The 70,853-nt window shown below is 38.6% G+C and overlaps 2 protein-coding genes across 3 annotated transcripts; one reads left to right on the forward strand and one right to left on the reverse strand.

The window, feature by feature from the left end:
• The first annotated feature begins 31,354 nt into the window (after positions 1 to 31,354).
• Positions 31,355 to 44,615, forward strand: LOC147521753 (uncharacterized). Of its 2 annotated transcripts, XM_086585536.1 has the most exons (23): positions 31,835 to 32,081; positions 32,165 to 32,618; positions 32,706 to 32,797; positions 32,924 to 33,339; positions 33,723 to 34,374; positions 34,890 to 34,976; positions 35,660 to 35,706; positions 36,641 to 36,750; positions 36,857 to 36,957; positions 37,622 to 37,714; positions 38,108 to 38,191; positions 38,359 to 38,442; positions 38,581 to 38,649; positions 39,117 to 39,176; positions 39,263 to 39,334; positions 40,125 to 40,232; positions 40,333 to 40,409; positions 40,496 to 40,579; positions 41,016 to 41,127; positions 41,251 to 41,340; positions 42,888 to 42,953; positions 43,060 to 43,155; positions 44,361 to 44,615. In XM_086585536.1, exons 1-23 carry the CDS (start codon positions 32,001 to 32,003, stop codon positions 44,484 to 44,486), a joined length of 3,261 nt encoding a protein of 1,086 aa, XP_086441662.1. In that variant the 5' UTR covers positions 31,835 to 32,000; the 3' UTR covers positions 44,487 to 44,615. The 2 variants fall into 2 exon arrangements, with proteins under 2 accessions (XP_086441622.1, XP_086441662.1); XM_086585496.1 differs by having other exon boundaries at positions 31,355 to 32,081; positions 32,165 to 32,797.
• A 654-nt stretch (positions 44,616 to 45,269) lies between these two features.
• LOC147521754 (SMAD/FHA domain-containing protein) lies at positions 45,270 to 52,681 on the reverse strand. Its single transcript, XM_086585591.1, has 12 exons — positions 52,329 to 52,681; positions 52,158 to 52,243; positions 51,994 to 52,073; positions 51,869 to 51,924; positions 51,530 to 51,578; positions 50,693 to 50,839; positions 50,144 to 50,239; positions 49,215 to 49,328; positions 48,987 to 49,117; positions 48,033 to 48,268; positions 45,975 to 46,781; positions 45,270 to 45,893 (listed from the first exon to the last, which is right to left on the reverse strand). Exons 1-12 carry the CDS (start codon positions 52,604 to 52,606, stop codon positions 45,844 to 45,846), a joined length of 2,130 nt encoding a protein of 709 aa, XP_086441717.1. The 5' UTR covers positions 52,607 to 52,681; the 3' UTR covers positions 45,270 to 45,843.
• Between the last annotated feature and the right edge of the window lie 18,172 nt (positions 52,682 to 70,853).

A 70,853-nucleotide genomic window follows, 5' to 3' on the forward strand; every position in this document is an offset into this window, starting at 1 on the left:
TTTATTAGAAATAAATTGAAAAATCGTTAATGAAAGCGAGTGATTATGGTGGATAAGTACTTGGAAACTAAGGGATCAAATTGAGATAGCATTTTCACTTTTTGGTTTAGGATATTAATCTGTAATTTTCAAATGGAATTATCTTAAACTCGATTTAGTTTGTATAATAGTTTTATTAGATTTATGGTGATTTAGCTGTAAATCATCACCGCTCAGCTTATGTACTAATGTGTACAAATCACTAAAACAGATTGATTGTTTCTATATCCTCAAAGAATACACTACTCCCATTTGAAAAAATATTTATCACATGAAGCGTGTGTTACTTAGGCGGGAGCCGTTATATTAAATTATTTAAAAAATATTAAGAACTATCATAGCTATGAGATATGAAAATTATATTAATTACTCATTTAAATTTCTTGCACCACTCTCTATAAAAAGAAAGCATCAAACTTTGATAAAACTCATCAACTTCTTTTTTTTGTTAGGTTTAACAATAGAAGTTTGATTGAAATTTTAATGAAAATGCCATGTGGCAAAAATAATATTGAAGCTACTTAAATAGCAAAACATTCTCAATCACAAGAAAAGAATTATGATAAACACTACTTAAAATGCAAAACTATATTTGTCGAGACATTTATTCCCCCTACATATAATACAAATATGTTTTAGGGTTATTAGTTCAATGCATTTGCATCAAGTTTATGATTTTCTATTAATTATTTTTTGAGGTTAGTTTAATATAGTATGTTGCATCCAGTTTCCAAATTCTCATAAATTATTGTTTGAGGTTAGTTCAATGCAGTTGCATCAAGTTTCCGATTTTCTGTTAATTATCATTTGAGGTTAGTTCAGTGCAATTGCATTCACTTTATGATTTCCCGTTAATTATTCATTAAAATGTTAATTCAGTATAGTTGCATCTAGTTTTCGATGTTTCGTTAATTAGTGTTTGAGATTAGTTCATTGCATTTGCATCTAGGTTCCAATCTCCCATTAATTACTCTTTGAGGTTAGTTCAATACATCTGCATCCAGTTTCTGATTTCCCGTTAATTGTTTTTCTAGGTTAGTTCAATAGTTTACAATTTCTATACAGTTTGCATATATGTAAGAGTCTGTTTTTATAAACTCACTCTTGTTTTGGGTTCCTAATTACTCGTAATTACTCATGTGAGGAGGCTAAAAAAGTGAACATTTATGCTTTGAGGTCAGTGCAATGCAGTTACATCCGACTTTCGATTTATAGTTAACTATTTTTTGAGGTTATTTCAATGCATTTGCATCCAATTTTGGATTTCTCGTTAGTTAATCTCTAATTTCAGTTTAATGCAGTTGCATCCAATTTTTAGTTTTCCGTTAATTATTCTTTGAGATTAGTTCAATGCAGTTGCATCCAATTTTCGATTTTATGTTAATTGTTCTTTGAGGTTAGTTCAATGCATTTGCATCAAGTTTCTGATTTCCCGTTAATTATTTTTTGAGGTTAGTTCAATGCATTTACATCAAATTTATAATTTCCCGTTAATTATTCATTTAGATTAGTTTAGTACAGTTTCATCCATTTTTTAATGTTTCGTTAATTAGTCTATGAGATTAGTTTATTGCATTTGGATCCAGTTTCCGATTTTCCATTAATAACTCTTTAAGGTTAGTTCAATACATCAAAGATCTAGTTTTTATTATTTATGCTTTTAGGTTAGTTCGATACAATTATATCCGGTTTTCGATGTCCGTTAACTATTCTTTTGAGGTTATTTCAATGCATTTGCATTTAGTTTCCGATTTCCCAACAATTATTCTATGAGGTTAGTTCAATGCAGTTGCATTCGATTTTTGATTTTCTGTTAATTATTTTTTGAGTTAAGTTCAATGCATTTGCATCTAGTTTTCGGTTTTCCATTAATTATTATTTGAGGTTTCTTTGATGTATTTGCATATCGTTTCCGATTCTCCATTAGATATTTTTCAAGGATTTGCATCCAATTTCTAATTTCCCGTTAGTTATTCTCTGTCGTTAGTTTAATGCAATTTGCATAAAGTTTCTAATTTCCCATTGATTGCTCTTTGAGCTCAGTTATGTATTTGAATCCAGTTTCTGATTTCCTTATAATTATTTAATGTGGTGTATAATACCAACTTCTATTGATCCATATGTAGTGTCCTTACAAACATGATATAAAAAGTAAATTATGCTTAATTTACTATGTGCATGGGATCATCGAAGATTATTGGTTCGATTTCTCGTTAATTATTTTAAAAATTATGCATGACTCACTACGTGGAATCTTCAAAGATTTATCTGAATGGGTGTTGTTATATTAATTATTCTGAAAAATATTTGCAAATATGCATAACTATTATATATTAATATTATATTAATTACTCAACCAAATTTCTTATAACGTGAAAACCTCACTCTCCATTAAAAAAAAACTCACCTTTGATAAAATCCTTCAACTTCATTTTGTTGTTTAATAATAGAAATTTGATTGAAGTTTTGTGAGATTGCCTAATAAGGCGAAGTTCATATATATTGAAACTACTTGAATAGCAAAGAGTTCACAATCATACGGAAAGAGATAAGATAAATACCATTTTAAATGCAAAACTATACTTATCGAGACATTCCCACAACATATAACCCAACTATGTTTTGAGGTTAGTTCAATGCATTTGCATTCAGTTTCTGATTTTTCTGTTATTTATATTTTGAGGTTAGTTCAATGCGGTTGCATCCAATTTCAATTCCGTTATTTATTTTTGAGATCGGTTCAAATGCAGTTTGCATCTAGTTTTCGATTTCTTGTTAATTATTCTTTTCGGTTAGTTCAATATATTTGCATCCAATTTCCAATTTTTGTTGTTAATTGTTATATTATTTGAGGTCAATTCAATGCATTTGCATCTAGTTTCGATTTCCCATTAATTATTTTGTAAGATTAGTTTAATGCATTTGCATCCATTTTTTCGATTTCTCATTTATTATTTAATAAAGTTGCATTTTCATCTAGTTTTCGATTTTCCGTTAATTATTGTTTGAGGTTAGTTCAATGAGTTTGCATTCGGTTTCGATTTTTCCGTTAATTATTTACGAAGGTTTTTCGTCCAATTTATTTTTTTAGATTAGTTTGGTCAGCGGTTGCATCCGGTTTTCGATTTCCGTTAATTATTTTTTAAGATTAGTTCCACGTATTTGCATTATGTTTCCAATTTATAATTTTTTTTTTTTTTTAAGTTAGTTCAATGCAGCTGCGTCTAGTTTCTGATTCTCTGTTAATTTAATCTTTGAGGGTTAGCTCAATGCATTTGCATCCAATTTCCGATTTTCTGACAATTATTTTTTGATGTTAGTTTGATATATTTGCATCCAAGTTTTAATTTTCCGTTAATTATTCTTTGAGGTTAGTTTAATGCGGTGCTATCCATATTCCGATTTTTCTATTATTTACTTTTTAAGATTAGTTTAATGCTTGCATTTGCATCCAGTTTCCGATTTCCCGTTAAATATTAGTTACGTTGATGTTAGTTCGATGCATTTGCATCCAGTTTTCAGTTCCCCATTAATTGTTTTTTTTTTACATTAGTTTCAATCAATATTATATATATTTTAAAATATTTGTCATTATTGTTTTGCCGTTATTTTTTTTTTCATTTTCTATTATATATTTTGTGATGTTATTTTTTGTATAATTATTTTTAACTATGTTTTGAGCCATGTTAAAGATATATTTGAAATAAGTCGGTGTTTTATTATAGACACTAAAATTGTATGATTTGTAATAGGGAATTAGTTTTTATAAATCACTTATTTTTTTGCAATTTTTTTTATTTGATCAAATATATAATAATTGGAACACTAAAAGTGTTTGATTCGTAATAGGAAATTACTTTCTACACATCACCTATTTTTTTAGCAATTTTTTTTTATTTGATCAAATATATAAGAATTGGAAATACACTCAAACTTTCTAAATACAAGAATTAGAAATACACTCAAACTGTATAAAGAGGTTCAATATACGTGGGATTATAGGCTATTAGAAAATATTATCTTTCATACTAAAGTGCCACATAGGATAGAGAAAAAGCTAACTCTCATATTAGAGTGCCACATAGGAGAGAGAAAATTCTCCTTTAAAGGTCTCTGCTTTAGTATATAGATAGTAGATATTTAGGGTCCGGTTCTTGGACTTAGATGTTTTTTACTCAAGTTTTACTCAATTTTCTGGCAGTAAGATCTTCTAAATCTAACTGATCTACATAAAGCAGTCTACCACTATTTTTTATGGGTCCATTCTTGCCGGACTCAATTTGTGTTAGGCGGACCCGAAGTTGGGCAGTGGTGCGCCCATGTGTCAAGGCACAACTTGGACTCGTACACCCCCAACCAAATATCCAAGAAACTGGACAACCGGATCCTTCAAACCCACGATCTCGATCATCTCGATCAAGCTTGATCTCTTCAAACCCACGATCAAGTTTCTCTCAAGCTCGATCTCTTACACAATCAAGCTCGATCTCTTACACAATCAAACCGGACAACCGGATCCTTCAAACCCACGATCAAGTTTCTCTCAAGCTCGATCAAGTTTCTCTCCACGATCTCACCAAAATCAAGTTTCTCTCACCAAAATCAAACCCAGGATCTCGATCTTTTTTTTGGTATTATCAATACTCATTTCATTTGCTTTTTCAATTACTAATTTCATTTGCTTCTAACATTAGTTTTTTTTTATTTTTTATTTCTTCTAATAAGGTTTTCTGGATTACGGGCGGTCGTGAATCGGTAAGCCACTCAATTACCACTTTCATTAGAGAAATTAAAATGTTTGTTTTGCATAGCCATGTTCATTATTTGATTATTTAAGAGACCATAAGAATGGTGTGTGTATGTTGACATTATAATGTTACGTATTAAGTATTTGACATGGCTGCTTTCTAGTTTATACATGTAACAAGTAGTATATTTACCTAGGCGCTGGTTTTGGTGACATTATTATCATAGTATATGAGAATATCGGGTGCAATATGAAGAATCATTTTCATGCATTCACTACTTTTTGGCTTTCATACTCACCTATGTTTTAGACTTTTAGGGTGTTGATCACAAAATAAAAGGTTTCTCGAACAACTTTTTATTTGGAAAAGTCAATTGAAGGTGTTCCTACTTGTATTTCGGTTGGGTTTCTTTGAGGTTTCCAAGAAAAGAGATCGAAAGTGGTGATCTTAGTCAACTGTGTCGGTCTGTTCATGCTTTTGATGTATGTTGCTAAAGGTCGGTGAACTCATGCACCATGTTTTTATCTTTGTGCATTGTTCGAAAGTGCTTGTTTTCTGCGTGAATAGTTTCACCTATTGAGAATTTTTTGTGGTGGATTATTCAATTCTAAGTCATTTACCACCAATCCGTCACAAATTCACAACCCTTAAGGAACTAGTGTCTTTGGAGGATCTCATAGTTCCCACATGGGGAATCTTATTCCTCTTCTATGTAAAGTATGAAAATGTGATCCATGGTCCATTTGTCATGTATCTTTGTTTGGACTCTAGACTTTATGAGTGGTAAAATGAGTGTATGCGGCTTAAAAGTCACCGTGAGACATTTAGTCGGGGAGGCACTTTATATCGTATTTTTTCTTTGTACATGTTTTATGTAGGATCCGGATAAAGAAATATGTCATGCCCAAGAGCCAACTAGCCGTAATGGATGGTACCAACTTAGGATATTGATTAACCTTCCAGTTCAATATTCTTTCTTCTTGTTCTTCCCGGATTGTTTTTCAGTTTACTCTCAAGTCTCAACTATAATCAATTGGTTTAGGTTTTGTGACTCTTGTCGATAAATATTTGGTGAGCCCACCAGATCTTACGCACTCGCGTAATGAGTAGAAATGGTGTTTGGTCAGATCTTTGTGTTGGTTTTACCAGGCTAATCCGCACTTACACTCATTTTCTTGCGAATTGTTCTCAAAAGCTAGGCTTATGTGTATGGACAATTATTTTCTAAACAAAATCTCCTTATTCTAGAATAGTGTTCTTTATCATTGCAAATCATCCCTAGAAAACCCTCGAATGAGTAAGGTAAGGCAATCGAAGTCTAAGACCCCGAGCACCTCCTCAAGAATGGTTAGCTATTTTCAAAGGCTCAAATCGTATCCAATGCCTACCTCTCCTCTCCTCCTAGAGAGGTTTCGAAAGTGACTCTGCTTTCGTTTTAAATTTTCGCTCCCTTTGAGAGAACTTGTCTAATCACCTTCTACGATTGAAAGTTTGAAACAACGTTGGAGTCTTCTTGATTCGCTTTATGTTGGATGGGTATTACATATTCATGATGGTCAACAATCATGAACACTTCTTTAAACGGCAAATTTGAGGATGTTATGATATAGATAAAGTTAACTATAAAAATTAAAAAAATTCATCGACGGATATGAGTTCTACTTTTTAGGTTTTAGCCGTTAACTTGTGAATAATTAGTTTCCTTCTCGTTTTTTAATTGTATAGTTCTTGGCTTCTTGCATTGATACTTGTATAGTTGTATGTCATTGTGAACTTCGAATACAATTATGCCACATGAGCTACCCTAACGACTCTGGCCATAACTTCTCGTTTGTTTGTGTTTTCCTCTACTGGTAGGACTTATAAGATATTAAGATAGTAGACTATGCTAAGAAGAGCTATGCTTCTTGGAGGAACTTTAGTTGTAGGTTATAACTTAATATCAGTAAGGTTCTTAGAGTGTTTTACTACCTTGCTTGATTGAACCACCGATGCGGATGATTGTTGAGTATAGTTATATGCTGTTACGTGGACCATTTGGCTGGAAATTGGAAAAAAAAAGTAGCGATTTAGATTTTAGAGCATATTATCTGTAGTTGAAAATGTAGACTATGGGGTTGCGTCTCTCACCTTCCTACTATTAGAAAACTGAGATTTGATTCTATTGTAACTTAATGGGAAGTTCTTTGCACAATAACTACGGTTTGTGGTAGGTTTGTTACACTATATCTTTGACTTCCTAAACGGAGAAGAAGTTGTGCATTTGCTTGTTAGTATTAGAAGTTGTGAATTTGCTTGTTAATAAACAATTTGAATTAGTTGAATGTCTTATTTTTAACTCCTATTTATTTTGTAGCAATGCCTCGGACAAAGAATGTGAATGTGAAGAATGTAGCAAAAAGTGTTTTCACGGGTGCTAAGAAGTTGTTAGGTGGGGGGAGTAGTAGTTCGGGTCGCGAGGAGCCCGAGAAAAAAGAGAAAGTGGCAACAACTACCTCGGCATCAGTCCGTAGAGGGATCGGAAAGCGGATGATCCCAGTAATGTAGAAAGTGGTGTAGAGTTAGGAAATCAAAAGAGAAGAAAGCAAACAGTTCTGAGTGATGTAGATGTAGATGTAGATGTAGATTTAGATTTAGATTTAGATGAAGATGAAGATGTAGATGTAGATGTAGATGATGTAAATATGGATCGTGGGAAGAGTGTAGCTGTAGGTGATGATGAAGAAGATGATAGTGAAGAAGATGACTAAAGGGGTGTTGATGACGCGGAGGATGAGGAGGACGCGGAGGATGAGGAGGAGGAGGATGATGATGACGAGGAAGTCCCTGAAGTCCCTGTACCTGTACCTGTACCTCCAGTGAATATTGTGAGAAAATCCAACAATGACTTGGAGTTCCAGAGAGGTGTTTATGGAGGTGGCCCTCGTGTGTCACATCTGTTATATGACTATGCGGTGCACGTGGCTCGCGATATTTGGGAGGGGCAGGTAATATTATTATATATTGTCTATTAGTATTTAAATTTTGTATTACGAAACCTTGTGCATACATTAATACTAAGTTTTTGTTGTTTTAGGCGGAGAGAGGGGTGTTGAAGTGTCATGGGCACCTGAACAAGTTGGTACAATGGGATATCGTCGGGAGTGTTCGATTTGTTCTAATTTTCATGTGGAGCTTCAAAGGACCGGCTTATGTGCTCGGGTCTTAGGTGTATATAGGCATTAGGATCCGTGGTTGGTCTCGCGTTTGTGGAGAGGTGGCATCCAGAGACCAACACGTTTCATATGCCGTGGGGTGAGATGGCAATCACGTTGGACGATGTTTCCCAACTCTTAGGAGTTCTGATCAGAGGCAAAGCAGTGATTGGGGACACTGATTTGACCCTGGAACAGACAAAAAGACTCCTCCACCAAGGTCTTGGCATACCCATGGACAAGATAGATGCGGAGATGAAATCCAATAAGTTCACTTCCAAAGTTAGGATGGATTTCTTGATGAAGCAGTTTGCTGGGAAGGTGATGGATGAAGATTTATAGGATGAAAATGGGGTTGTTGTGAAGAAGGCGTCAACCTAAAAAGAGTTGCGGTTTGCTGTGAGAGCTTATTTGTTGTTTTTCTTTGGATGTACCGCCTTCACCGACACATCTGGAACTGCAGTTTTCGTTTGTTATATGAGACTGCTTATGAAATTTTCCGAGATCAGAGACTACGCGTGGGGTGCAGCCTTACTGGCTTACTTGTACATGGTCTTGGGACTGCCACAAGTGCCAAGGTGAAGGGTGTTTCAGGCTATTTCACTCTCCTACAAGTATTAGTTTTTTTGTTTTTTTCTTTTCAATGTCAATTTTATCTATCTATTACAATATTAACTGGGTGTCTATATTAATCTAGGCATGGATTTATGAGTACTTCCTGGTGTTCAGGCCATTCCCAAACGATGACTATCAGTTGAGCATGTTGCGTACTCATAAATACTCGCCATTACTCGATCTTTTTATGCTAGCACAACAATTTTGCATTGAAGCATATACCCGCGATGATTGATAATATGACTTGTACCGATGTAAGCATTTTTGTATATAAATAGTTTTATTTATTAATTGATATTATTAGTATGTGGTTAATGATTAATTTCCTTGATCATATGCTATTTGATAGGTTGAATGGTATCCCTATCTTTGAAGTCCGAGCTATACGGCCGGTGGATGAAATAGCATTTTTCGAGGGATTTATATGCTTTCTTGATAATGTCGAAAGCAAAGATACAATGTTTGAGGGTTGTCGCCAATTGGGTCATATGCAGTTTGTACCTTCAGATCCCCAAGACCAAAGACCTCGACGCGAACTACTTCGGGACGCTGGTACGATGATGAAATTTAATGTTCAGGTCTTCCTATTGGAGTAAATGGCGAATCACTTGATACAACTTGAACATCGAGGACCCATTCCGTCTTATCCATGGGAGTGTGTTAGTAGATACATGAGTTGGTAATGCGAAAACAATAGCCATATTCGAATGATAAACCCGATCATCTTAATCTCTACTCCTACAGAGTCTTCCATATCATAATCACGGTGAGTTAATACTTTACAACGTTAGTTTTTTTTGTTTTTTATTTTGTTTTGTTTTGTTTTGGTATTTTATAAATGTAAATGTATATACTAATGTAGTTTTTCGTTTTAATTTTGACAGCACCCCGTCGTTGATGAAATTTCTCGTTTGCTCAATCAAGGCCCGCAATTGGGTGGGATCTAGCGATTCCGACGATGCACGAACGAAGTTCATGGAGGCATACAATTTGACCCGGTGCAAGTTCATTGGCGGACGATATCGTTAAGGAGCATTGGATTTAGCAACGTTGAATTTGGTTAGTTTAGGGTTTACTGTGTTGAGCATTGGCAGTCTTGTTGGAAGTCTTGTTAGAGTCTGGGGTGGAAATGTGTTATAGAGCTTGAGAGATTGAGTGTCTTTCTTGAGTCTGGAAATGTGTTATAGAGCTTGAGCTTGAGTCTAGGGTTTACTGTGTTGTTATCACGATTGACTAACCATTTTCTGAAGTTTTAATTCTGTTATTGCCAAAACACGAAACATCTATTTTTTTGCCAAAACACGAAACAACACGCAACATCTAAACTTGGAAAAAAAAATGACTTGTTGTTTTTTTGGCACTTGGACGGTGTGGCCACACCGTCCAAGTGCCAAAAAAAAGCAAGTCATTTTTTTTTCCAAGTTTTAGTTTCAAACGACATGGCCACACCGTCCAAATGTCAAAAAAACAGCAAGTCATATTTTTTCCAAGTTTTAGTTTCAAACGACATGGCCACACCGTCCAAATGCCAAAAAAACAGAGAAATCTTTTTGCCAAGTTCAAATCTCAAACGACATGGCCACACCATTTGGACTTAGTCTCAAACGGTGTGTCCATGTCGTTTCAGACTAATTACAAACGACAAGGCCACACCGTCAAAATGCCAAAAAAACAGCAAGTCATATTTTTTCTAAGTTTTAGTCTCAAACGACATGGCCACACCGTTTGAGACTAAGTCCAAACGGTGTGGCCACACCGTTCAAGTGCCAAAAAAACAGAGATTTTTTTTTGCCAAAAGTCATTTTTTCTCAAATCAAACAAACATACATACATCCATACAATTAATTCGACAAAAAAATACCATCAAATTTAAGAAAATTGTATCAAAAACCAAATTACAATTCCAACCACATGAACATTAATTACATAGACTTATTCCTAGTCAACATCTATTATTAGTATTTCGGCCCCATCATTAGTGTGCTCGTCTTCCAATACTAAATTGGGAATGTTCAATGCCAGAATTGCGCTTTTTATCTTGCTTGTAATGCAGTATCCCAACTATCTGCAATTAAGTGTCGAAGCTCTACGCCATCTTCGTGATCGGTTTTGGAACGGACAATCATCAACAAGTTCACATGGACAAAATGACATCCCTCAGACGTAAGCGGTACCCAACACTTTCTCTCTCTCGGGGATTTGCTTGGGTTCTCGGTGGCAAAATAAGATGGCAGTACATACTTCCTAAATGTACGGGGGGCGACATTAAATCTCGAAGCAAATAGATATCCAAAGAAAGGGCATGCTCATCCACTTACGAGGGGTGCCCAACCGCATTCATGGGAAATTGTAGGTTTCACGTACCTAATCTCACTGTGAGTGTACAATGTACAGTATAGGGGGAGGTTGTCATTAAGTTCTTGTAACAACTCATTTCTCATCCACGACCACTCTTCTTGACTTCTTCCTAATGCAATGCACATTGCTCTATACCCGCAATTGCCATCACCCACAGGGTCATCCACTTTAACAATATATTTGTGCAGTTCTTTTGGAATGTCCAAACCGTAATGTCTCGGCTCCCTCAGGATGTCAATGTCTAACTTTTGAGGTGATTTTTGAGAAGAGTTATTCCGTGGTGTGGTTGTTTTAGGTGGTAAAGGTGATTTTTGAGAAGAGTTATTCCGTGGTGTGGTTGTTTTAGGTGGTAAAGGTGACTTTTGAGAAGAGTTATTCCGTGGTGTGGTTGTTTTAGGTGGTAAAGGTGACTTTTGAGAAGAGTTATTCCGTGGTGTGGTTTTTTTTTGTGGCAAAGGTGGTTTCGGAGAAGACTTCTCTGCAGGTGGGTTTGGAGTAGCTTGGAATTTATGAGAAGGCTTGGAATTTGGCGTACATTCTGATTGTTGCGACGAGACCCACTCTTCATGCTCACGTTGGGAATGTTCAAAACCAGATGAATCTCATTTTGAAGAGTTCTCATCCTCAGTTGGAAGCTTTCTCTTGCAGCTACCCTTAGGCCGACCTTTGATTTTTGCCTCCTCATGAGGTGGTTCTAGCCATGTAGTTTCTGGCAAAGCAATCTCCATAAGTTTTCTAACCATAACCCTCTGCTCTTCTTCAGAAGCCATTTCATACCTTTTCATAAACATATCCATCGAAGGTCTACAATCGGGACCAACACCCACCGACACACTTGGAAAAACAGACAGAGTTTTCCAAAAGGGATCGATAGCACTTAAATATATGGAACGTTCTTGCTTTTGAAGTTCAATGATTTCGTGAGCACATGACAATCCATGACTGGTGCGCAAATAACACCCACAAATGAACTCAGAATCTTTAGCAGCACAGCTTACATGGGTATCTAGTTCTTCATAAAGCAAGTCCAAACATTTTCTTGAGACCAGGTTTCTGAGTTCACGGAATAAAGGAATCCGGTGGTGGTGCTGGGTTACAATCAGACTCTTCTCGAATGTACCTCTAATCTCAGACAGCTGGATCTCTAAAATCGGGTGGATCAAGTAAAACATACTTAGAAAATCATGTATGTTTGTGTTTCCTAGAACACGTTTCACCTGAGCATGAGACCCTTCGACTCTATTGGTCGTTGTACTCCCAAAGTGAATGTGTTGATCTGTCCAACAACATACGAATCGATCCTTGTAAGGCAACCAAGTCTCTCGCAGATAACTAACAAAATTGGAGTACTCAACCCTATAGTGTTTTTCCAAAGCAGCAATTCTACGGTTGAAGATATCCTCAGTCCTCGATTTCACTTCTGTTGTTCCACGAACCGGCCTTTATCTACTAGTTCGTGGTGGGGAAAAATCATTGCATTTCGGAAGGACGACATAGAGATATGCCATCTACGAGATGCTTGTGCTCGTCGAGGAAACACAATATCAAGTAGCACCCATCAAGGCCAAGTCCCCGCCGACACACGATCACGGATGGCCTTTCTTCACCCAAAGAAACCATTAAACCGATGCAAAGCCCACTCATAGTCTATCATTTGTTTCGATTGGAGCAACACTTGATGAGACCGCGGAAAGACTTCCAGGTTGAAGTCACCCCACAAACCGCATAAAAAGGCCACCGATACTTATTGGTTTTGTAGGTCGCGTCTATGATGAAAACTTTTGGAAAAGTCCGAGCCATTTTAACACCGTCCGGATGGGCCCATAACAATCCCGTTATCTCATCCGTATTCATATCCCTCTCACCTCCTCGAAATAATGGTTTTACGCTAACAACTCACACAATCTCTGATTTGCGAAGCTGCATCGCTCATATCCAATGTCCTCACCTTGTGCCTGGCATTGTAGACTTGATATATGCTAGATAGGTTATCAGGAAACCTATGTCTGATGGACTTCAAAACTTCTTTAGGCTTAACTCCATTTTGAGTCATCTCTGACAAGAACTCGAATTGTGGAACAGTCAGTCGAGTAGCAAATGCATGTTCTTCAAGGGTGTTCGCTAATGGATGGTTGTGAACACCATTAAAAATGACAATTTTCCAACTATCGACAGTGCCGCGTTGAAAAATACATCTTAACTTAAATGGACATCCACGTTTCATGGTTCCCGTATTTCTCTTATTAACTTTCTCTGCTTTTTTGTGTGAACGATACACGCCCGAACTCTCGCAATCTAAATCCAGCCTTGGTACTCGGTTCCTGTTAGCATTCTGTGACTTCCCAATTACCACAACCACATTACATTGTTTTCCCCGAGTAGTTGCCCAACCAATTACGTCACTACATGTATGAAATACCTAAAGATATGAAAGAAAACAACAATCAATAAACTAATATAATTTCATTTAGAAAATAAAAACAAGTGAAAACAATGCCTACTATGTACCTCTTCCGTAGTAAATATTTCTGTTGTATCCATTGAAAGCGGTTGAACATCATCCACGTCATTCGCGTTTCCAGAGTTCTCGAAACGCACCGAAGGATCCTAAATAAAGAACAGTTGTTAATTGATGTTTGGCTTAAGTACCAAATGCCACAAACGACATGGCCACACCGTTTGAGATTTGAACTTGGAAAAAAGACTTGTCTGTTTTTTTTGCTACTTGAACGGTGTGGCCACACCGTTTGGACTTAGTCTCAAACGACATGGCCACACTGTTTGGACTTAGTCTTGAACGGTGTGGCCATGTCGTTTGAGACTAAGTCCAAATGGTGTGGCCACACCGCTCAAGTGGCAAAAGAACGCACAAGTCTTTTTTTCCAGTTCAAACATTAACTTTTTATGGCCACACCGTTTGGGACCTAGTCCAAACGGTGTGACCATGTCATTTGTGACTAACTTCAAACGGTGTGGCCACACCGTTTAAGTGGCAAAAAAACAGACAAATCGTTTTTTCCAAATTCAAATCCCAAACGACATGGCCACATCGTTTTTGGACACTGATCGCGACGGTGTGAGACGGAGACCGTTTGGTGTGAAATACAAACGACCTAGCCGCGTCGTTTAATTACTACATGCATAATTATTACATGTATAATTATTACATGTATAATCACTGGACATATCAATAATTCCTACATGCATAATTATTACATGTATAATCACTGTACACATCAATAATTCCTACATGCATAATTATTACATGTATAATCACTGTACACATCAATAATTCCTACAAGCATAATTATTATATGCATAATTACTACATTCATAATTACGTTTAATTTAGATTTACCTTATTCTTATTAAATGCATCATCATCCATTCCTCTATTTTCTTCACTTTGAACTTGTTCTACATTTTCTTCTTGAATGGGGTCACTTGGAACTTGTTCTATATTTTCTTCTTGAATGGGGTCATGATGCATTACATTTTCTTCGTCATCTTCATGTTCTAAAATGGGGTTGGGCTCTTCCATTAGTGTTTAGTGTTAGGGTTTAAGGGTTTAAGGGTTTATGATTTTTTATGGTGGAAGAGAAGAGAATAGAAGAGAAGGGCTGAAAAGGTTGCAACAAGTCAAATTCACTTTGGTTTGGGGTCTGCCCAACACAAAACAACTTTTGGGACCAATGGCACATTTGTAATAAGTGTTTTAGTTTTTGGGGTCTGCCCAACACAATATGGGGTCCGGCAGTAACAAGTACCTTTTTTATTGAAGTCATATGCATAAGAGAAGAAAAGCTAAAGCTTAATGCTCTTCTAGTTCTTTTCGCCAACAGATAAGAAAAAGCTAAAGATTAAGGCACCCAAGCCACTACCATGTGCAGAAAATTGTGGAGTTAGTATTAAGAATTGGTTCAAAAATGAAAAAGGCTTTTCTTGGATATGAAAATGTCTACTCATTAAATATACCACTCGTCAACTTTTCTAACTAAGGAGTTCCTTAATGAGTTTTCTGAATTTTATAGTGGGTGTAAAGGTATGTTTTTCCTTTACATACGAATGAGGAAGAGGAAAAGGTTTGGATTTAGAAAAGACCGAGTTTGCTAATGAGCGAGCTGCCTACGAATCTTCTCTTGATTCTGGGGGGAGAGAAGAATCAGGTCTCACGTAGTTCATGTAGGTGGTATTTATAGGCATAAAAGAATATTGATCTTTGAGACACGTGTACTCTCTTGTATATATGTAGGGTGGAGATTATGAATATGTGTTAGGTTGGTTCTGGTAGGAATGCGGTGATCATTGGGAGTGGGTGCAGTAGTTCATATTTTCCGGTAATTAGAAATACAGGTAAGGCTTTGGTAATGATTATCCTTGGATTAGGGAAAATGTCTTTATTCGAAGCGTTTTGCGCTAGGTCGTTCAGTCGTCTTGGATCGTTCTTAAGCAAGCTGAAGTGTACCACCTACATGAAGCGAGCTGCTCGCAGGTCGATCTTGGAGGACGATGTCCTGAGCTCGTCACAACCTCTACTTATGCTTAATGTGTGCTTAATAGTCTTTAATGAGAATATTACTCCCTTACACAGCCCCCTCTCAGTAAATTGTGTTGTACATTGAAGCGATCTACTGAGAGAAAGCGGCAATACGTGTTGAGCATGAGTGGAAGAGTGGTTGGTGTAAATGGAGCGATTGGCACGCCGTAAAGTTTGAGTTGTGTTGTATGACGATTTGGTGAAAAACATAAGTTGTCACGTGGTTCAGCACGTGACAGAATCGTAGCAGTTGGTAGAAAAACGTGTCGCCGTATTTTCCGGAATCGTGAAAAGACAGGTCCTCGAGACATGTGTGTAGGCTAGGGCATAGGTTGTAATCATAACTCCTTGGTAACTGAACGGGCGGTTGCACAAAATCAAATATGGGACAACTGAAAAGTCATTTTCTGTTTTCTTCTTCAGCAAAACCGCAAGCTAGGGTTTCTCAGGTGAGTGTTTCTGCTACTGTTGCCTTTCCGTTTTCCATTTTCTTTCTTCTTAGTCAAGTGTTGTGTGTTTAGTAGGTAGGTCAGTGTTAGGTTTTATTGTTTAAGCTTGGGTATTTGGTAAGGAGAAAACGTAAAAATGTCTGACTCTGACGATACTCGATCTAAAGAGGTTCGGGAGGTCTCTTTAAGTTGTGGTGAGTATGAGGACGATAAGGAAGAGTCAGTGAGTCTTGGCAATCAATCTGAGCATGGTGAGGAAGTTAGGGGAGATGAGGGTAGTGTACGATCTGGCTCTGTTGGTGCTGTGGCTAGCACGTCAGGTCGTAGTGAGGGGTCGTCTTCAAGTGGGTTGCCTCCTAGGACGGTAGATCGTCTTGCAGCGAGTGCATTCCCTGAACTGAGGGCAGCTTATGGGATAAATATACCAGACCTGGAGATATACGAACTAAGGTCGAGTGAAAATGTGCGGAGTGAAGAATACAACCCGCCGAACGGTGGGGTAATAATCTGTGAGGGCCAGCTAAAAGCGTATATGCAAATACCGTTCTCGAAGCTGGTTTGTGACTTTCTAGCTCATTGTTGGAAATCCCCTTGTCAGTTTGTTGGTAACACCTGGCGGCTGTTCAAGGTGTTCGACCTGCTGAATGCAAATGGCGAATACCACATAGGGGTATCTGATATTATTGAGTACTTCGTTGTAAGGCGATCTGGTAATTTCAACTTTAGCTTGCAAACTATGACGACGCGTTCTAGTGTGATTGATGGTGTAAGCAACGAGGCTTGGACAAAGAGGTCGTTGCTGCTAGTTGGCAACTACTGTGCTAGCGGATGTAGGTTGCAAACTAGGATTTACAATATCTCCGGTGGGTGGGAGTGTCTTGTACATGTCGTTTTAATGGGTGAGTTATTGTTATTTTAACTGACCTGTGTCTTTGCTTTGTTTGTAGATTTTTCTGTAAAAACACGAACTGATCGGGGGGAGATAGAGAGGTTCGCGGTGGTTGACTTCGGCCGTAAAACAAGTTTGCCGCTTGAAGTAGCTCATTTCTTTGTAGAAAAGGGGGGTCCAGCAATCCGGGAGAAAAGAAGGGTTCAGAAGGACCGAGCTCGAGGTCAAGCTAGGAGGGGAGTGATGGAGAAGCGCACAAGTGACTTGGTAACCAGGGAAGATAGAAACCTGGGTCGTGGTAGTTCTAGACGACCCTCAGGAGGTGTTGGTGCCTCAGGGGCAGGTGGGTCAAGCTGGCGACTTGAGGGTGGGTTGATTGATGCTCCTGTAGAGCTGGAGACGGTGGTCTTCAACCCTCGTGTAAGAAGTAGGTCATCGAAGAGGAAAGCCGACGCGTCGGAGCAAGACACTGTAAGGGTTGCCAAAGCTGCGAGGCATGCTCTGGGGGAGAGTTCCAGCACGAGGGGCAGTTCTGGTGGTGGTCAAATTGGTGGTACCGCCACTCACAAGACTCGGGCGAGACCGGAGCAGGTTCTGGATTGGGCTACTTTTGGAGCTAGGCCGAGCTCGTCTCCTGTGGTGCGAGAGCCTAGTCCGCTGGCGAAGGCGAAGGGTTCCCGTAAGGCTAGTGGGAAGTCAACTAGGGGTGTAATATGGGGCGGGGCGGGTCAACCGCAGGTCAAATAGTGATAGGTCGGGGAAAAGCGGGTCTAGGGGATACAAATCCAGTGGTCCCCGATGGGGCGGGGCTAGGCGGGTTGAAGTGTCATGTCTTAGTACCATCACCCGATCTGTTGGGTCAGGTTACGGGGCGGGTTTTGGGCGGGTCATCCGGGTTGGGTGGAAATTATCATTTTAATCCAATTTCACCCAAAAAAAAACTTTCTAATTCTGCAAGTAATATATTTCCAATTCACAACATAGAGAAAAAAATGGAATCAATCAATAAAAAAATAACAAAAATAAAAAAAACTTGAACTTGAACTTGAACCCAAAACCATATCTGTAAATTTGAAAATTTTCTCTTGTGATTTACCATTTGTAAATTGATTATTTTCCATAGCATGATAAAATGAAGATGGGTGCGAGGATCTATGGTACAAAATAATAAAATATAAACTAAAAGAATTCAAAATTAATACAAGGATGAATGATTCATCTTTTCCAAAATTTGAAAGTTGAATTTGAACTTTTGATATTTGCCCAATGTTCAAACTTGAATATGTGAAATTGATGTTGAACTCATAAGTTTGTATTCATATCTCTCAAATTCCTACAAAAGTGAAAAAAAAATATAAACAAAATACAAAAATATTAGAGTTAGAGTCTTGAAATTGTGCGGGTCAATGGGGTTGGGTCAACGACTTTTGACACGGTGCGGGTCAGGCGGCTTGACGGGTCGGGTTTGAGCATAGAACCTACACCCATAGCCCGACCGTGTAAAAATGGTGGCGGGGCGGGTCTTTTTTCGGGTCGGTGCAGGTTTGGGTGGCGGGTGAAGACCGGGTACTTTACTGGATGATGGGTCAACGGTTTTTTTTTACACTCCTAAAGTCAACTATGACTACTGATGACTTGGAGGCCCAACTTGTGTACTTAGACGACAATGGGGTGCAACGAACTGTGAAGCAGACTGATTGCAGCTTCAGGTCGAGTGAGGTGTCGGCTTGTCTGCTTGAACATATAGCTCTAGATGGCAACCGTAAGGAGCTGGATGAGAGGGGGTTGGAGGATAACCTAAAGCGGATGGAAGTCGCTCAATGGCTGGTACGTGGAATTGTCCCGCTTTAACTCATTTGCTCGCTTATGAAACTTGTTGTGAACTGATTATTAGTATATATGTGTGACTACAGTTTGTGAGTGGATTTCAGAAGCTGAAGGAGATTGCCCAGTTCGCTGAGACAGATAGGAAAACTGTGGTAAAGCTGACCGATGAGCTAAAGAATGTTCATGACGCTGCTAAGATGGGACGTGAGGAGCTTGAGGACCTGAAGAAAGAGCACCAAGCTCTTAGTTTGGCGAAGATGTTGAAGGATACTGAGGCGGAAGATCTGAAGCTGAAACTACATGGTGCTGGAGAGAATGTTAATGCAGCGACTGTGGAAATTGGTAGGTTGAATGAGTACGCCCTGCACTGCAAGGGAGTTGCTCAAGATGCTACGAAAGCTTATGACGAGCTGGATGCTGATTTTGTTGAGCTAGAGGCTGATTATAAAGCTTTGAAAGAGGAGCATAAACGCAAGACTCCTCGTACTTCAGTGGTACAGGTACAGGGAGATATTGGTGCACTTACTTCTTCCATCGTTGCTCCGGAGGTCATTGTGCCTCGCACTGAAGCTGAAGCTGCTGTGTTTGATGTACTTATGAGTTTAGATTTAGATGATGTGTAAATAGTGGTCGAGGGGAAAGACGCTGAAGTTGAAAACTCGCTGGTGGCCGGAGGTTTGGTTGTCATACCTGGAACTAGCGAGTTGTGATATAGGGTTGTTGATTTGAATGGTTCTAAGCTGTGATACAATAGAACTGGTGTCCCGAGATAACCTGGGCAGTTCGCTTTTCTTATCTCTATTTGTTAATATTGGACGACCATATGATGATGAATGGTGGTTAGCCGAGTTGGATTTCCTGAGTAGACTCAGCAACTCGGCTAAAATGTGAACTGTGTTTGGGCCTGCCCTAGCAACTCGCTTTTTGCTTATATGCTATGCTTATTACTTGCTTCTTTGCTTTGTATGACTCTTGTATGGTTGAATGTATGAATGAAGATAGTGTTATATCTGTGTGGTTGCGTAGACGCTTCCTTGTGAAAGTAGTTGACTTTAAGTAACCTGTGATCTTTGAATGAGCGTCTTGTCCTTAGTATGCCCTTTAGCGTTGTAGGTCGCATGTAACGCGAGCTGGCGACTCGTGAGGAACTGCGGAGATAGTAGGTCGTAGGTCGAGTTCTTCGTTCTGGAGAATTGAAACATTTCTGCACGTTTTTTTCTTTTTTTTTTGCTTTCGTCTATTTTAGTTGTTGAAGATTTGTGAGTGTTTTGTATGTTCTCCTCTCTTATATGAGAGTTAACAATAGAGCTGTGTCTTCAGGCTTGCCTAAGCAGTTCGCCATTTTGATGCAGAGAACTGGTTTTCACGAAAGTGGCAGTTCGATGTTTTGTTAAATTGTAAGAAGTACCGATCTGGATTTTCTGGGTAGACCCAGCAGATCGGTGGAACTAGTTTTTTGGCGTTGGCCGAGTATTTCTATTGAACGTGTATGGAATGCATGTTTCTGCTTGAATGCTTATAGCTAGTACCCAGTTTATAATGCGTATGGTGTGAAATGGCTAAGGAGCCTGAGGCTTAGCTTAAAGAAGCGTTGCGCTCGTAGTTATCGCTCTCTTTTGTGGTTATTATGCTATGATGTAAGGCTCGCTGAGATCATTCTCGTCGATCTAAGCCTAACATTAAGAGTTTTCCACTAGGTGGATTGGGAAGGCGCTGGAGCCTGTAAGCTCAAGAGAGTGTTCTGCTCAGGGATAGCGTGTTGGCTTAAGAAAGCGTATTGCTCACTGAGAGCGTTCTCGCTGAGTCGATCTTAGAAGTATAGGTCCTCGACTAGCGAGACTCGGAGAGGCTGTGGAGCCTGTGAGCTCCAGAGAGCGTTCTGCTCACGGAGAGCGTGTTGGCTTATGAAAGCGTATTGCTCACTAAGAGCGTTTTCGCTGAGTCGATCCTAGAAGTATAGGTCCTCGACTAGCGAGACTCGGAGAGGCTGTGGAGCCTGTGAGCTCCAGAGAGTCGCTCGCTCCGAGAGGCGTGTTGGCTTATGAAAGCGTATTGCTCATCGGCGAGAGCATTTCGGCCGAAGTCGATCCTAGAAGTATTGGTCCTCGACTAGCGAGACTCGGAGAGGCTGTAGAGCTTGTAAGCTCAAGAGAGCGTTCTGCTCATGGAGAGCGTGTTAGCTTATGAAAACACTTTGCTCACTGAGAGAGTTCTCGCTGAGTCGATCCTAGAAGTATAGGTCCTCGACTAGCGAGACTCGGAGAGGCTGTGGAGCCTGTGAGCTCCAGAGAGCGTTCTGCTCACGGAGAGCGTGTTGGCTTATGAAAGTGTATTGCTCACTGAGAGCATTCTCGCTGAGTCGATTCTAGAAGTATAGGTCCTCGACTAGTGAGACTCGAAGAGGCTGTGAGCTCCAGAGAGCGTTCTGCTCACGGAGAGCGTGTTGGCTTATGAAAGCGTATTGCTCACTGAGAGCGTTCTCGCTGAGTCAATCCTAGAAGTATAGGTCCTCGACTAGCGAGACTCGGAGAGGCTGTAGAGCTTGTAAGCTCAAGAGAGTGTTCTACGCATGGAGAGCGTGTTGGATTATGAAAGCGCTTTGCTTACTGAGAGCGTTCTCGCTGAGTCGATCCTAGAAGTATAGGTCCTCGACTAGCGAGACTCGGAGAGGCTGTAGAGCCTGTAAGCTCAAGAGAGTGTTCTACTCACGGAGAGCGTGTTGGCTTATGAAAGCGCTTTGCTCACTAAGAGCGTTGAAACTTCGGAAAGTGTCGATAGTGCAAGTGTACTGGTCGTGCTATGCGGTGCGAATTGCGTGACTTGCCATAGCGAGTAAATGGAGTAGATTGTAATAACAAACATAAGTAAATTAACTTTGAATTTACAGCAAAAGAAAACATGGAATATACAACGATGTAATTTTATTGATAAAACTTCTTCAACAAATAAGTGTTCCAAGGTCGTGGTAATAATTTCCCTTCTTGGGTTTTGATCTAGTACACTCTATTGCCTACAACGCGTTCCACTATGTATGGGCCTTCCCATGTTGGTGCTAGTTTGGAGTCATCTTGAGTCTTTTTCAGAACTAGATCGCCGTGTTGAAAAGATTGAGGATGCACTCGCTTGTTGTAGAAATTATTCAGAATTTGTTGATAGGATGCTACTCTGATGGCGACTAGGTTGCGCCGTTCTTCTAGCAGATCGACCTCTCGTGCTAAGACGGAGTCGTTGCCTCCAGACTCGACCAGTTCTGACCGAGTAGTAGTGATTGTCAGTTCGGTGGGAATAACGGCTTCTGTGCCATAACATAAGGAGAATGGCGATTCGCTTGTACTTGAGCGAGCAGTGGTGCGATGAGCCCACAAAATGTTCTCTAACTGATTTGGCCATTGGCTTTTGTTCTTTTCAATCTTTTTCTTCAAATTCTCTAAGATTGCTTTGTTACTGGCTTCGGCTTGACCATTACTCTAGGCGTACTGGGGAGTGGAAAATGCATGAACGATCTTCCACTTGGCCATAAATTCTTTGACCGTTTTGCCTTTGAACTGGGAGCCATTGTCCATCACCAGTGTGTGCGGTAAACCAAATTTGGTGATGATATGAGTCCAAATGAAGTTTCTGACATGTGACTCTTTGACATTTGCGAGTGGAATAGCTTCGACCCATTTAGTAAAATAATCGGTTGCAGCTAAGACGAAGCGAAAGCCGATACTTTTCTGTGGGATGAATGATCCCATGATGTCCATGCCCCCCATGTGAAATGACCAAGGGCTCGCGATGTTAATCAACTCACGAGTTGGTTGTATGATGTTGTGGCCAAAAGTCTGGCTTTTGACGCACTTGAGTACATATGCTTTGGCGTCAATCTGCATGTGAGGCCAAAAGTATCCATGGGAGATTGCTTTGTGAGCCAAATAGCGACCTCCCTCATGGTTTCCACATTCTCCTTCATGAATCTCAACAAAAATCAGTTGGCCTTGTTATGGGCTTATGCACCTCAAGTGAGGGCCGCCAGTGGACTTTCTAAACAACTTGTTATTAAGCATGCAGTAACGGCGCGCCTGATATGGTTGCTTTTGTACGCTCTTCTGGGAGCATACCGTGTTGGATGTATTCAATGATGGGTTGCATCCATGTTTGGCCCATCTGATTTTTGGAGAGCGGGCACAGGTTGCTGATTTCTAATACATGGTCTACTTGATAAGCAGGTCTGTCAACTACTTCAATGAGTAATTGTCTAGGGGCGCAGTTCGGTGTTTGAGTAGCCAAATAAGCTAAACTGTTTGCGTGACGGTTCTCGTCACGCAAGAAGTGGTGTATAGTGGCTTTTTTGAAAGAAGGAAGTAACTGATTAACGACTTGAAGGTATTTAGAAAGGTTACCTTCGTAGGTAGTGTACTATTTTGCAATCTGGCGAACAACCAGTTGCGAGTCACTAAAGACCTGAAGTTCTTTTACACCGAGTTGTAGCGCCATGCGAAGCCCCATGATTAACGTTTCATATTCCGCTTCGTTGTTAGAGGTCGCGAAGTCGATGCGAACTGATTTTTCGACCATGGCTCCATCTGGGGATGCTAAGACAACTCCGACTCCACTTCCTCTAGGGTTACTAGAACCGTCGACAAAGAGAGACCAAACTGACTTGGTAGCTTCCTTTGTGGGTGCGACCTGTGCTTATGGTTGCCAATTTGGGTCATCGACAGGGAAATCTGCTAGCTAGGAAATTTGCCACGACCTGCCCTTTCTGCGAAGTGCGAGGGACGAACTCCATGTGGTGTTCTCTAAGCTCTTCGTCCCATACTGCCATGCGAGTTATCTTGTTTTCTTTGTGAGGAATTTTCTTCAAAGGAAGGTCGGTGAGTATCTTGATTAGATGCGCTTGAAAGTAGGTGTCACACCCCGAATTTCGACAGAATTCTGAAAAACAATATTTGTTCCCGACTCTTTGATCTTCGAGGTGTGACGCACTCTCAACTACCAAAAACCCATAAACAGTTTAAATACGCGGATAATTAAAACCAATAAAAATTTCAAATTAACAAAAGTCTTCTTCATTACAAAAATTCACAAAACTGATTTAGTTATAAATCTCCTTTCAACCCTCTTTAGTTATAAATACAACTGAAAATATAAAACAACATTTGTCTCAACTAAAAATCTATTACATCTTAAGGGAAAACAAAACATATCCTGAATGCGACGCTAATGCAAACCACAAGCAGCAACTAACCTTCTTAAACATGAAACCTGTCAATACTTATCAACTATGTTCATTTAATGAACACACCCGATAAGCAAACATGCAAATCGGGTCAGCATTATAAACAATGCTGGTGTGAGTAGCTATAAAATACAACATATACTTATACATATATATACACAATCCATAAGGCAGTTAGTTCCTCCACCGAGGCGCCTTAACTTCCAACAACTAATACAACATCCTTAAGTACAATAATCTAGGCAGGTAGTTCCTCCACTGAGGAACCTTAACTTCCCACTAACCACACAACAAACTATACGCATAATAAATAAGGCATGTAGTTCCTCCATCAAGGCGCCTTAGGTTCTAACTAAACAAATAACCAACCAAGCATATTATATCCGTACTGCATTTCATGCTCAATTACAGAGTGGGTCGTCTCTGCCTAAGTAATTAGTTTGACCCACCCTTCAGCAAAACCATATACAATCATCTATCTAAAGATATATCCTTAACCAACATATTACCATAATTATATTAATTAAAGTTTTCTTTGCGTGTCCCTAAAATCACGTCGTATCTATGTCCTACCTAGTTTCCCTGGCTACCACAATCGCTTCCCAACGCCGAACATGTACATCCACATGCCTCCCCTTACATAATGAACCACTCCGTGCGTAACTACCCTGAGCGGGATGCCGCACACCAGGTAACCCTCACACGAAAGCCATTATGTAAGTACTGCCATTATTCGGCATAAAATATCGTGCATCTCGTTCTAATTTTGCGAACGGAATAATCAAGCCACTATTCGGCTACGCCAGAAGGGCCATTCAGATTTACTGAAACGCCAGAAGGGCCAAATCACATGAGTTGTGGTAGCTAGGTTTTAGGATTTTCGTTACGTAATATATTCAAGTGTCATACATTTATGATTCATAATAATTCCACTATATCACGTGCAGGTCAAATACCTTATTGCACTAAGCCACAATATTTAGAAATATCTCAATAATATCTCATAACCACTTTCATTCTTTCACGTGCCAATATATTATTGCACTACGCTATACTCCCGTGGGAAATATCTACAAATACTCTACTACCTCCTAGTAGCATTTCATAGATAAAATAATGGAGCGTTTATACATTTATTTCTCCAAAACTATTGCATTTAATATATATATCCCAACATATTATATAATGTCACAATTGCTTCAAACGTATCACATACATTTTTATAGCGTTTTAGGAATATTATGTCTCTTAAAATTTATATCTCGTCACGTGTCAAAATATACACAAGATCAATGTCAAATCTATATTAGATACTGACAAACAAGTTTATACAAGTGTCACCAACATCCTATCGTTGGATTGGTCCATAAAAGTCAACAGTCAACGGGTCAACAGTCAACCCAACAGTCAATGGTCTTAACCGGTGGTCTTTCCAACCGGTCCTCACCCAAACCCATATTTAAAAAGAGTTCAAACCCTGGTCCTAAGCGACTGGGCTAAACTGACCCAGTTTAACCCGGCCCCCATAAACTGATCTGGCCCAACTTGAAATTATCTAAACTCAACAGATGTAAGAATAGTAAGAATACTATCCGATCCACTTAACCTTCTAAGGACCAGCCCACACAAACCTTTTAAACCAGCCCAAAACCAAAAACTGATACGGTCCGGCCCAACTAATAAGTCACAAGTCTAAAAAATTACACAGCGACCGGGAGTACTAGATCGCTCTCACGGTTATCCCCTTCGCAGCAACAGCCGCTAGCTTCTAGCCACCCCCAAAAATCCTTCACACACCACCCACAAATAACTCAGCGAAATTTGTGTGGGTGAAAAACCCCACAACTTTACTTCACCAAGCAACCCCAAATTTTCAGTTTTCGCAATCCCTCTCAAATCACAGATCCGACCGCCATTAATGTTCTTGAAGCTTTGTCAGCCCCCATTCGACAGCCCTCATCCCCTCAATCAATCCTCCTAATCCCATCACCATCAACCCATTCAAATACTCAACCAAAACCTAAACAACAAAGTTTAATTTAAACTGGGGGATTTCTGGTCGCCGCCATTAACGAACCATTTGGGAGCTTCGACAGCACCATTAACATCCTTCAAAACAGTTGGGTTTTGATCCCTAACAAAAACCCACACTATACTATACTAACCAACTCGATTCCAACATCATTCACCACTTATAGAAACAACTTGACCTCTATTGACGCTGTTCAAAGCTATCAACAACCCCAACATCACCCACTACCTCCAACCAGTAATACAATCAACACAACAAGAGTATAGTATAGTATAACCGAAAAAATGAAATACAAACAGTTCCAAATCATATACAAGACCACTGTTTTGTTTGGGCGCGAGGGCTCGCGCGCCATTGACGCTCTTTCAAGCTTCAACAGTTCAAATTCCGATTTCAGAGTTCATCAGTTTAATAAAACTAAAGGATATCGACAGAAATAATAAGTAGAAAATTGATCGGAAACACTCGACAGTAAAAGTTTTTTATTCGTAGATGTAGAACTTTAGTTTTGGTAAAAAGAAAAACATAACTACTCACCTGTATTAAAACTCAACTCGACGAAACCCTCATCGTCCGAATCGTCGCGCTCCAACGCTCTAGCAATCCCGCTTCTATCTCTGCCTCCATTTTTATTATATTTTATTCTCTAAAAACCCTATTCTCTAGAACAATGTGATTATATACTTGGGTTTAAAACCTAAGCCCAACACAGACTCGGGCCCAGAAACCAGGCCCACATATCCCAAATCCAATCCAACAGATTTTATATAAATAATTAAAATAATTAATTAATAAATAATTACATATTTTAAATACGGGCGTTACAGTAGGGCCTGAATTTTCTTGCTGAGTATAACAATGTGAGTACTGCTCTTTCAATGTATGAATAATTCTTTTCAGTTGGAGTGAGCATCTTACTTGTAAAATAGATCGGTTTCTCTGAGTTGTTTTCCTCCTTGAAAAGAACTGAGCTAATGGCAAAGTCTGATATCGCTAAATATAGCCCCAGCGTTTCGCCATCCTTAGGCTTGACTAGGACAGGGGGTGTAGTCAGGTACTCTTTGAGGGTGGAGAACACTTGGTGGCATTGATCGTTCCATGAGAACTGCTCTCTTTTTTTAAGAAGTTGCAAGAAAGGTCGGCACTTGTCTGATGCCCACGATATAAATCGGTTGAGTGCTGCGACCATTCCTGACAACTTTTGAATTTGCTTCTTTGTCTGGGGATCGGGCATGTCCAAGAACGCTCGGATTTGGTCTGGATTAGCTTCGATCCCTCTTTGTGATACTTAGTACCCAAGGAACTTCCCGGAGGATGCTCCAAAGAGGCACTTCTCAGGATTAAGCTTCATTCGAGTTTGGCGTAACCTGGAGAACGCTTTCTCGAGATGAGTGAGGTGGTCTTCCGCTTTCTTTCTTTTGACAACCATGTCGTCAATGTAGACTTCCATAGTGTCGCCTAACATGTCCTAGAACATGTCAGTCACGAGACGCTGATACGTTGCGCCAGCGTTCTTAAGGCCGAAGGGGAAAACGTTGTAACAATAGATTCCTTGTTCTGTGATGAATGATGTTTTCTCTTGATCTTCTTTAGCGAGTGGGATTTGGTTGTATCCATTGTACGTATCTATAAAATAGAGGAGCTCATGGCCACATGTCTGATCTACGAGTTGGTCGATGCGAGGTAGATGGAAGCTAACCTTTTGCGTTTCCTGATTAACGTTTGTGAAGTCAACGCAAAGACGAACTGTGCCGTTCTTTTTTGGAACTGCTACGATGTTGGCGATCTAGTATGGATAGTCTACTTTTCTAATGAAACCGACTTGCTTAAGTTTGTCGACTTCATCATTGATGGCTTTCTGGATCGCAGGGATAGTCGGCGAGGTCGTTGATGAACTGGTATAACATTAGGGTTCACATTGAGTCTATGACATGCCACATTAAGATCTATTCCAGGCACATTGATATACGACCAAGCGAAAACATTTTTATTCATGGCCAAAAAGTTTACAAGCTGGGCCTTGAGTGTGGTCAAGGTTAGCCACTACATATACGAACTTAGGATTATCTTCAGTTCCTAAGTTCACTCGCTCTCTGTCTGCATGCTGAGATGTTGTCTTTGATGCTAATGCTTCCTCAATTGGATTAATCTCTGGCGATACTTTGTTGATCTGAGGGAGAGTGGAACTGGCTGCATGAGTTGGAGCGATCTCTGTGGCGACAACAATAGGGGCTGGGGTGGCCTCTGTGGTTATGACAACAGAGTCTGGAGTGATCTTTGGAATTGGTATTGGCTGCGCAAAACATGATGGTGCGACTTCTGGGGTGTTGATTGGTGGAGCAACTACAACGGAAGCGACCTCTGGGGTCTTGACTGACGGATCAACAACAACTGATGCGACCTCTGGGGTCATGACTGGTGGAGCAACAATGGTTTGATTTACTTCTGGGGTTGGAACAGATGACTGGACCTTCTTGCTGGAGCCCCTAGTGTGCTGTTTAGATGTCTTGGCTCTTACCTCGACGACCAGGTCTTTGGCCATTGTGTAACTGGTGGGCTCATTCCTTGTGTGAGTATGTAGGTCGGCAGTCTTGTTTGCCGAGAGAATTTGATTCCTCTTGGGCCTGGGAAGCGGAGAACTTGATGCAATGTGGATGGTATAGCTTGCATTTGATGAATCCAACGCCTCCCTAGAATTGCATTATAGGACGACTTGATATCTAGGATGCTGAAGCGTGTATTGAGGCTGACTTTGTCTTCTCTAGATCCCACCGAAACTGGGAGTATGATGTCGCTGATTAGGTCAGCCCTAGAGCCATTAAACCCGTAAAGGGGAGCAATCGGATCTATAAAGACTAACTTAGGTAAGTTCATCTCTTGAATTGTATGGTAGAACAGAATGTCGCATGAACTGCCAGGGTCTATCAGGACGCGTTTGACTGTCCAGTCGCTGATTTTGACATGGACGACAAGTGCATTGTTGTGAGGGAGGCAAACCTTGTTGAGGTCGGCCTCCATGAAAGTAATATCCCCTGCGTTACGACCTGAACTTCGCGGGACATGTGCCGCTTGTGAAGAAAAATGATAAACTTCTTGAAGGGCGCCGACACGCCTCCGTTTCTCTCTGGAAGATGTCACGGAATCATCTGGGAAAGTGATCATATGAATAGTTCTGGCGTTGTCGCGATCTGACGAGTGTTGTCGGTGTTCATGGCGAGAACGGTCGCGGTCTTTGGGACGTCCTCTGCTGTGGGAGCGAGCTTGAACATTGTGGTGGTCATGGCGAGGTGGGGATCTATTGCGCACTCGGCGAGCCATGAGCTTATGGCGTAAGTCGCCGTCGGCAATGTTGATATACTGTTTGATATGCCATGCTTCGATGAGATCTTGGAGGTAGTGCTTTATCCCCCATCATGCATCTGTCTCGTGACACTTGGCTCGGTGAAACGCGCAGTACGGTTTGTCAGGTCGGTCCACTGGTTGCCGCACATCAGGTCGAAAATATGAAGCTCGCTTGATCTTTTCTAAGATGTAATTGGGAGAGCGTGTCAGGACGGCGAACTCTCGGTCATTGTTCATTCTGTTTCCCGGCTTCCGCTCTTGTTGTCGGGGGTGCTTTTTGGAAGCTGGGTGGTCATCTGATATTGTTGCGACCTTTTCTTCTTCTGGTAGGCCTTGACGTTTCAAGCCTTCCTGCAACTTTATATACTTGTCTACTCAAGCGTACAACTCAGATAAAGTCTCGGGGTGTTCTTTCATCAGCGATCTGGTGAGTGCCGTGTTGCGCACACGACAAGCATTGTAGAATGCCAATGTTGTGAAAGACTCTTTCAGCCCTGCTTCCATGCACAGTAGTTCGGCTTTGAACCGACTTAGAAATTCACGAATTGTTTCGTCTTCACCAAGTGAGAGTTGGAACAGCGAATCCAGATCAGCTTTCTTACGTCTATTATGCATGTACTGGCTAGCAATTGAATCGGTAAGTTGCTCGAAGGTTTTTATCGAGTCTGGCTCGAGTGAGAAAAACCAATCGAGTGCGCCATCTTTGAGACTGGCGGGGAACAAACGACAGTGGAGGTGATCGAACTCTGGTGCACTATATAGTGCCAAACTTTGAATATAACGAGCCACATGTTGACCAGGGCATGTGTTGCCATCGTACATCGGAAAACATGGCTGAACGAAATCCTGAGGGGAGGGTTTATTTAGTACTTCCCGTAGTTAATGGCGATGCGCGGTACGTCTTGAGCATTTTCTGGACGATCTGGGTTTCGTCTTTTCTCACTGCACTTTGGCCGATTCTTTGCGATAGTTCGTTAATCTACTGATTAACTTCATTGATGCTGTTCTCAGCGACATTCTCAGCTGGTTGTTGTTGTGCGTCTACTTGTGCGCGAAGAGCAATATTTTCCTGCCGGAGCAAGGAAATGCTCTCATTTGTTAAACCTAGCTGGTTTGCAAGGCTTTGAACTTGAGCTTCAAGGCTTGCCATGCTTCGTAGGCTTGAGATGTTTGGTTTTTGGTTTTAATTTGTGTGAAAGTGGTTTCTTAAGTAATCGAGACCACAGACGGCGCCAATGTAAAAGTGTGTTCTTCTTTTACATACGAATGAGGAAGAGGAAAAGGTTTGGATTTAGAAAAGACGAGCGAGCTGCCTACGTATCTTCTCTTGATTCTGGGGGGAGAGAAGAATCAGGTCTCACGTAGTTCATGTATGTGGTATTTATAGGCATAAGAGAGTATTGATCTTCGAGACACGTGTACTCTCTTGTACATATGTAGGGTGGAGATTATGAATGTGTGTTAGGTTGGTTTTGGTAGGAATGCAGTGATCATTAGGAGTGAGTGCAGTAGTTCATATTTTCCGATAATTGGAAGTACAGGTAAGACTTTAGTAATGATTATCCTTGGATTAGGAAAAGTGTCTTTATTCGAAGCGTTATGCGCTAGGTCGTTCAGTCGTCTTGGATCGTTCTTAAGCGAGCTGAAGTGTACCACCTACATGAAGTTTGCTTTCGCTTTCCTTAGTCGATCTTGGAGGACGATGTCCTGAGCTCGTCACAACTTCTACTTATACTTAACGCGTGCTTAATATTCTTTAATGAGAATATTACTCCCTTACAGTGGGTCTGAATTTACTTAATGATGAGTGATGGGAAGAATCCCCTTCTTGGAAGGTAGTACATGTACATGCATATACTTATTCATTTTTATGTCATTCTCCTGGCTTGTGAAGAACCGTGTTTGTGGAGTGTTCTGTTACTTGGGGTATTTGAAGACGGGGGAGTTTGCTTCAGTTTTGTGGTTAAGATCGTAAGATTATTATTTCCAAAAAAATTATTATGGAGAACAATTTAGATGGACAAGAAAGAGACTGAGGGCGATGGAGAAAATGCCTACAAAAAACAAAATAAAGAAAAAGAACACGGTAAACCTGCTTTAATTAGATCAAAACTTGAGTAAAAAAAATCTGAGTCTCATTAACCCCAGTAACCGGACCCATAACAAAATCATAACAAAAAACATGTACAAATTTGCACGGAGTAATCTGAAGAAACTGGTCATATATAGAAATTTTGGTTTTCTCCAATATCGCAATTGGGCAATCGTCCTAGGCTGAAAAATGGTCAGACTCTCAAAAAAACAATTCGAGACTCCAAATAAAAACAACATTACATCCTTGTTTTATAATTGTGAATCAACCAATAGGAATTAGTATCTGCGTGTTGTTAACTTGTTCATGCATAAAAGACTACACAACGTTGCAAGCAGCTTGAGCATGATCCACCATTCATCCAAGTTTTGTGATCGAAGTTATATCTAAATAAGCCCAAGCCCAAATGAAACCGTAAGGGTAGAAATGTCATTCTAAACTCTCTTTTCTGACTCTTAAACCCTAATACTTAAAATTTTGAGATTTTTCCCGGTTCACCGTAAGTCCGTAACACACTGTTCACACTTCTTCTATGTCTATATATAAAAGGAGTATGACTCTCTCTCTCTCTCCACTTGCAATGAACGTACTCCACTCTAATAAAGGGATTGTTTGACTGCTAAACAAATTATCATTCCAACATATTATCTCTAATAAATGGCGTTTCAGCTTAATAGACTCTTTGTATTCGGTTCTTTACCCGGCAAGTTTTCTACTTCATCTCGTTTACCAATCATGGTAATCATTTTTTCTTCTAACTTTTTATTCATTTTATTATTATTATTATTATCTAGACTTATTTTTGTGGTTTTGCTCGACAGTCGCAATGCAGGACACTGCAGAATTATTCATTCGGTAATAGTGTTAACTATAGTAAATGTAGTTCGCACCTTAAGTTTAGAAAAGCAGGGGACACATGTATGGTCACAACATATGCGAGATTCAATTTTGGTTCTCAAGAATGTATCGGTAGGAGGTTGTTTTCAGTTAAACCGACCAAGATAAATGATAGTAATGGAGCAAAGGCATTTATTGTTCGTAGCAGCAGTTCTAATGGGCACGTTGCAGGGTCTGTCAAAAAGAGTGCTTCAGATGCTACTACCAAATCAGTGCAGAAAAAAATTAATGTGGCAAAGCCCAAAGATGGAGAGAAGGAGGTGAAGGTGGAAGTAGCCATTTCGACTCCAGCTAAGGGTAGTGGCAATATAAAAAAGACCCAAGCTCAGGGGAAAAAGAAGCAGGTGGCAAATAAGAATAAACCAAAAGAACTTTCTGGTACTACTGTTCCTTCTGGTGATGCTAAGATTAGTGGTTCTAAACAGGCCAAGAAGCCCAACCTGACCAAACTTGCTACTCCCACAGGTGATGCAAAGGTTAATGGTTCTAAACAAGCTTTTAACTCAGAGAAGGCTAGTGTGACCAAAATTGCTGCCCAATCTGTTCAGGCTTCAGAAGTAAGTATGAGTGTTCACAGTGTATTTTTTGACGACGCATTTCTTACTGCTTGATCTGATATATATATATACACACACAAATGTGGAAGAATATAAGTTCAACTGATTCTGTATATTCCTTTTCAGATTCTTCCAGCTGGTGACAAGGTTGACAAATCTAATTTAACACCCGGCAACTCCAAGAAGACAGTTGAGAAGCCTACTAGGAAGAGAAAACCTGTGAAAAAGGTCACAGTTCATATGAAGCCAGATAAAGCTCCCGCCGTGCTAGTTGAGGTTAAGAAAAGGCCTTTGGAGAAAGGCTTGAGATCATTATATCCTCCTACTGGTAAATCTGTTGTGGTTGTGGAATCTCTCACAAAGGCAAAGGTCATTCAGAAATACCTTGGGGATATGTATGAAGTCCTGCCTAGTTATGGCCATGTGAGAGACTTGGCTGGAAGGTCGGGATCTGTGCGACCTGATGACGACTTCAGTATGGTATGGGAAGTTCCATCTGCTGCCTGGACTCATCTCAAGAGTATTAAAGTTGCACTAAATGGGTATTGCTCACTCCCTTTGTCACACCGATATTACAGACCTCCCACAATTCCTAACTCTATAAGCAACCAAATATTAAACAAATGAAACATAGTGTCACCACCCAAGCATTCTCACTGCCTCCACATCGCACAAGAGTCATTTCTGTGAAGACTCAGTTTAGCTTCAATACGCATGCCACATCATTGCCCGTAACCCCGTAAGGTTTTTCAATAGTTATACAAGTGAAACTCCCTAGTGAGCTGTGTACAACTATGGAGCCAATGGCTAGTGGTTTTCTTATTTAGCCTAGTATAATTTATCTATTTATTCTTGATGTTTTGTCTTTAAGCTGTGTCTCTGTTGCCAATATTTACATGTATGGTTATCTTTTTTGACTTCTCAGAGCAGAAAATCTTATCCTTGCATCTGACCCTGATCGAGAAGGGGAAGCAATTGCTTGGCACATTACTGAGATGCTGCAACAACAGGATGCCTTGCATGAAAATATAAATGTTGCACGGGTTGTCTTTCATGAAATAACCGAGTCATCTATTAAAAGTGCTATGCAGAATCCAAGAGATATCGATGCAGATTTGGTTCATGCATATCTTGCACGGCGTGCTCTTGACTATTTGATTGGATTCAGCATTTCGCCGCTTTTGTGGAGGAAATTACCTGCTTGTCAGTCAGCTGGGCGAGTTCAATCAGCAGCTTTAGCTCTCATATGTGATAGAGAAATGGAAATTGATGGATTCAAAACACAGGATTACTGGACAGTAGATGTTGAGTTTAACAAATTGGAGCCAGGATCCTTAGGAAAGATATCTTTCTCATCGCACTTGACCCACTTAAACTCTAAGAAATTGGAGCAATTCTCGATCAGCTCATCTGCGGAAGCAAAGGCTATAGAGCAGAAGATGGCCTCATCTAGTTTTGAAGTGTTGGGTTCTAAAAGGAGCAAAGCACGGAGAAATCCTCCAACCCCATATATTACATCAACTCTTCAGCAGGATGCTGCAAATAAATTAAATTTCACTGCCGGTCATACTATGAAGGTCAAATATATTTTATTCCGGGTTCTTATTTATCTATCTTAGCTTACCATATCTTTTTTGTTATTTTCCTGGTTGCTCGTGTGCTCGAGTTTTAGCAATTACGAGTCTCTATACACGCACAGTGGTCCCAACACGAGTCAGACTCTCTTTTGGCAGAGATCCTTTGATGATCATTATAGTATTATTATATATTTCATGAGTTCATGGAACATATGCAGCCCAACCTTAAATAACCTACTTTACAGTTACAAGTGCCTGAAACAGGACTCTAATCTGAACTGATTACTTCCTGGTTTGGACTCACACATATATACAAACTACAAAATGTGTTGGATCGTAAAAGACTTCGCTTCTTTTAAATTTTGAAGTACCCTACATGAAGTTGTTTATAGTCCCAATAAGTTTTGATGTTACTTCAGCTTCTTTAATCTTTATCAACTTTAATATGGGTTCCAGACAATCTTTTTCATCTTTCTCACTTTTCTCATGGTACTTGTGTTTCTTTGGGAATGCAGCTTGCTCAAAAGCTGTACGAGGGAGTCAAGTTATCAGATGATGAAGCAACAGGGTTGATTACATACATGCGTACAGATGGTCTGCACGTAGGTATCGGTTCCGTTGCATGAAGTGTTTCTTAAAATCAACAATTTTTGTGATGCACCTTCCTGAAGCATGATAATCTGTCTTAAAGTGATGTAGAAACCTCTCGCATTTTCCTTTGAACTTGACCACCCTTTATGTATTTTCTAGTGATGTTCTGACAACTTTATGAGCCGTTGATTTCAAAAAGACTAGTACTTGGAAAATTAATGGGAACCATAGATGAATCCTCTTGAAACAGACAATGAGACAATAATTGCAAATTCCTAGAAATTTGATTTTTTATTAGGTATGCAGTCTCCAGAAAAGTGAGGCACATGATTAGTGTAAACTTTGAATGTTCACATGGCACATAAGTGTAGGTTTGCACGGTTTCCAGAACTTCTATTCTGAGGAATTGCTTATCTTTCCCCATCAAATCAATCACTCCATTCTAAAGAATGATTCAAAATGTTGTGACCAGGCACTGTTACTGGCTTTGATTCTGCCCTTGAATGACAATGCATTAATGATTAATGGAAATATTGATCAAGTTTGATTCCGGAGATGCTATTAATTTTAAGAACATAAGAGTGTGTTATCTTATTTCTATCAGTGTTGTATATCTTGTCCAACCTATGTTATGTCATACAGTTGATAATTATTTCCGTCGTTTACTTATAATGGCTCCTTTCTGTTTTGCAAGGTTTCTGATGTAGCTGCAGAAGACATACGCTCTTTGGTCATTGAAAGGTGAGTGCAAGATGCAAGAGTTCTGTTTGTGCATGCTCTTGAATTCCTGTCTTTATTGGTAACATATCAAATGTTACTGGTCGAGGATCAAGTACAATTGTACGACATGGTTGCCTAAGAAAAGACCAAGAAACAGATAAACGAGCCAAAAAAAAATGCAAACATCGTCCCTTCCATTTCACACCATCTCCTAGATCAGAAGTATAAGATCCATTAGTATTAAGAATTCTAGGTAGTCTACTGAAAATTTAGGTCAAAGCTTCACAACTTTGTTTCAACTGTGCAGAGTGGGGCACAACCCTTCCTAGGCTCCTAGCCCAGTAAGAGATCTTACAACCCCAAGCAAAGATATGGACTTCAGGACACCTCTAAAATTCAAATAGATAAAGTTGCATACACGACCGATTCAGTAAGTAGTAGCAGAGCGGAGACAGAGTCACAGTAACTATATATATTTTTTTCCTGAAGGGTATCTGTACTGATCATAATGTCAAGAAGACAAGAACGCTATACCGCTAACTTCCGATAGAATGTTGAACCCAGAATATGGTTATCCAAAGGAAGGTGAACATCCACTCCAAGAATTCAATCAGCTCGGGATTCTCATCATAATATAAAGCTTTTCGAATAGTAAATAATTCTAACTTTCAACTTCTATAGGAGTTTTATTTAGGTATCCGAATCTGGATTCATATTTCAATAATTTGTTTTGATTTTAGAATCTGAGTCAGATCGAAATCCAAATCTAGATTGATAGGTAAAAGTCCAATCCGCTTATTTGCCTGGCTAGATCTACACCAGAACAAACACCTTGTATGCCTAATGCCTTTTATGCCTAATGTGTATGTAAAATGTCTATCATTCCATTTTATGTACTTAGAAGAAAAAATGTTATCCTTCTGTTCTCTTTTTAACAGTTTCTATTATTTTGTAGGTATGGACAGGATTTTGCATCTGAGAGCACTCGTAAGTTCTATAAAAAAGTCAAGAATGCTCAAGAAGCACATGAAGCTATTAGGCCCACCAGCGTAAGGAGGTTGCCATGTAATAAACACTATCTTAAACTTTATCTTCTTACCCACTTACCCCCTCCCCGCCAATCCCCACACAGCAATGAGCAGTTAAATTTTGATGTGTTTTTGTTTTTCAGCGATGCTAACTGGAGTCCTTGATGAAGATTCATTAAGTCTGTATACTCTTATATGGTCTCGTGCAATGGCTTGCCAAATGGTACCAACTGTGATCGATCAGGTTTGTTTGATCACCGTTTAATCTTTTTTCATTTTGTTGGAGATTATGTTCAAAAACTTATATTGGAAACTGAAGACCCTTTAAGTGGATACATGTGGTTGGGGACGTCATGCTTTTATGTCTGCTTGCACACAGTGTTGCATGTACTGTTTTCTTTGAAGTTGGTGATAAGTTATGTAAACTGGACACTTCATATTCTTATAAAAATCTTTGTCCGACACACGAATACTCGTGTCACACATTGACACGTTAGCTGTGTAACTAAAGAAGAGTAATACTTTTCTTTTCAAATAGCCGTGTCCTGCTTCATATAGGTTGCCGTGTTGGACAGTCTGCATCCTTGTCAGACACCGACACGTCAATGTGACTTAGGTGATAATGCTATTATACATGAATTTGGTGGCTAGAGTTCTAGAGAAGATTAAAATTCAGTTGGTTTTGTCTGAATTTTACTTGATTTCGATGGCAGAAATTCTGCTATCTGCCATCTTCTATATAAGCTAATCTTCGCCTCTAATCTCACTTTCTTTTACTACACGCTGCATTGTCATTATTGTTAATACAATTGTTGTCAATAGTGTTGCTATTGTTACGCTTATGCTTCTGGGTTTTAGATTTAGTGAAAAGTCTTTAATGGTGTTTGATATTATCTTGACTGAACTAGATTCAAGTTGATGTTGGAGGCGCGGGGAGTTTCTTGGGTCTCCGATCTACATGTTCAAGAGTCGAGTTTCCTGGATATCAAGGAGTTTACAAGGTTTTTACTTTTTACTTACTTTTTTTTTCCCTGTTTCATGTTCATACCTTAAAAAGTTTGTTCACTTTGAGCTTAAAAAGTAAAGCTTGATGTTCTTTTGGTACATGATTGCACCATGTCATGCTCTAATAGACTAATAGTCCTATATTTGCCAAGATGACTGCAAAAATTTATTGTTGCTACATGCTAGACTGTTTTCATGGTTAGTACTTGAAGACCCATTTTCATGTCTCACACAAATGTCTAGGATGTTTAGCGGCAAGCCTTAATATACTTCAATTATCCTTCCAACTCAGGGTAGTTGTGCACAGTGGCTTCTTTTCCCCAACAATTGCATCTGTTAAATCCTATTACTTCAATGGTTACTCAACTTCATTTCGTCAATGTTATTAGGACAAAGAAGCTGCTGCCCTAGGATCTAATGAGAAGGAAGGAGACGCTCGTGAGGAGGCTTTTGATGTTCTATGTAAACTGAAGGTAACGATGATGGTATATCAGTATATGCACCACATGTTTATGAGAATTATATGATCTCTCTTGCTTATTAGGTGCATTGTGCTCGTCTCTTAAGTAGTTACATTCTTCTACGATTGCCGCTCTTTATTTTATTTTCTGTTGTCACTATCATTTTTTCGTTTCCTCAGAAAGGAGATTCATTGCAACTTGGTAAAGTGGATCTCAAGGAACACTCCACTCAACCTCCATCACGGTACAGTGAGGGATCATTGGTGCGTTCCATTTTCTAGTTTTGTATGTTGATTGCTATGGCATCTATTTAGGTTTTAGCGTCTTAAATTGGAAAAAGTAACTATGGAATCTCTTATTTTTGCTGATCGTACTTATCACTTCTCCTGCTATGTTGAAAGGTTAAAAAACTTGAAGAACTTGGGATTGGAAGGCCTTCTACATATGCAAGCACTATTAAAGTTCTCAAGGTATTCTTGAAGTGTGTAATTGGTCATGTTATCATTCTTCTATTTGAATTCTCTGATAATTTGAATAAATAAATTAAGTTACTTCCAAATAATATTTCCAAGCCCTGTCTGTTTGTGCTAGAAATGTATAAACAATTCTATACTGAAGCGTCTAAGTAGTGATATTACGAATATTTGTTTCGACTATGGAGTTATGTGATTATCTAGTCTCAGAGATGTATGTGCTATACTGCTAGTGCATTAGTTGAACTTGAGAGTAATCTTATATTCATATCTAGGAGCGTCTCAGAGATGATGTCTGCTTTTTGAATAATCTGCCTTGTTGTCATATACTGTATGTTTTGAATATTTCAGCTTTGTCTCTACTATTTTTGGATACTTCTAGGACAGTCATCTTTGCTAAGCTTAATAATATCATCTACTTCGGGTTTAGACGAAAATTTGATGCTATTTTCTTGTGATATCAGGACAGAAACTATGTAACGACAAAAAGTCGAATTCTACATCCAGAATTCCGTGGTCGTATGGTATGTTCTGCCTTTGATCAGTACCTTTCCCTTCATTGTGTCCTTCGGGCCAAACCTTTCTTAAGTGGATCTTTTGTTATATTCAGGTGTCAGCTTTTCTTGCCCACCATTTCTCTGAGGTGACAGACTATAGTTTTACTGCCGATATGGAAACAGAGGTATGTATTTAATACCTTTATATCATTTCATGTTACAATCATGCTTTTGTAAAGTGATGACTTGAATCTTATAAAAGTGTTTCTAGTATCAAGTAAAATGGTAAAAGTTCATTGCTTTGTTTTGGTTATTCTCAATTCAATTTCCAATCCACTCTTTCCAACACATGATGAAGTCCAACTATTTATGGTGTTTGAGAGTTGAGACTGATCTCTCAAGTAACAAAAAGTACTGTACATCATATACCGGATGAAAGCACTTTGAGGGCGAGAGTACACTTTACGTATGGATTGAGCCAATTTATATGTATTATCATATTGGTGTAACTTTTTTTTAAAAAATATCTGTAGTTGTTGGAGCTATCATCGAATTGAGAATCGTTGGTTTGACCGACAAACTACATGGGAAAGTAGGCGCTCTTTATTTTATTTTCAGCTGGCATTTTTGTTTTAAAGTCACAATTCAGTCTGGTTTGGTGGTCACGACTTATCAGTTGTCAGAACCCAAAAAATATATCTCGGCATGTGACATGCATAATTTGTTGCAAGTAATATCCATCTAGATAATACTATGAGGTCACTATAGCTAAAATAGATGGACTTTTTTTTAAAAAAAATTATTATTATTATTTTGTTTTACATCCTTTAGGAAAGGGTTATCTACGAAGGTTATGGGTTCATAATTGTTTTCTGTTCCATTGTCTTAGCAATATATGGTGAGTATATTAGGTGGGTTTTGTTTTCATTCCTGGTATTTTACTCATTTTCTGCCATTTGTTGCCTCTTTCATCAGCTTGATAATGTATCTGCCGGGATGACCGAGTGGAAGGGGCTCTTAAAAGATTACTGGACACGATTTAGTACGTACTGTGCCCAGGCTGGTAATGTGGATATCCGGCAGGTACATGGAATTATTACTAAAACCAGACTCTTAATCTGAACCTTGTTTGTTCCAAGTTTTAATTTTTTCTTCATTCTATTAAGTGTTAATTTCTTTATAGGTAGAAAAGATGCTAGAAGAAAAATTTGGGGATTTCTTATTTGCTTCTCTTCCTAACAAAAGCAGGACTTGCCCGAGGTATTTATCTTACTATTGCATTCATTTTTTCTGTTTTTTCCCGGAGGTTTTGAGTAAGTTAAACTCTAACTTTTGACTTGTTGCAGTTGTTTAACAGGCACCTTAACCTTCAAAGTTAGTAGGTTCGGGGCGGGATATTTCATCGGATGTGATGAACATCCAAAATGCAAGTGAGTATGAAAAGTTGAAAGTTGGAAGCACCGTATTTACAATATAAATAAATACTAAGTAAAACTAAGAACTTTAATACGAACCGTATCAGAGAAAGAAAGTAGTTTTGTATTTGATATGGTTCTTTTGAATCTCTCATTGGGAGAGATCTAATAGCATTACCTTCAAATGGTTATAAGTTGAGTTAGGCTGTTACAGTACATATTCTTTCTGATAAGAACCTTAAACACATACAGAAGATATAACACATATTCGGTTTGAGCTTAGGCTTGTTAACTCCAAGCAAGACGCTAAGTGGCTCAATATTTAAAGTCCAAACTAAGCTTTGCCATGTGATTGTGGTTGTGAAGGGAATGCTATTTAAATTGCATTGATGGCATTGTTCTACCTTACTAGTTGATAAAAGTCTGAGTTTTTTTATAAATGTTGATACAGATATATTGCCAAGACATTGTATGGTGAAGAAGAAGAAGATGAAGATCCTAAAAAAATGAATATTGTTTCTGAGCCAAAGTTGCTGGGGCTTCATCCTAGTTCCAATGAAAAGGTTTTGTTTTGATGTTTATTATCTTATGGGGATTGAAGAATATTCCGTCCTTCCGTTGGGGCACTTGAATATATTTTACCATTTTTCGCTTCTATATCAATGCAAGTTTTTTCTTCCCTTCAGATTCTTTTGAAGAATGGTCCTTATGGCTGCTACATTCAACTTGGCGATGATAGAAAGGGATATTCACCCAAAAGAGCTTCCGTTGGACAGGTATATGATGTCTTCTTCGTCATTTGTAAGGCCTGGTCAAAACTTTTGGGGTCAATTTCCACCTTCACCTGGCATGGGGGCTTAAATTTGAAGTTAATTTAAAATCGAAAATTGAAAAAATAGTCACTTGTCATGCGTCATGACCACTTACATACTGTACACATGTTGCTGTCATCCCTCCTTTTTTTTTTGTTTAAGATGGGGCATCCTGAGGACTCCAGCAAGAAAATCATACCCTTAGACCAAGTGCACACTGATTTTTTCTGGTCATGCTGCCCAGGCAACGTATTGTTTGTCAATACGTGTATGGTAAACAGTAGATTTCATGTTTTCCTTAAAAGTACATGTGTTGTATCATATGCTTTATGTCATAACTTCTATACGGGTTGATAATAAGTTTTAGTCAAAAGTATCCTTCAATAGGATTTCAAAACTTTATAAGAGTTATTTTGTATCATAAATCATTAATTGTAAGTGTAAATGGTGATGCTTGGAGAGTTGTAACTTGTAGCAATTTCATAATAGGGAAAACCAATAAGAAAAGGTGAAAGAGAAGAAGAATGGAATAATGAAGTTTGTATTAGGGTTGGAAAGAACGGTAGAGAGTTATTTTAGGGTGATGATATCCACACTCACCTTATTACTTACTAAACCCACCAACCAAAGAATTTGCACCCACTTTATCAATAAACCCACATTGTTTTTCAAAAATCAGCCCTCAAGCCCTTCTCAATTAACATGTTCTAAAACCCTAAATGAAAAATATGAAACACAAATGAAAGAGACTCTTTCTCCAAAGGTAATAGTTGCATCACTTTTCATGATCTAGAATAGTGGTGTTCCATCATTTGCTTCCACTTTTTATTCCTATATAGAAAAGGGGTTTAATTCTTCAAATAACAAGAAGATCTCAAAGATTATTTGGTTGATATAACATAACTACTAATTTTAAAGAAAATCACCAAAGAAGACATTTGTTTGCTCAACAACTTCCAAAAATTTAATATATCCAACAAAACAAGAACCTATTTACAAAACGTTTCATGATTCATTAATTATAAAATTCATACTATGATGAATATTTGTTTAGATTGAAAGTTATATCAAATTATAATCATATTTAGTTATTATCTTTGTTAGCATGAAAAAGACCCCTTGCTTGAAAAAGTAAATGTGAGATGAGGTGAGTGAATGGAAGTGGGTGTGATCAACAATATATGGGGCAGTCTTGTCCAAACAAAACAAACACTTTAAGTGGGTGTTGAGCGTAAAATCGCGGGTTTATATAACACCAGCCTTATTTTACTCTCTACAATACATCAATTTATAATACTAGTAGTTGAGTGTCAAGAAACCCAAGATGGAAACAAAATAATACTCCTACCACATTTATAGAACTTGAGGAGATGCAATATTTCTTAACAGTAAGGATAGTATTGGCAGGCCATTGAGAAAACATGGGAGGCGGCTAGTTGTTTTGGATTTCATGTTGTTACTATTTCCGATAAAAAGTTGGTTATGGTCACTGATGCAATGTATTCTTGCAGGTGAAAAATGTGGACTCTATTACCTTGGAGCAAGCTCTTGATTGGCTCCAGTACCCTGTTTTATTGGTATGTTAATTCCAAAATACATCGGATACATTTTTCACAGTTATTCTTTTTCATTGTAAGTAAGTTCTCCTGAAAATTAATTTATCTATATTGTTTTCCTCGTCAGGGTAACCATCTGGAGGACGGAGGACCAGTGTACCTGAAAATCTCTAAATTTGGATTTACAATTCGACATAAGCGAACAATTGCTCCTGTACCGAAGGTACGCCATTATCTCTTTTTGCTTTCCTATGTCATGGTATTTCTGTAAGTTTTATTATACTGGATATACGTACACCTTTTGTTTTTATATATATATTAGAGGAGAGCCTAGAGATTATAATCTTCCATGTTTGATGCATTGGTAGTTCTGTGTGTTGGTACTTCAATTGAGATTATTGTAGTTCTATGTTTTAGTAAGCTGGCATTCTGTATATTTCATTCTGATTTTGTTTCTTGTAAAATAAAATGGAAATGGTCTAGTTGTTTACGTCAGATAAAATGATACACATCATGTCTCGTATGTTTTTTTTTTAAGTTAGTGATAAAAAAAAAAATTATATGAGGAGTTTGAACCTTGTGAAGTTGGAGTATAAGTTGGAAGCAAGAGTGATCATAGAAGTTGGAACTTCAAAAGAGCCTAAGATCTGATAAAAATTGGAATACTCAATGAAATTTTATGACTTCACAAGTTTAAATACATTATGGTGTTACCATTTTATGAAGGTGGGCTTTAAAGTTTGACAACGACAGAAATACCAAAGCATACAACGTACTTTTCAAAAACAGCACATTGATACAACATACTATTTTTTGTACTGTTTGATGCAATGTACTAATTGAAATTGGCCAATTGATACAACGAGCATGATTCAGGCCAAATGCCTTGTGTTTGGCCTTTCTACATTGCACATCAGTTACATGGATATTGTATATCCCCAAATTAGAGTACCTTTGTATCAATGTGCAATGTAGAAAGGCCAAAGAGAGGGCATTTGGTTTCATTCTGCTATGTGTTTGGCCTTTCTACATTGCACATCAGTTACATGGATATTGTATATCCCCAAATTAGAGTACCGTTGTATCAATGTGCAATGTAGAAAGGCCAAAGAGAGGGCATTTAGTTTCATTCTGCTACTCTAATTTGGCCCGAATTGATACTTGTATCAATTGGCCAATTTCATTTGGTACATTGCATCAATCGGTGCATAAAATAGAACATTGTATCAAAGTGCGGTTTTGGGATAGTACGTTGTACGTCCTAGTATTTTGTCTTAAAGTTTTTCAATTGCTGAAGATAACTGCCAAAGTTTTTGTTGTGTATCTTGAAGCAGATCTCTGAATCAATCAAATTTCCCAGTGAACCATTCTAATTTTCAACACAATACTTATTATGTCCTTATACTGTGTTTGAATTGTTGAATGCAGAATTTGGATCCTAAGAAAATTACCATGGAAAAAGCTATGAAGATATTGTTGAGTAAACATGCAAAGCGATGTGGCCGGCCCCCGAGCAAACCCAAAGATACCCTTGATGCAATTTTTAAATTATAATTAACCCCACCAATTAACTTATTCATTTTATCCCATTGAAGTTACTGCGTCTGTCAGCATTTATATTTTAGCAGACGTGAATGTACATAACAATCATTAATCATGTTGTAAAAGTAGTTATTTTTTGTACGTCTTGTTATAGCTGTAGTCCTATTCATGTAGCCCGTATATATTTATGGAAACTTAAAAGGAAAAACGCAAAAGATGCATATAATTCAAATACTGAGTAAATGTACAGGTCTTGTACATCTACTAGGAAAATCAAGTATCGGTAGCTCCAACTGGTTGGTCAGTAGTGTTTAATAATCCATCCTTCAGATTTTGGGTTTGACTCTTGCCCCTGGCTTCTTCTGCGGACACTACGTTATCATTCCCTGTCAAGCCGTGAGCCGATTACTCTTTCAAGGTGCTGGAGGTCTGGTAACAGTAAGGAAGCCTGGAGCCTCGTCCCGGGAGCACAAGAGTTAAGAGCGATTCATATGACATCAAAATATTGAAAATATGAATGATTTATCATCAAGTGGGGGGAATCCGCTCATTAGGGGGTAATACTACTTAACCCAAAAAGAAAAAGGAGAATCAGTATGACCAGATTATTATACAGTCAGTAAACTTTATGGTTTTGCAATATTTGTAAAGATCCAAATTACGTAAGTTCTAACTCAGATTGCCACTTATACAGCGTTATGCTCCAACACAATTTCTGTGGCAAAGAGATGAAAAAAGATATAATTCGAGATTTAAAATATTACTTTCGGCCCTTGTTCTAATTGGCAAGACGCAGGCACAAAATACGAACAGCTCAATTAGCAAGAATTCCAAAAACATTTCATGCAATTACCAATTGAAGCAATGGTTAAATTTGCAAGTGTGTGGCCTACGATATAATAATCAGACTTGACATTTTGGTTACAAAATCTCAACCGGATGCATTCAAGCATATGTTTCACTTGGAGGTTGTTACTTGTTAGGCATCAGAAGCTCCCAATTTGACGAGCTTCTACATCTCTTCCAATTTGTTGAGGTCTACATTTCTTCTCATTAAAGAGGAAATTAAAGGATCCAAGAGATGTAGTTCTGTGTTTCCTGTTACTACGATGTGATTTAGCATCCAGCGTTGAAAAGCCCAAGTTGTGTGTTTCCTATTACTACATGAATTTCACCAAATAGATGATATTGCAGGTTCCATCCTGCTTGCAGAAAATTTCACGCAAAATGGACGCAACAAAACCCTTGGCGGGTAATCACTGGTGCTGCAGTGCTGCAAAATCGTTACAATCGAGCAGGATGCCGAAGCTAGTCAGATTTCTACACAGACAGCCGACAGGTATAGCTTAATAACCACAGCAATGAGTTTTCAGTAGCCAAAACGTTCATTCAAAGAGGTACGACCATCACCAGATTGACCTGCATGGATAAAAAAAGGTCAGCAATCCAGGACAACTATTATGATTAAAAACTGAAAGCTATACATGAGGTCCTGTTTACCTTTAGGAGGTGCCCAGCCTTCATAATCAGGATTGCTACCGAGGAACGCAGGTTTCTCAGGGCCAAGTATTCTTCTGGACTTGGTATTCTCATTTCTAGTTTGAGCTCCAGCACCATCATGCCCCTCCTCATCTGAAACCAATAACCCCTTTTGGTGCTTTAACAACAATGCTACAGCATCTGCAGCTGCAGTTTCTGCTTCAACCAATGAAGCTGACAGTTGAGTAGCTTTATCATCACTTTCCTTAGGTTTTTCAACCAGCTTACGTTTCCTTATTATTAGACCAGGAGCTGCAGCTTCAATCCCTGATTCCACTTGTATAGAGACGGTAGAACCCAAAGCCTCCTTCCTGTCTTTGTAGTTCACAAACTGATCTGAATCGTCCACATTCGAAGGCGCTGCTTCTTGTTTGATTTCTTTCTTCTGACTGTCATGGATAGCCCCGAGCCATTGAGGTTTTCTTACCGTGTAAGCAGGAGCTTTGCTTTCAGTTGAATCAGTAACATTGTTTTCAACTTCAGCAACTGTAACAGCTTGGGTGGTACCCTCATGAGTTCCTTCTTGACGGGTGGAGTCATCTGTGAGCTTTCCTGAACCAGATTTTTTGTTTTGTTCTCTTGGAAGGAGTTTAGTGATGCCAGAAGTGGCTACCTCAACTTCATTTAACACAGATGTTTTTACGTTCAAGTCTCTTTTTTTAGCAGCTTCTCCTGTTGGGTCTGCAATCTTTAGCAAGTAAAGAATCCTGTCCAACTCAGACTGGAGAGAGGACAAGTCCTGCTGAAGTTGCATTGTTGAATCAAGTACTGAAAAAATAACAAAACAACACAGAAAAGGATTAGCATGTTGATTCAGCAGTCAAACTAGAGAACACATCATCAAAGCTAATGCTTGGAAATTCAGTTTCAATGCTATTAAGTTGGCCTAACAATGGAATGGCTTGTAAAGGCAGAAGCAAATATAATTTTCATCAAGTTCGTGAAAATATTATACATGCCACACCCTTGTAGAATTTTTTACTGTGACTCGAGGCCTGGTAAGGCATGCATGTATAACATTTAAAAGTAATCGTGACAAATGATTTATCTACATTCCATATAGATATGAAAACTTATAGCTTTCCGACTATGTTAGTACCAGTGTTCAAGTTCGTGGAAATATTATACATGCCACACCCTTGTAGAATTTTTTACTGTGACTCGAGGCCTGGTAAGGCATGCATGTATAACATTTAAAAGTAACCGTGACAAATGATTTATCTACATTCCATATAGATATGAAAACTTATAGCTTTCCGACTATGTTAGCACCAGTGTTCAAGATTTCGAACGGAATGTCGAAATTTCGCCGGATATTTCGGTTTTTAAAGAAATCGGAAAATACAACATAGGGTCGAAATATTAATCATTCCGAAATTTTGTCGAAATCAAAATTTGACATGGGTCGAAATATGGTCAATTTCGGTTTTTGGATTTGTTGGAATTCAGAGAATTCCGAAATCCCGAACTATGGTTAGTACTCAAGAACCAGAGTTCGAGATACGAAATTAATCCTAAATGATTGATCAGTGACTGCAGAGATAATCAATTAATTTGCACCAGTGGCTAATCATGTTTGACAGTTCTATCAAAGAAAAATAATCAAAATTTTCTATCACTGCGTAAACAAACAAATAATCAAAATAAAAATTTTAAATGATAGGGGCAAGATTCATTTCATGATATGACCTATGGTAAAAGAAGGAGATCATGTCCACAAAAAACAAGGAGAATTCAAAGTTTCTAGGTGAGGGATGTTAATTTTGTGTAAAGATAAGGATGTAAACCGAACCTATATACATGAAATAACTAAATAAGCCATGAACTCCTCTCCAAATTGAACGCTACATCATTTTTCATTAAGTGTGTCAAAAGACATCATTCAAGGTAAATGATCCAAAAACCATACAACATAATTAATATAGATAGGAAAAATTAATGTGTCACTTTTTCCAATTGAAGTGCTATACCAACGTTATTACTTATTAGTGGAACAGCACGCAATTGGGAATTACTTACCTAGCTGGGATGAAAGCCCAGTCATGTAAGTATCAAGAGCATCTCCACCATCAGCCCCACCCTCAATCTCATTGATACTCTTAGTCTTTTCGCTTATTAAACTTCTTTTGTTCTCCATCTCCTTCATGATGACATCTTTTTTGTCCAGAAGACTATCGGCCGTTTCAATTGACTGGTGTTCACCTGCTTTCTGCGTAGCAGATTTCTTTGTCCGGTCATAGAAATCATCATCATCGCTGGAAAAAATAAACTCGTAAGTATCCATTCTCCAGTAAACCATGAAATATTACCTTCATAATAAGACATCACCATTTGTAACACGCAAACTGACTTCACCATTTAGGTATAATAATACATAAAACTGCAGCATATAACACAGCTACACGTGTTTTTAAATTGGATGATAGATAAGTAGTTTGGTTTATGATAATTAATTGTAAACATAGTGTTAAAATTGAATGAACATAGCAGTGACATTGGTCGGGATGTGAATCACTACACTATATGATAGCCGAACTTCCATAACCCCCAATCAAATAGCCTTTTTTTAAATTTCCCTCTTTGTACAAATTAGAAGCACCTCCCTCACGTCACTACAATTACAATCAGCTCCCTCCTTTTTAAATAATTTAGAAGAACCTCTCTCACGTCACTAAAATTATATAATTATCCCCACTTTTTAATAATGTAGAAGAACATCCTTATGTCACTGAAATCATAAAATTAGCCCCCTAACAATTTTATGCCACTTCTTGAATTAGAATTAGAATAACAATTAGAAAACGGAAAACCATGCTACCTATCTATCTCAAGCGGGGTTTGAAGAATCAAAAGAAACCGATGCATAGCACGGTTCACGTACTTGTTTTCACATAGAAATAACAAACTAAAGGATCACAATATGCAATGATATTCATTACAAAAAGGGAGATAATTAATAAGCAGCTCAATCACCTTGGTGCTTCATCTTCTTCCTCCATAGGTGCTCCTTTTTTCTTGCTGCGAACTTTTCCAGAGCGTGCACCTATACTTTCTTGGATACTTTCATTCAGAGTCTCTTCCAAGCTCTCGAGCTCTTCCAGAATCTACGCATTATACACAGGAAGTGGTTAGCAATAACAAGTCATTTGAGAATGAGAAGAGGGGAGGGAGGTTTTGGAGGTGGGATGGAAGTTATCTTACCTGGGCAGTTCTTTGCTCATTCCGGGCAATCTGAGTTTGTTGGCCTTGTGTTAACCCACCTTGAGAAATGTCTTTAACTCTAATAGCATCGATCTCTTTTTTCATATTTGCAATCTTTAAGTCAAAGGTCCATGTATCAGTAAAGCATAAAATGTTACAATCAACAATCAACAAAATATTATCAACATCACGCAAATATAAAAGAACGACAGGGGAGGAGGGAGAGGGCAGGACACATTCTAGCTTCAAGATGATACAAAAAATCATCAGGTTGTGCTGAAACTTCCGTTAATTTTGAAATTAAATTGTCCTAAGAGAACATGCATGTGCATTCTGATGGCATTTTTCAACCATGTTGACTTGGTTCCACGAGAGTAAGACTCAACCATGTTGGCCTATATTGGTGCAACAGTCACAACAAGACTATTGAGTCGATAAGACACTAAATCCTGTCATAGCCAACGTGTAAGGGACAGTATTGAATAATGTCAATATTTGTGTTCATATAGAATTTTACAAACTGTATTTTATTTATTTAATATGTGTAACAAGTGACTAAAAATCCTATATTACATACAAAAAATTGGCTTCTATTAGCACATCAATTAGAGTCAATCAAGACTTGAGATATGAACCACCAAAACATTTTGAAGAGTCATTGCAAAACTTTAGTGCTCAACAGTGATAACAAACGTAATATGACATTAGTAGCTGTAACGAAAAAACTATGATTCTCAGCAAACAAGAAGCTATGCAACAAACAAGTTTCATGAATACAAAATGAACCTTAACCGCATCAAACATATAAATAAGGGCCAACGAGAGATATTGTTCTCTTGCGTGTATGATATCCTACAACTAGACATATTATTTTTGTTGCAATAAATAGTTCAATAAGTCAAATTTTCATAGAAATAGTTAGCCCTTGCCTTCTCAATTCTTTTAATGACTTTCTCGCGGGTTTTTTGCTGCCTCTCTGTAAGCTGTCCTTTGTAGGTTTGCCAAGTTACTTCTTCTACATCTTCCTGGAAGTTCAAAACCGACTCCCATTAGTTACATTAAACATGCCCCAAAGTTAGCATTGCGAAAAACAAAATCTAACAAAAGGATATACAGAAATCAGGAAACACGTATTAATAATCTGCATTAAGAAGTAACAATCAACAGATAAAAAACAATTAAATCAAATCTAAAAACAAACGATATGTCCATTAACTAAATAAGCTATCAAAGTCTGTATACAACGAAATAAAGAAATTATGTCCTTGAGGATCGATATGTTTATAGTTAAGAAGCATCTAACAATATGTCAGGAGAGCACTTCTCAGACTACAAATATGTAACTCCCAATGACGCTCCTACAGATTAGAGAAAAAAATAATTCAAGGAAACAAAAACTGGACGTGAATTGGATCTACAAGATTTTTGAACAGAAAAGTTTCTCCTTATTTTTATTACGGCAAGAAAATTCCACAAACCTCAGCTTCTTCAATTGCATCCTCTTCCATACCCCATGAGATGCCATCGGCTAGAGCTGCTTCCTGTTTCGCTCGTAGAATAGAAGCTTCACGATCATGCATCTCCTCTCGAACCTTAGCAGTTCGAACCCTCTTCAAGTCACCTTCCTACAGCAAGAAGCCACTATTGAATAACTCTAACAGTAGTATTTAGTTTGATCAACCAAAGAGAATTTATTGATTATTGTCTCATTGTGAAAAAGCTACCAAAACTGTGGTTAACAACCAAAATAACTGATTTTTGAAATCTTTGTCTTAGTTTGATCCTATGTGCCAAGGAGACTTCATTGTCTGGGAATTTGTCGTGCCAGATACATGCAGGTACAAGCTAAAGATTTGTAGACATAATGGTTAAGAGTCAGATACTTAGTAGTTAGTGCCCATGTCTGAAACCTTTTCAAGTCAAAACTCATGGAGCTGAAAGTCAGTTCTGGGACTCAACTATAACCTCATAGAAAAAATGCAAAGAGATTATTATACTTCTACTTCACAAACGCACGAAAAAAAAAAGTGATAATTTTCCTTCAAACATGCTTTGTCCGAATCTCAGACCCCTGTAAACCTGAAAGCAACCCGATTAAAGTATTTCTACGTCTCTGGTTTATGGCGCACAACAGACAAATTTGATGTTAATAGTAGTCCCATTCCTTAGTATGTGTGTAAGTGCAAACAGACTGCTTCTGAAAGAGCACTATAGAGAACGAAAACCATATTTCAGGCTTTATAAACCAACATCATTCAATGAAACTCTTCTGCTAGTGTCACAATTCACAAAATCGTATTGGCAATGTGTCTTACCGGTGGCATCAACTCAGATGGTCCTTGGAAGATATACAATCGTGATGAGCTGGGCAAAAAAAAAAAGAAAAAAATTAGAGAAACTAGATGAAAAGAAATTAAACATAGAAACCACAATCTAAATAAGACACTTTAACTTCATTTGCTTTACAGAATCAATCAATGAAGGTAAAATTTCTGAAATCGATACGGATATGACCAAAAGAAGAATTGTGTGCATCAAAAATGGAACATTGACATTCCATGTGAGCCTAAAAAATAAAGAAAATATAATATAAAAGAACACATGATTAGTAGTACAACATTTTGAGGCAAAAACACATTAGAAGTAGTACTCACTGTCCAAATCGTATGACATCACCAACATGCAACTCGGTGTACACCTTTTTCTTCACCTGATAGAGTGTTAAGACATTATAAACAAAACAAAAATAAGACTTGTACAGACGATTTAAGACTTATACCTGATTCTTGTTAACAGAAGTGCCATGTGTACTCCCAAGATCATATACATATGCTTCTCCACTCTGTTTGAACTGCACGACTGGGAACAACAAACGATATAAGTTGTCAAAGATTCAGTATAACTTTATCTCATAAAAAAAAGGGGGGGGGGGACAACACACACCTGCATGGAATCGGGATATAGTAGGATGGTCGAGAACAAAGTCGCATAAATCCACACGTCCAAACATATAAGCTCCTTTTTTCGAACTATAAATAAATAAATAAAAAAAGCGTCAACATGCAGCATTTATTAAATAAAAAAAAAAAAAAAAAGTGGGTAAAGAAAGTATACATGTCGAATTGATCGATGATGGAACCGTCTTTGAGAATCTCAAGGGAGTAAGGATGGCAAGGAGGTTCACTCCAAGGTGGAATTGTGTACGGAAGAGTGATGCCACCTGGCAAGTCATCTACTAGTATCGGTTTAGATTCTTCTTCGTTAGTGAGAGTGGTGTTGGTTTCTTCTTCTTGAATTGGGAATTTAGGAACTGGGGGTGGATCCATTGGAACCTTGTTCTTCATTGTCGAGGTTTCCTCATTTTTGGGAGGTGAACAAGTAGGTGGGCCCATTTTGTCAGGCGGTGGTGGTGTGGCTTCGCTCCCAATTTTTTTTTTTCTTTTGTTTTATGATGGGCCAAGGATTCGTGTTTGAGGCTTTTAGCAGTTTAAAAAGCAGGACTAGCTTTGGGCCTGTGGACGTTAAATTGACGCATTTTCGGGACTCATCAACATTTTCTCTCTTCATCTCTCTTAAATCTTAATAGCAACAAAAATTATTCCTTCTTCCATCCTCACTAATTCAACTAGCAATTAGCACGTGCTTTTCACGTGAATTATCTTTGTTTAATTTTTTTTCTATTCACTTTTTTGTGGTAGGGTCCAACAACAAAAAGTAAACAGTGAACAAACAGACAGAATTCAGAGACAGAACTGAACAAACAGTTTTGTCACAGAAAACAAATAGAAAAATATATATATATTTAGAACTGATTTTTAGTTTGACCAGGTTAGATGGTTATATGGGATACGTGTCCATAAAACAGCAGTTGGCAGAACAGAGTTATAGTTTAAACAGCTGAGTCGCCCAGGCCATTTATCAAAGACCATAAATATTGAGTAGTTGAGAATGCTCCTAGTGACCCACGTCAGCCCCTTTTTTTTCTTTGAGACCGACACATCATATTTTACAATAATTCGGCATAAAAAAAGGCAAATCTACTCTCTTTTTTGCCGATTTCTAAAAAACAAAACCCCTTCTTTCTATACTCTCTTTTCAATTGCACAAAACACCTCCAACTCTGCAAAAAAAAAAAAATTCATTTCTTCAAACCCTCTCTCTTACCAATATTATTGAAGTTTCAAGTCTCTCTCACACACAAAAAAAAAAAAAAACCTAACTTGATAAACATTAAGAAAAAGGATATCGGAAGAAGTTATAAAGTTGAATCCAAGAGGCGATTCATTCCTTCCAAGTATATCTCTCTCGCTCCCACTAACCCCATTTCATTCTCTAATCGAATCAGAAGACGAACTCTGAAGATATGCAGAAAAAGAACGCACTTTGAAGAAATTATACAAAGTGAACGTTGCTGTCTATTCTTAAATCAGGTACTCTCTCTCTCTTCAAATCAAATTATCTCTCTCAAATTAATTGAACGATGTTTATAGTAGACATGTGAAAAAACAGATAAAAGGAACGCACCTCTATGTTGATAAGAATTCCAACCGACTTGGAGGCTTTGGCAAGGACCAGGAACTCAGCGAGTGTAGGGAGTTTGCCATTGTTCTTATTTGCTCGGTTTCTTGCCATTGTTCTTCCGATACTGCTATTTGTGCTGGAAAAACAAATACCAAAATGAGTGTGACAACATTCTTCCTCAAAAAGATTAATGGCAGGAGGAGTTCATGAAGGTGATCTACGATCATCTTATGTGTATTTGGTTAGTTATAATCTTTCTCATTTTAGTTACATAAACAGGAGCGTGATTTATTTAGGTTGGAGTACTTATTTATGTAAAGCTCTTAATGATTTTCAAATTTAGAAAAAAGACAAGACATTACTTTTCCATCAGCATCAACTTTTCATTTCATTGAGGATATTTTCTCAAGCACCAATAATTACGTTTTGGCATCTTAAATAATTCTAGACAGGTATAATCATCAAACACAAGTTTGGATGACATACGAATATATTCATTCAAATACAAAATACCATTGATGAGGATGAACTTACACTTTAAACTTTGAATTTCGCTTGTCGTTAGGTCAAATGAAAATTAAATATTCCTGTCTTTGATTGGATTTCAGGGACCAAAGAAGCTCGGGCCATGAAAGTAGTCACTGCAGTTGTGTCACCCGTGAGATCTACTGAAGCCAAACAGAAAGGAATTTCATGCTTTGACATTTGGACTGAGCAATCTATTGCATCAGCACCATCTCGGATTGCTTGTTGATAAGCAAGATTGCTGGAAGCTGCATAGACTCCACTTGCTCCATTGTGGGATATGACCAAGGGATCTACAAAATCATATAAACATAAGAGTGAGCTCCCTTATCCACTCAATTAGTTTCCTAAAAGAGCTGAAAATAAGTATGTCACCTCTTACAACCAACATTTTCTGGTTATGTGCCAAGCAAGCTGAAGGACATGAACCGTTGCAAACATCAGATGAGATGATATGAGTAACGGTACTTCTAAAAGCTTCTATTGAGTATTTCTACAAGAAATATAAAGAACAAAACAATAAAAGAGTTTAATAGACACAACTCACCAATAGCCTCAGATGCAGTCGGAGGGAAGTTTGTAAGCACTCCATCAACAACAAACTCTGAATTATCGACGAACTGCAAGTACTCTTTCGTGGGGTCATAGCTGTAGTTAAAGCTTCTAGGCATATCATTTGCAAAACCTGCGACAAATCTTTCTTTCTTTCTCTAATGTTATCAGTGGCCGAAACAATCTTCAATTTCATGCTTCCGTTTTATTCAGTACCTAGAGGTTGTTATTGGCCGGAACAAGCTTCAATTTCACAGGTTTGTATCTTCCGTAAAAAAAAGATGCTTCTTTAATTTAATTAGTATATTGGTTGATGCATTTTTTGTATGAAATTTATTGGCGATGCTAAGGGTTTGTTTATGATATGCGTGTGTTAAAAAAAAAGTTTTGTGAATATTTCATTCCTGTTGGGGTTGAATTATTAAGTGAGGAGTTTTAGTTGGTTCAGTTGATTAGATTTATAAGGGATGAATGATTCATTTTTTTTTATCAATATGTGTTACTACGATTGTTAAAGGACTTTTGTGAATTTCCTAAGAAGAAACATTAAATACTTATATAGTTATATGGTCTTATAGCCAACCATCAGGTATATATTACATCAGTTACCAAAAAAAGGTATATATTACATCATCTTCAATACAGTCATGTTATTATCTTTATAACATGACAACCACAATCCTTATGATAATGATAATGATAATAATATTATGGATCCCACGCCAAAGACCATAGAAAGGAAAGAAGCAAGCAGGACCACCCCTCCCCTCTTACAGGCTTACTACAAAGGTACATACCCCATGCCTCCATTACTGAAACTTCCTTCAGTAGAAGCCTCGAAACCAATCTCAGGACTAGCCACACAATGCCAGCAATAACCATGAGTGATCGAACTCGATCCATACTGAGGTCACGCCTTGACTCGGCATTTCAAATTGGACTAGCATGCACCGTAGTAGGCTACATTACCCTATTTGGTCCACTCACTCTCCAACACATGTTAGCATTCCTAGCTCTATCATATGTGACTGTAATCCTTATTGTATCCGAAGCAACTCTTGGTGACGCTTTGCGCGGTTGTTGGAATGCCGTCTACGGTACTGTCCAAGGGTGCTTCCTGCTATGTTCAGTCTGTGGGTGCTTGGACCTGCAAGGTTCTCTGTTACTACTATTGTCATTACAGTGACATTGATCACATTTGCTATCGTACTGCTTGAGTCCACACACGCTATAGCTAAGCGGATTGCATTGGCTCAGATAGTTATTCTATACGGTGTGACTTCTATTGAAGGTGTACTTCATCCGGTACACGTAGTAGCCTGTACGGTCATTGGGGCCTTTGCTTTTGTGATGGCATTGTTGCTGCCCTTCCCTCGCCTCGCATGCTACGAGGTACTTATTAGTTCATCTCTACAACTTAATCTCCAGTGCTATTTCTAAGCCTCTGACACTTCTCGACTCTTTTTGAGTAGAGAGTAAATCTGTTGTGACTTGGAAATAATTTGCTCTTTTTTTCTGATTGGTAGATGACCATAATATTCATTGTCAATGCTATCCCACTAGAAGTCTAGAACTATGAATGCAAATTATGACAGACGCGTATATGAGAGTTAGGGGCTATTTGTTTTTTTGTGTTAAGTTATAAGAGGGTCTTATAAGACCATGTGTTATAAGAGGGTCTTATAAGATGGTCTTATAAAGTGGTTTGTTTTTTATTTTAAGTTCCTCTTATAAGCACTTGTAAAAATAGAAAAAACAAATACATGACATCTTATAGATGGTTATTTGACAAATATAACCCTACTTTACATCACATTTAACTTGAATATATTAATTTGAAACAAACGTATAGTTTGATTTTTGGTTTCAAATCAATTTTAATAATTAAAATATCGATTTTAGGAAACTACCTTAATTGGCAGTAGTGGTGGTAGTGGAGGTGATGATATTGGTTTTAATAGCACGGTGATGGTGGTGGTAGTAGAAGTGGTGGATGTCTTAATAGCACGGTGGTGGTGGTGGTGGTGATAGTCTTAATAGTACGGTGGTGGTGGTAGTAGAGGTGATGATATTGGTCTTAATAGTACGGTGGTGGTGGTGGTGGTGGTGGTGGTGATAGTCTTAATAGTACGGTGGTAGTGGTGGTGGAGATAATGATGGTGGTGGTAGTGGTGGTGATGGTGGTAGTGGCAGCAGTGGTGGTGGTGGTGGTGGTAGTCGGTGGTGGTTAGGGTAATGGAGTTATTTGGAAAATAAGATAATGAAAAGGGAAGAAGAGAGAAATGAGGCTAGGGGTATATGGACGGGGGGTGTTTGTGTCATTTTTCAAGTTATAAAACTTATAGAATTGAAGTAGATCCAATTTTGGTACTTATAGAATTGGAGCCTCTTATAAGACATTTCTAGTAGAATGCCTCTTATAAGAGGCAAAAAACAAACCAAAAAAATGTCCAAAATCACTGGCCACATCTTATAAGAGGTTATAAGACCTCAAGGTCTTATAAGAGGCAAAAACAAATGACCCCTTAGGGATGGTAGCTGCTGACAAAATCATGTAACCATATCACATGGGATAGGGGTCGGGAATCAGAAGTGTGTTCCAATGGTTGAAGTTTTAAATTCACGGAAATGTTATACTATAAAGAGAATGTCACCCAGTATTTTTGATGTTGTGCAACACCGGTGACCACACGAATGTAGATTGTATAACAAAATAGTATCTAGCATGACATTTCCAGTGCCTTGTTGATTCTATTTACCGCCTGATGTGATAGCGACTTTACAGTTTTCTGGATCCCTATCACCTTTGTTAAGACCTGATAGAGAACTTGCAGGGTTAGGAGATATTGGCAATATATGAAGGTTGTAGGGGATTTGACATCGGGTGTTGTGGATATTTTGGGCCATGGTTACACGCAAGTATCAATAAATCATTATGTTACATATCAAAGACCATTAATAATGAGTAGTTGAGAATGCTCCTAGGAAGCCACCTCAGCCCCCTTTTTTTCTCTGAGGTGGACAGCTCGGAACAGCTCAGCTTTTCAATGATTCGGCTGAAAAAAAAACAAACTCACGCCCAGTTTTGGGAACTGTTCGCATAACAATCTGAAATAAAAGAAAAATATAAAAAAACCTTTCGTCAAAACTCAAAACCCCACCCGGACCTTTACCAGAAAAAAAAAAACAACTTTCTTCAAAACAAACCCGAAACCTCCAAACTCTCCATTATTCTCTCAAAACATACAATGATATAGCGAAAAGAAGGACAAGCTTTGGACTCGCCTTCTCAGATATAAGATTGTAACCTCAATTTCTTGAGATGAGAAACGATTTGAACAATCTGTAGTTTGAAGACTACAGTTGGTCATCTAATTACCAAAAAATTCGATTCATTCTTTAGGGTTTCTAAATTAAACAATCATTCGATCCATTGTTTTCTCCAATAAAAATACACAATGGTCGCGAAACCTCGCGATCCAGTTACTGGTGTTGTTCTGAATATTGGTTACTTTTATTTTTTGGAATGGAGCTCGATTCTTTTTCTCCTCAAGACCGTATTTTACAGGTAAATCAATTTTTCATCTACTCAATTATGGACACGTGTATGTTTTAATTTTTAAGTTCCCAAGTGAGGTATTTGAAGTTTCTTTTTCAAATTTTGGTTATGTTTAATTCTTACATGAGTTGTAAAAGGTTTTAATGAAATTGGTCTTTAATAATTGATAAGAGCCCAAAACTGTAGTTTTAACCCCTTAACAATAATACTTTTAGACTAATTATGCGAGTAATAAATAAGAGTTAATGCTAATTACGTGCTTTTATGTATTTCAGGCATTGAAGTCAATTATGTGCATAAATGTGCCACTTTGGTGATATAAAGGAGCAAAGAGTTGGTTGCTAAGAAGTTCTGGGATTAAAGGCCAAGACGGGCAGAAACAACACACAAAAGTCAGCAGAACTTTCGAAGATCTTATCTTTGGACTCAGGCCTCAGAATTGGGCGTACCTTATGTCAAAACGACCGACTCGGAAAGAGCTTTCCAATGGTCCAAACCTTGACCCAATCAGAGGAGGAAAAATGGACGAAAAGCCTATTAAAGTCAAAGCCAGCTGAAAAGGGGCATGTGGACTGAAGAAATTGGGCTTTGGGCTCGATTTTCCAGCCCAAAACATGGACCCTCAGCCCATGCACGAAAATGTGGATCTGGTCTCCTCCATTTCAACACACAAGACTTAGCTCTTAAGTATCAATTAGCTTAGGTTAGAAGGTAGCCATTGGAGTAGCCATTAAACCTTAGTTCTAGATCTAGTTTTGAGAATTTTAATTAGTTTATTAATTAGTTTTCATACCTTGTTTTAATTTAGATTATTGAATGATTGTTATTATTCATTAGATTAAATAAAATAGTTAGTCTTGATAATTTCGGTTTTGATTTATTGATTTACTTAGATCTAAATTCAGTTATTAGTTGTTATTCATTTCTTAGTTGTTTAATTTAGTTTTGAATTATTGATTAGAATCTTTATGTTATATCTTATTCAATTTCATATGGAAATGATAGTTTGATGAATCAAGGCTAAACCTCCATTAGATGGGTTTGATGAAGCCTTGATGAAAACTTGATTGTGTAGTATAGAATCGTTGTAAGAGTCTATTCCACTCTAGAAGGTCGTTGATTCGGCATGAGAATGGGTGGATGTCCTCACATGCTAGTTATGAATTGGTAGAGATGTCATGTATAATTAGGGATTAGAACGACCAATTCATACCGTAAGAACGTAAGAATTAGATTACAACAATCTATGCTAGTTTTTTAAGTTGGATTCAAGGTGGATTCAATTCCCCCCTAATTCTTATTCTAGATTCAAACTTAGTATTCCATAGCATTTCGTAGTATAATTCGTAATTCTCTCATTGACTTTGGTAGGATTGATAGTCATAGGAAACTTGAATGCTAAAGAACTAGGAGTGGAATGAATCTTCTATTCCAACTCTACTTCAATAGTATTGAGAGTAGAAATCTTTGATAATCACGAGTTACGATAAAGTTTTAGTTTTACTTCCGTTTGATATTCATTATTCATCGGAGTAGAATTATATTCAATTTTATCCTCTTATCAAATGGCGTTGTTGCCATCTTAGTTGCCTTTAGCATTGTTTTCTTTAGAATTGTTAATTTTCCAAAGTCCCATAACCCACCCACCCTTGTTTGATTCTCACTGTGGTTGTCCGTTTTAGCACTGAAAATTTTCTTCGCAGAATTACACGGAGCGTGACCCGCATACAGGTAGGTTAAATTGAGCGACCCATGGCGCTAGAACTCCACTTTTTGGTGGAAGCGACCACGCGCAAAAGGCAAAACAACGAAGGCCCGCTGAACCTGGACCTCGAGGTTTTCCCCTGGCGTTACCTACTCACGCCTACCAAAGGCTAAATTAAATTGGGCCAGCGCTGCAAGAGAACTGGAACTCGGCTTGAAACGGCTACACAGCCCTCTGCTGAAATTGCCCGATTTCCACAGGTTTGTTTCAAATTTCCATTTCTTCATAGTTTTCAGTGTTTTAACTTGTTATACACACTAAACAAGCGTAAATAAGACGCTATTTATAAGCGAAGCAAGGAGGCATTCAGGTACTCTTTTCTTCCACACCTCGCATCTCCTGTTAGAGGTTCATACAAGCATATCAGGATTGTTTGGAGTGTTGTTGTGTTTCGTTTAGATTGGCTTAGCCTTGCATGAGATTAAGGTCAGGCCGAAGAAAAATGCCTAACGTAATTAACAGGCAACGTCAACAAACACGCCTTTCTAGTATACCACTCACTACACCTCTAACTAATATACCATACACACCACCTGAAGTAATGGCTGAAAAAAGAGTCTCCTCTCTCTGACTTTTACAAAGCCTTGAACGATAGCCCTAAATCTTGCATTGTTCTATCAGACCCAGTGGGGGATTTTCAAATCCCCCCAAATATATTTAATTTGTTACTCGTTTTTCATGGGTTAGACCATGAAAAGCCTTATCAGCACATGTGTAGGATTGACCAAGTCCTTACCACATTCCACCATCCTACAGTTGGTGCTGAACAAATTAAACTGAGGGTATTTCCCTTCACTTTAGCCAATAAGGCAGCGTCTTGGTTAACTGCCCAAGCACCAAATTCTGTGGACTCGTGGGCTAAACTTGTTCAACTGTTTATGGAACATTTTTACCCACTACTGAAGACCGATGAAATGCTTTCTAAGATTCATTTCTTTCGACAGAATCCTCATGAATCATTTTCAGAGGCTTGGAATCGTTTCACCGATCTACTTATAGAGTGTCCACACCATAACCTCGAGAAAGACACGCTAGTTCGTGCCTTTTTCAAGGGATTATTACACCACCACAAGGAGGTGCTTGACATAATGAATGGAGGTAGTTTCCTAAGTAAGGGAGTATCAGAGGCTTATAAATTTTTAGAAGATCAAACTAAGCGTAATAATAACGTGGGGTAGTGACGATATCTCCCACAACGCTAGTTCTTCTACAACAGTAAAGGCTGCCGGTATGTTTGAGATGAAACCCGATCCGGAACTTAAAATTTTAATCGAATCTCTAACTAAAAAGGTAGAGGCTATTTCTGTTCAACAAACGCCTATCCCCGTCATGAATGTCAACTCCAATCTATGTAATTTCTGTTTGAGTCTAGAGCATCCCGACTCCTATTGTCCTTTCGCTTATGAACAACAACAATCACAACAAGATAATGTTTGTTCCATTAATAGCGAACCTAACGCAGCTTGGCGACAAAACCCCAACTTCGGTTGGCGAAATAATCAACAACCTCCAAGATTGTTTAACCCAAATGTTAGGCCAACAAACAATTACAACCAACGTCCACCAAGGCAAGGACAAAGTCAGGGTAATTATAATTATAACAACCAAGCTCAACCACGACAAGGACAAGGTCAGGGTAATTATAATAATTATAACAATAATAATTATAATACTAATAGAGGTATCGTTCCGGTAAATAATAACTACCAAAATCCACCCATTAATAATCAACGTGACATAGTTCCTGTCACACAACCAGTAGCAAATACTACTCCACAACCGGATTGTTTTGATACCTTTATGCAATCTCAACAACATATTTTACAAGCTATCCAACTTTTCTTACAGCAGTTAGCTCAAGAGAAAGTACAACCAAAAGGTGTGTTTCCAGGACAAGCGATACCTAATCTTAAAATACCAAACACAGTCTTTGAGGTAAACGGTAATACTAGTAACGAAAATGCAAACGTAGGTGAGATAAATTCCATCACCACTCTCCGTTCAGGCAGAGTGGTGGATAACAAAGTAACTATGTCTATAGTTACCCCACCAGTAGTACCTACACCAGATATTACACTAGATACCAAAATAGAAACTGAAGATCCTACCCCTGTAGAGGTATCAGTTAAACCACAGCCTAAGAAATAGAAAAGCAAGATTAACCATCCTGTTGATCCATATGCTAAATATAGAGAGAAACCATCGTTTCCTCAGAAATTAGCTATGTTAAACAAGGATACAAATTTTGACGAGATTAGGGAAGTTTTTAAAAATCTAACGATAAACTTACCTTTTCTTGAAGGGATTAAAAAGTTACCTCACCATGCTAAGTTTCTTAAAGAGTTGTGCACTACTAGGCGTAAGACAAAGATTCCTAAAGACGCCTTTTTAACTGAACAGTTTCCAACTTTAAAGGAACACAATGGAATCCTTAAGTACAAGGACCCTAGTCGTCCTACTATAATATGCACCTTAGGGGATACTCACACGACCACTGCTTTATTAGACCTCGGGGCGAGTGTTAACTTACTTCCTTATTATTTATATAAACAAATAGGTCTACAGGAAATGCAACCTACAACAATGATGTTGCAATTAGCTGATATGTCTATCAAGTATCCTAAGGGTGTAGTGGAAAACGTGCTGGTTAAGGTTCAGGATTTCTACTATCCTGCGGATTTTGTTATCCTCGATACAGAAGTCGCTAACGATTTTGTTCCGATCATTTTAGGGTGCCCTTTTTTGGCAACTGCCAACGCGCTTATAAACTGCCGTGATGGTTCGATGTCTTTGTCTTTTGGCCATCTTTCCGTTGCGGTTAACGTTTTTAAAACGATCAAACAGTTGCCTTATACGAATATCGATGGAGAGGTTAGCATGATCGAGAGCTTAGCTCATGATTATTTCAAAACCACGTTTCCGAATGACCAGATGCACAAATTGCTTTCCTTTGGAAGTTCCAACTTCGACAAATACTCCTTGGACGTAGAGGAAATTGAGGAAGATTTCCTTCAACTCTTTTGCAACTCTTCCCTGCCACCTCGCGAGTCCTACCCTGCCAACATCCATTTATCCCTTGACGCTATGATGGAAGATGAATTTTTCACCCTCTATCCCAGTGATTATTTTGACCCACCTATTGAGGAATGTCTGACATATCTCAAGGCTTCTAATGATCTAGACTTGAGAGCTCTAGCTGACACTCATTCATCTTCCCTCACCAATATTCCTCACCTTCCACCCTTTCAAAGGAACCTGGAGTTTGCGCTTGACCCCTTTTGTTTCTTCTGTCCCTAATGATTTTCTAAATCCTCTTAATACAGAAATAATTATCAAGAGAAAGGCACTTGACACCTTCATTTTCAGAATTGAGACAGTTCCCACCTACACCATGAATGAGTTTTGTGCCAAACCTACATTCTCATTTCTTCCATTCCTTATGTCTAAAATTCATCTATATCCACCATATCTTCCACAGACATCCATTTTCTCACGATCATTCACTTGGACACCCTCTCGTTCAAAGGCGAAAAAGAAGGTGCATGCGCATTTACATTCTAGATCCATCAGACTTTGCTTTCATTTCAATAAGTTGTGTCGTAGAGAATCTTGGTGCTTGATTCTGTTTGGGGGTGCATTTCATGTTATTTATTTATGGAAAGACCCCCAAGTCTTTAGATTGTTGATATATGGAAAACTGAAGGGTATATATAAATATATCCAGTTATTTGTTAAAGTCTCGAGTATCTGACTATAAACGGCTCATTTTGTCATTTGGTGTACTCCTTTCATTTCAATATATTGGTAAGTGCACCATTCAGATAACCGGCCCTCCTTATGGAGTGTGTGGCTGTAAGTACCGGATCCTAAGTCCACGTTAAACATAATTCACGTTTTCTACTCTTGCATGTTTTCTCGGATTTTGAGTCATGTTCTTCTATGTTGTGAATTATGCATTTATTGCTTTATTGTTTTTCTTATATTAAATCTTATTCATAAAAAAATAAAAATTGTTAAAATCATAAAAATAGTAATTTAGGAAGTCTCGGGAATCTGACTTTAAAAGACCCGCTTTTAAAACAAATTTTCAAACTCTGTTGTCTAAAATTTGTTTGGGGGTGGGATGTTCGTTTCTGTACTGGATTATTCAACTTTCCATTTGTGTTGCGTAGGCCGTTTAATTGTATTTCGATTCGGGTTGACATTATCTATGAAATAGAGTTCATTCGTTCGCATAACTTACGTCACGCACACATTTCAAGGCATTTTCTATCTTTTTATATGTCATCAACGGTCGGAATAGAGTGTTTTATAAATCATTGGATTGGAAATTCTCTCCTGATCATTTACATAGCTCATTCGCAAAAATCGGACCGATAACGAAGCGGCAAATTTAGTTTGAAGTTGCGCAAAAAATTGAAAAATTCGAAAAATCAAATTGGGCTTGGGCCCAATCTCACGCACACGTGCAACGCACGTGCGTCTCCATCTTCAACATAACAGTCGCGTTCCTCCTCAAAACCGCCATTAACAAGTTTTGAACTTCAAAACCTAATCTAAAATTTAAAAAAAAAAAATAAAAAAATAAAGAGAAACCTAATTACACCCACGCCAAACATTTAAATCAATCCCAATTCCTCTCCAAATCATTCCCACCACCAAAACATAAAAAATAAATAAATAAAAATAAAAATAAAAAATAATTGAGGAATTTGAACTGCCGCGCCACCACCGCACCACCACCACTGTTTGGTTAGTGAGGTTGTCTCAAACTCCATCCCCACATTCCATTTAAACCCCCAAATCGTTCCAAAGTCTCAATGGCTCAAAGACGTCGAATTCTGCCGGAACAAGCTTTTACAGCCGACCACTTCACGCTGTTTTTTCGTGATTAGGAGGAATTGGAATAGTTTGTGGTACTTGACAAATAATTTCTACCACTCCGATTTAGTCGAACAATTCTATAAGAAGAGAGAGTTGGATGGTCGGAAGGTTTTCATGAAGGTGGCTATGGGGTTAGGAGAGAATTATCGAGAGAGAAGTTGGCTGAGATTCTAGGCATTACGCTTGAACGCCACCGTGCAGGAATCCCAGTATACTGGAGTTCATGCATTGATGAACGACACTCTCATGGAAGGTCAATATAATCCGAATTCTCATTGTGCTCAACAGTCATCTCTGCAAACCAACCAACTGGCTATAGCTCAGTGGATTGGTAAGAACGTCATTGGGAAGGAGAAAGTGGGAGACATAGGTTTGACATGTCTGCACGTTATCTGGATATTGCAAGAGACGAGATATGACTTTTGTATCCTCGAGTTTTTGATAAATATGATTAGAAGAGTTGGGAAGAGTATTGCACCATTTCCTGCTTTAATTACGAAGATAATGTTGTCTTGGGGGGGGGGGGGAACCAAGAACTGAGCGGACTATGTTGAAATTGCATTCAAACGAAATTATTTATATGGAGTGTATCCAAAAGACTTGGATGTTGCTGGAGGACAGGATGGTTGATTCCGATGAGGAAATAAAGGAAATAACATGTTTAGATGAAGATGCCTTAAAGAAGTGTACGTCTAATTCAGAGCGCATGACAGTGTTGCATACTGGCATGCGTTGTATTTATGCTATTTGTGAAGATGTACGGGGTAAGCAGATTATAATTCGAAATAAACAAACGAACCTTTAGACTAGTTATGAAAACCTCTAAAACCGTCAGGATGATCTATTTTTTAGTATGGAGACACTCCTTCCAGTCACAATCGCTAATATGCGAGATGAAAGCAAAGAATGGAAGCACTGGCGCCTGTTCCAAGTAGAGATTCTACGACGCATGCCACCCCTGGAGGGTTCTATTTCAGATGAGTCTGAGAGGCATGAGCGTCGTCGTCAAAGGACGGATGGCTCAAGGCCTTCTTCATCCCAGGCCCAATCTCCATCTCAGGGTCCATCTTCATCACGTGGCTAGGTGTTTCAAAAAATTTGGTGTTTTGATGTTATTTAGTTGTTTTTATTAGTTCGGATATTAAGTTTTTTTTAAATTCAGTAGTTAAATTTAAAGTCGGTAGTTAAAATGTTGTTTGAATTTTATTTTTTTAATATAATATGGTTCTTTTCAAATTGTGCATTGTTTTATTGTTAATCCCACCTTCCCGAATTGTTTAGGGGTGGTATTAGTTAGTTTAGCATGATTTTTATATGATCCACAAATTTATTATATAATTTTGCGATGATTGTTGGGAATATTGCCGATATGGGCATGGCTATGAATAGATATTGTGATATGATGAAATCTCGATGAATTAGGCAGTTTCTATCCTAAATTCAACCTAAAAGATATTAGGTTTGTTTTGGAATAGAGAATATGGGTTGTTTCCGTTTTCGGTTTTGGAAATTTTTTGTTTCTGGCAATTGCCTTAAAACTTTTTGGTAACTTCCCGATTCGTTTTAGCAACTTAAAACCTATAAAAATTTCATTCATTCTACACTCACAACCCACACTACATCTCACTTTCATCTCTCACCTTTCACTCCCACAATTCCCATCTTCTTATCCATTTTAGCATTATCAGCAGCTCGGAGCGCGACCTGCGCCCTAGGCACTGTCTGATAGAATTTCATTAGAGCGTGACCCGTGCCCTACCAAGCCCTGAGCTGAGTGCGACCTGCTCCCACAACACTGGAATTCCAGTTTTCATCCTGAGCGCGACCCGCGCCCATCCCAAGCACAAAGTGAGCCCTGCGCCCAAGTGCTGGAACTCAAAAATCACCAAGGCGCACCCTGCGCCCTATCCAGGCATAGGTGGAGCGCACCCCGCGCCCAGAACCCCGTGGGCAAGAAAAATTCCAATTTTTTGTGGGTTGTTCCAAGATCCTTCACAGCTATTCCAGCAAGTTTATTGGGGATGACATTCCCTCGTATTATACCGGAACAGTCTTTTGAAGACTTGTTCCAAAGTGACACCTATGGTGCGTGGTTTCGTGAAGTGATCATTCTAGCAGGATGGGAGCCACTATTGGTAAGTCCTGATGAACTTTATTCTCCCGCACTTACATCTTATTTTTATGATAATTGTAAGTTCTTTGATAGACCAGATGGAGAACAAGTGTTCTCCATCACCATCGGGGATGAACCAATGGAAATTTCCAGGTTCTTGATAGCCTTTGTGCTTGGACTTGCTATGCCGGCCGAAATACAAGACTCATGGGCCTATTTGGTAGATAATATGTACATGTAGACAAAGAAAAAGATGGAAAAAGAAATAATACGAGAGATTGAGAGCGGGAATTTGAGAACTCCAAACAAGATTCCAAATAGAGATGACGATGAGGAAACTGAGAGGATACAAACTGAGTTTGAAAGGGTGAATGGGAAAGGATCACTAGAGAGGCTGGTACAGCGAAGAATGATTAAAATTCACAAGGAGCTTTTAATGCAGCGAGAAGAGGAGGATGAAGTAATCAGTACTGATAAACTATCTAACGAGGGTAAGAGTCCAGAGCCACAACACCGTAAAGGTCAGAGTGGAATAACTCATGAAAACGAGGAGGACCAAACCCTAAATCCAAGACCCGGAAAGTTAGGATCTAGAAATAATGCAAAAGGAGATGGAATAAACAACGCTACAGGAAAAGCACAACAGAGTGGACTCAATCCAGCAGAAATACGAATAGTGCAAGAAGAAGAAGAAAAGGAACAGCAAGGTAAGAAAAAAATCTTGGGCTGACATCTTGGGAAGGAAATCAGTTAGGAAGCAAAGTCTTGAGTACTACCAGCCGGATATGGTGGAAGGGAAAGTTGTAGTACATTTTGATTCTAAGGAGTATGGAGATGTACACAAGAAGTTTGAGCAATTGATTGTGGGAACTTTTGTTGGGCGAAAACTGGGTTTCTCCTTTGTGAAGGATATTGTAACAAGAACTTGGAATGTGAAGAATGGATTTGAGATGAGAACATATGGAGAGAATATGTACTCATTTAAATTCAGGACTGAGGAAGATAGAAACATGGTGCTGGATATTGGATCGTTTCATATAGCGAGTCAGCTATTTGTGGTGAGGCCATGGAAGTTGTTTGTCGAGGCAGATGAGATCAAAACTATTCCGATATGGGTAATATTCAAGAAGTTCCCCATGGAACTGTGGAATAAAAAGGGGTTCAGTAAGATTTCCAGTGCTATTGGACGCCCATTATTCACTGATAAACCAACAGAGGAGATGACTAGAACTAGTTATGCAAGGGGTGCGTTGAAGTGGATACACAGTGTGAATACCCGAGAGACATTACATGTGTATTGGATCAGAAGAAAGCATATAAGGTGAAAGTGGAATATAATTGGAAGCCACCGAAATGCAACCTATGTGAAGTGTTTGGGCATAATGATAATGTGTGTCCAAGGAAAACAAGGAAGAGTGAGCCTAAAACAAATGTATGGATAAAAAAGAAAGCACAGGAACAGAATGAAAAACCTAAAGAGAAGGAACAAGAGGAAGGCAGAAAGGAAGGAGAATCGATACTCAAAGAGATCACAATAGAACAAGGAGAGGAGAATGACAGAAATGGAGAGGAAGAATGGCAGACACCGAAAAAGAAACATACCTGTAGATCGAGAGCAGCAGGAGAAGGACTGACAAGCCTTGTTGTATTGAAGCAAGGTAGAGAGGATGAAGGAGAGGGACAAGAGGATGGTAAAAAAAAAAGAAAATAGCAGAACTGAGACAAGCAGATATGATCAGAGGAACGAAATATGTGAAACAAGCACAAAGGGGAAAGAGAAGCATAGCACAGAGATGAGATCGAAAGTTACTAAGAGTCCAAATTATGGGAAACCAAATACAGTGGTTACAAAGTATGATCACTCTAATCCAAAGCGACGAACCAAATGATGATAAACCTAGGATGTTGGAATATTAGAGGGCTGAACAAGAAATTCAAAAGCGGTGAGGTGAAAGAGTTAATCAGGAAGAACAATTTAAGTCTGATAGGGCTAGTGGAAACAAAAGTGAAGAAGAAGAATGTGGATTATGTGATGAATAGAATGTGTCAAGGCTGGGAAGTAGCACATAACTATGAGCATAGCGAACTAGGAAGGATCTGGATATGTTGGAACAGCAGAGATTGCGAAGTCAGCAACATCAAGACTGAGATGCAATGTATAACGATGACTGTAACTCTTCCAAATGGGGATTCGTTTGTAGTAACTATGGTCTATGGCAGCACAGAGGGATGGATTAGAAGGGACTTGTGGAATCAAATTATGGATTTATCGTGTACTATACAAACACCTTGGATAATATTAGGAGACTATAACTCGATACTGAACTCACAGGAGAGAGTTGGAGGAAGGCCTACAAGACCACATCATTTCCAAGAACTACTCATGTGTACTCATACAGCTGGATTAGTAGACCTAAAGTTTAAAGGAGATATGCTGACCTGGAGTAATAAACAAGACAAGAGGAAGTGGAGGAAGCTTGATCGAGTAATGGTGAATGTAGAGTGGTGAACAAGTACTTTCGGACTAAATTTGAGTTTATAAGCCCAGGGGCAACATCTGATCACTCGTCTATGGTGGTACACTCGTGTCACCAGAGAGGCCAAGGTAAAAGATCGTTCAGATTCTTTAATTTCTGGATATATGAAGAAGGGTTCATGGAAGTAGTGAGTAATGCGTGGAGCACGCCAGTAGTTGGGAACTCAATGTACACCTTCATGAAGAAGCTAAAACATGTCAAGGCAGGTCTCATCAAGTGGAACAGAGAAAAGGTTGGCAATGTCAATGAAAGAGTAGTAGAGACAAGGAAGGAATTAGAGGACATACAGCAAAGACTCCAAACAGAACCCATGAATCGTGAACTTATAAAAAGGGAGAGGAACACTATCCGAGTGTATGTCAAAGAAGCAGTTGCAGAGGAATCATTCCACAAACAGAAATCAAGGGATAATGTGATTGTGTTAGGGGACAATAATACAACCTATTTCTTTAATTCAGTAAAGGCAAGAAGAGGAGTTAATAAAATCAGATGCGTCAAGGATGGTATGGGGCAGATACTAGATGATGTGAATGAGATTGGGGAAGAGTGTGTAAAGTACTATAAGGATATGTACTGCCCGGATCAGTTAGAGGAGCTGGATTTTTCTATGTACATGAACGTACAAATGCCACAGATAGGGACAGAACAAGGGCAAGAGCTGATAAAGGACATCACAAGGGATGAAATCACAGAGTGCTTATCAAACATTGATAGTGAGAAAGCTCCTGGGGGTGATGGGTTTACTTCAATGTTCTTTAAAGCAACATGGAGAATAGTAGGGGATGAGTTTGTGAAGGCTATAAGGAACTTTTTCAGATCTGGAATGATGCTCCAGGAAGTGAATGCTACATGCATTACACTAGTGCCAAAAGTGAAGACACCAGTGTCTTTGAGTGATTATAGGCCCATTGCATGCTGTAGTGTGGTCTATAAGTGCATTACAAAGATACTAACGGGCAGAATGAAGGCCTTCTTACCACAAGTGGTCTCTCTGAACCAATCAGCTTTTATATCAGGTAGAAGCATTCAGGATAACATATTGCTATCACATGAGCTCCTACACAATTATCACAGAGACACTGGCCCTCCTAGATGTGCAGCCAAGATTGATCTAAAGAAAGCTTATGACACAGTCAGATGGGAGGCAGTGGAGTTTGCGTTAAAAAGCATTGGCGTACCTATA

The sequence above is a fragment of the Coptis chinensis genome, chromosome 1, assembly GCF_015680905.1.
Source record: "Coptis chinensis isolate HL-2020 chromosome 1, ASM1568090v1, whole genome shotgun sequence".
NCBI classification, from domain to species: domain Eukaryota; kingdom Viridiplantae; phylum Streptophyta; class Magnoliopsida; order Ranunculales; family Ranunculaceae; genus Coptis; species Coptis chinensis.

Bases quoted from the DNA above. Each gene is read 5' to 3' on its own strand.
- LOC147521753 (XM_086585496.1), top strand. From the start codon at position 32,001: ATGGCGTTTCAGCTTAATAGACTCTTTGTATTCGGTTCTTTACCCGGC. The intron at 36,751-36,856 runs GTAATAAACACT...TTTGTTTTTCAG, and splicing joins CAGCGTAAGGAGGTTGCCAT to CGATGCTAACTGGAGTCCTT. The intron at 39,177-39,262 runs GTATGTTCTGCC...TGTTATATTCAG, and splicing joins CAGAATTCCGTGGTCGTATG to GTGTCAGCTTTTCTTGCCCA.
- LOC147521754 (XM_086585591.1), bottom strand. From the start codon at position 52,606: ATGGGCCCACCTACTTGTTCACCTCCCAAAAATGAGGAAACCTCGACA. The intron at 52,074-52,157 runs GTGTGTGTTGTC...TGTTGTTCCCAG, and splicing joins TATATCCCGATTCCATGCAG to TCGTGCAGTTCAAACAGAGT. The intron at 50,240-50,692 runs GTTTGTGGAATT...TTGAACTTCCAG, and splicing joins ATGCAATTGAAGAAGCTGAG to GAAGATGTAGAAGAAGTAAC.